This window comes from Budorcas taxicolor, chromosome 7 (genome assembly GCF_023091745.1).
Source record: "Budorcas taxicolor isolate Tak-1 chromosome 7, Takin1.1, whole genome shotgun sequence".
NCBI classification, from domain to species: domain Eukaryota; kingdom Metazoa; phylum Chordata; class Mammalia; order Artiodactyla; family Bovidae; genus Budorcas; species Budorcas taxicolor.
In genome coordinates, this window is record NC_068916.1 from 10,845,845 (window position 1) to 10,914,433 (window position 68,589).

At 38.6% G+C, this 68,589-nt stretch overlaps 2 protein-coding genes and 3 pseudogenes across 2 annotated transcripts; all 5 read right to left on the minus strand.

Moving 5' to 3' along the window:
* Positions 1-3,526: 3,526 nt before the first annotated feature.
* On the minus strand, positions 3,527-4,355 carry LOC128051546 (olfactory receptor 7A17-like; annotated as a pseudogene).
* Positions 4,356-12,302: 7,947 nt separating this feature from the next.
* LOC128050453 (olfactory receptor 7A10-like) lies at positions 12,303-20,296 on the minus strand. The gene is made up of 3 exons (XM_052642707.1): positions 19,942-20,296; positions 19,490-19,656; positions 12,303-12,548 (listed from the first exon to the last, which is right to left on the minus strand). The coding sequence occupies exons 1-3, from the start codon at positions 20,294-20,296 to the stop codon at positions 12,303-12,305; spliced, it is 768 nt and encodes a 255-aa protein (XP_052498667.1).
* A 10,044-nt stretch (positions 20,297-30,340) lies between these two features.
* LOC128050454 (olfactory receptor-like protein OLF4) lies at positions 30,341-31,371 on the minus strand (annotated as a pseudogene).
* Positions 31,372-43,819: 12,448 nt separating this feature from the next.
* Positions 43,820-44,652, minus strand: LOC128050455 (olfactory receptor 7A10-like; annotated as a pseudogene).
* Positions 44,653-59,948: 15,296 nt separating this feature from the next.
* On the minus strand, positions 59,949-61,488 carry LOC128050456 (olfactory receptor 7A10-like). Its single transcript, XM_052642708.1, has 3 exons — positions 61,434-61,488; positions 60,471-60,976; positions 59,949-60,185 (listed from the first exon to the last, which is right to left on the minus strand). Exons 1-3 carry the CDS (start codon positions 61,486-61,488, stop codon positions 59,949-59,951), a joined length of 798 nt encoding a protein of 265 aa, XP_052498668.1.
* Positions 61,489-68,589: the final 7,101 nt, after the last annotated feature.

The following is a 68,589-nucleotide window of genomic DNA, read 5'->3' on the forward strand; positions in this document are numbered from 1 at the left end:
TCCTTTTCTATACAATGTTTTCATAGTATGATACAGTAATATTATTTACTCTTGATTTTGTTTCCCTTGCCTGAGGAGATATATATCTAGAAAAGATACTACTAAAACCAACATCACAAAGCTTCCTGGCTTTGTCCTCTTTTAGGTGTCTTACGGATTCAGTCCCAGAGCTTACTGGCTGTGTTTCCTCTTGGTGTTTTATAAATTCAACCCCAAGGAAGGTAGAAGCAGCAGGAGAGGTGGCACCAACTCTGGCATACCAGTGTCGGGTGCCTGCAGCATAGGGAGGAGCAGAGGTGGCAGTGGGGCATGGGACCCCAACCCCCCGCCCCCAGCTACCTAGGTGTCCATGACCCTGTGTCTCCTGCTCCCACCTCCATATCTGCAGTGTTACAGCTGGCAAACCTTATCACACTGGACATGCTACAGCACCCCTACCACCCCAGCTCCACCAGCTACCATCATCCTGCCCCATATGGCAGCAGAAGCTGTGACTCAGGAGATCTCAGAGAAGCTACACAGAAAATCATCACAAGCATATCAGAAAACTACCCACCCAGCATCCCAAGCAGCATGCCAGAAGCACTGACAACAGCAAGGTACCATACTCCAGAGGCACAAGAAGCAATAGCTAGGGCACAAAGTAACTCCTCTGACAGAGGCCATGGAGGGTCTAAAGTGCAGATTCATAACTATATGCAGCTCAGATAGAATTGAAAAAAAAAAAAAAAAAGCTATATCATGTAGCCACCTACTGAACAAAGATAGAAAAACATGAAAGTTCTAACCTGAATCCTTCAGCCTGCTGAGCCCCTAATAGCCAGGACATGGAAGCAACCTAGATGTCTATCAACAGATGAATGGATAAGAAAGCTGTGGTACATATACACAATGGAGTATTGCTCAGCCATTAAAAAGAATACATTTGAATCAGTTCTAATGAGGTGGATGAAACTGGAGCCTATTATACAGAGTGAAGTAAGCCAGAAAGAAAACTACCAATACAGTATACTAATGCATATATATGGAATTTAGGAAGATGGTAATGATAACCCTGTATGCGAGACAGCAAAAGAGACACAGATGTGTAGAACAGTCTTACAGGCTCTGTGGGAGAGGGAGAGGGTGAGATGATTTGGGAGAATGCCATTGAAACATGTATAATATCATATATGAAATGAATCGCCAGTCCAGGTTTGATGCATGATACTGGATGCTTGGGGCTGGTGCACTGAGATTACCTGAAGGGATGGTATGGGGAGGGAGGAAGAAGGGGGGTTCAGGATGGGGAACACGTGTATACCTGTGGTGGATTCATGTTGATGTATGGCAAAACCAATACAATATTGTAAAGTAATTAACCTCCAATTAAAATAAATACATTTATATTAGAAAAACTCAAAGTAACATTAAGGGTATTTAAACTTTTTTTTAGTATCACACATGTCAGTTATATTCAACAGTTCAAACAGATTATCATATACATGTCTTCAGGTAAAGTTTCCAAGAGAACATAAGTTTAAATGAATCATTCAATATAATAGATATGTGTGATATAAAAAAAGAATGTTTAAATACACTTAATGTTACTTTGCAAAAGATTCCATTTTCATGTTGTCCATCTATTTCTTGTACTTCCAGATGTCCAAGTTGGATTTAGAAAAGGCAGAGGAACCAGAGATCAAATTGCCAACATCCGCTGGTTCATTGAAAAAGCAAGAGAGTTCCAGAAAAACATCTACTTCTGCTTTATAAACCATGCCAAAGCCTTTGTGTGGATCACAACAAACTGTGGAAAATTTTTCAAGAGATTGGAATACCAGACGACCTGACCTGCATCTTGAGAATCTGTGTGCCGGTCAAGAAGCAACAGTTAGAACTGGACATGGAACAACAGACTGGTCCAAATAGGGAAAGGAATGCGGCAAGGCTGTATATTTAACTTATATGCAGAGTACATCATAAGAAATGCTGGGCCGGATGAAGCACAAGCTGTAATCAAGATTGTTTGGAGAAATATCAATAACCTCAGATATGCAGATGACACTACCCTTACAGCAGAAAGTGTAGAAGAACTAAAGAGCCTCTTGATGAAAGTGAAAGAGGAGAGTGAAAAAGTTGGCTTGAAACTCAACATTCAGAAAGCGAAGTTCATAACATCTGGTCCCATCAATTCACGGAAAATAGATTGGGAAACAGTGGAAACAATGACAGCCTTTATTTTGGGGGGCTTCAAAATCACTCCAGATGGTGACTGCAGCCATGAAATTAAAAGACACTTGCTCCTTGGAAGGAAAGTTATGACCAACCTAGACAGCATATTAAAAATCAGAGACATTACTTTGCCAAAAGGTCCATCTAGTCAAGGCTATGGTTTTTCCAGTAGTCATGTATGGATGTGAGAGTTGGACTGTGAAGAAGGCTGAGGGCCAAAGAATTGATGTTTTTGAATTATGGTTTGGAGAAGACTCTTGAGAGACCCTTGGACAGCGAGGATATCCAACAAGTCCATCCTCAAGGAAATCAGTCCTGAATATTCATTGGAAGGACTGATACTGAAGCTGAAACTCCAATACTTTGGCCACCTGATGTAAGGAACTGACTCATTTGAAAAGACTCTGATGCTGGGAAAGATTGAAGGTGGAAAGAGAAGGGGACGACAGAGGATGAGATGGTTGGATGGCATCACCCCACTCAATGGACATTAGTTTGAGTAAACTCTGGGAGTTGGTGATAGACAGGGAAGCCTGGAGTGCTGCAGTCCATGGGGTCACAAAGAGTCAGACATGACTGAGCGACTGAACTGAACTGAACTTGATGCCTCAGGGGCTTCCCAGCTGATGCTAGTGGTAAAGAACCCCTGCCTGCCAATGCAGAAGACTTAAGATATGGCGTTTGATCCCTGGGTCAGGAAGATTCCCTGGAGGAGGAAACGGCAACTCATTCCAGTTATCTTGCTTGGAGAATCCCATGAACAGAGGAGCCCATCAGGCTACAGTCAAAAAGCCACAACGAGACATGACTGAGCAAAGCATGGACACACGATAGGTACTGTGGAACAAAACTGAATAAGGAATAGAATCCTAAAGAGGCAAATAAAATACAGTGAAACTAGCAAGATACAGTGTATGTCAAAGTCCAAAATATCAGCAAGAGCAGCTAAGGTGATGATACAAAGGAATGATGTACACAAACACAAAATCAATGGTCTGAAATTTTCCTTGTTATAAACACACAGATAGTCATGAATGTCTTCAGTAGTTTTCCCCGCATAGGAGCAGTACAACTCATGACTATTCTTTATTAAAATAACTCTTGGATAAGAGGAAGATCACTAAGCTTAATCAAATGAGTTACATAAATTGTATGAAAGAGGTGAGATCAAATAAATGGAAATTTCATGAAATAAAGGAAGGAGCAATGTATGCTTCCACAATCTGATCTCAAAAATTGCAATTTCTGCCTGTGAGGTTTTAAATCTCTCAGTCATGGTCCCTTCTTCAGCTTAGAACAACTGGTGTTTTAATCATTGTCCTCCTAAAGAATGCTTTCAGAGCTCTCTTTATGTCCTTGTTCCTCAGACTGTAGATGAAGGGGTTCAGCATGGGTGTGACCACAGTGTACATCACTGAGGCTGTTGCACTTGAGTGTGAGCTTTGGGTAGCAGCAGAGCTAAGGTACACTCCTAGACATGTACAATAAAATAAGGAGACAACTGAGAGGTGAGATGCACAAGTGGAAAATGCTTTATACTTTCCCTGAGCTGATGAGATTTCACATATGGAGGACACTATCCTCGAGTAAGAGTAAAGGATGCCAGCTAAGGGAGCACCTCCCAGCAGAACAGTTGCAAAATACATCACCATGTCATTAAGAAAGGTGTCAGAACAGGCAAGCTGGACCAACTGTTTCAGTTCACAGAAATAGTGAGGGATTATCACCTCTCTGCCGAAGGACAAACTCAACACCATTAAAGTTTGCAAGAAGGAATGTAGGACATTGATGACCCAGGAAACAAGAACCAGCAGTCCACAGAGCCGGGCACTCATGATGACTGCATAGTGCAGGGGATGGCAGATGGCTACAAATCGGTCATAAGCCATCACCGTTAGGAGGAAGTCATCCAACCCTACAAACAGTGCGAAAAAATACACCTGGGTGATGCAACCTTCATAGGTGATAACTTTGTTCTGGGTCTGGATGTTCCACAGCATCTTTGGGATGGTCGTGGAGGTGAAGCAGATGTCTACAAAGGACAGGTTGGAGAGAAAGAAATACATGGGGGTGTGGAGGTGGGAGTCTGAGCTGACAGCCAGGATGATGAGCAGGTTTCCAATCACAGTGATCAGGTACATGGAGAGGAAAAGCCCAAATATGATGGGCTGCAGTTCTGTTTCCTCTGAGAATCCCAGAAGAAGAAAACCTGAAACATGTGTTAGGTTCCTTGGTACCATGTGATGGAGGTGACCTAAAGGAAAGGGGAAAATATCATGTCTAGTTTTCACAAAAAAAGACATTGCTCACATCATTGAAAAACTATTATTTATATTTTGCCTAATTGTATTTAAATATATTTGCTTAACTAAGTGCTGCTTTGTTTATGGATTTGCTCCCCTTTAAGGAATTTTTGTGTTATCTGCACCTGACAACGTTGTCCCACTTGCTGCTTCTTCCCCAGGATGTCATCTCTTCCACATAAGAAATACTTTCATTCATTTGGGGATTATGAACTGAGTAATGATCATGTTCCCGGTGATGTCTTGGCAATGAGTATAGGGTTCTAAAACACAAAATCTCTAAGAATCCAGTCACAAAGTAAACATAAGCAAGTCGTATATGTGTGCGAGTATGTGTGTGTGGGTACGTGTGTGTGCTCAGGGGCTTCTTTCCCACTCCCTGCACTGTAGCCTGCCAGGCTCTTCTGTCCATGAGGTTTTCCGGGGAAGAACATTGGACTAGGTTGCCATGCCCTTCTTGGGGTTCTTCCCCACCCAGAGATAGAACCCCGGTCTCCTGAGTCTCCTGCATTGCAGGCGGGTTCTTTACTGCTGAGCCACCAGAGAAGTGAATATATATTGAATGTGTGTGTGTGTATATATATATATATATATAGCTTATAAGTTATATATAACTTTTGAATGGTAACTGCTGCTATGAAAAAACCTGAAAGGTTTTAGGGAAAGAGTAGAGAAGGCATGTTATTTTTTATATTCAAGAATGAAAGAGTAGGCTCCATCAACATATCAGGTGAACTGTATGCTTGGCAAGGAGAATAGCCACTGCAAATGCACTGAGGAAAGTGTTTGTTTAAAATGTTCAAGTTTAAGAGAAAAAATGAAACCAATGTGGGGAGGGCATAAGCCAAGAGGGAGTGAGGAGAGATGGTGTCAGAGGATGCTGAGGAACAAGGTGACCTCCCTGGTGGTGCTGAAACTTCAAATCATAAGACTTTCATCCACCTCATGTAACTAGAACTTGCTGCAGAGATGTCCAATGTGTTTAAATGGATCCCTTTTGTTGACCTTGCTGTGCTCAGCTGCTTCAGTCATGTCCAGCTCTTTGTGATCCCATGGACTGCAGCCCGCCAGGCTCCTCTGCCATGGGATTCTCCAGTCAAGAATACTGGAGTGGGTTTCCATGCCCTCCTGCAGGGGATCTTCCCAGCTCAGGGACTGGACCCAAGTCTCCTGTATTGCAGGCAGATTCTTGGAGTCACCTTGGAATATATGAACGCAGTGTCACCACTGTGAGGATTTCTCATACTCCACCAGGCACCACACACACACAGGCACACACACACACACACTGTAGACACTGGCCACCTAAGCTATATTACTTCTATGTTTTTCACCCCTCATCCCCAACTACCTTGATTAAGTTAGAGTTTGATACAACTCCCATTGATAAGATCAGGTTATGTAAAGTGGTATCCAAAAATTCCAGTTTGTAAGTATTCTTGGTACCAATATACTTGGGATTCAGTTTTGGTATGGCCATTTTACACTTGTATTAAAGATCATTAAAAAGTAGTTGAATGTGAACCTATGGTTGCCAGGGGGAAAGATGAGGGGAAGGGACAGTTAGAGAGTTTGGGATGGACATGAACACAATGCTATATTTAAAGTGGATAAGCAACAGGGTTCTGCTGTATAACACAGGGAACTCTGCTCAATGTTATGTCTCAGTCTGGATGGAAGGGGAGTTTGGGGGAGAATGGATACATGTATAAGTGTGGCTGAGTCCCTTTGCTGTTCACCTGAAAACTATCACAACATTGTTAATTGGCTTTACTCCAATATAAAATTAAAAATTTGTTCAATGAATGTGCATCTCTCTCTCTCTCTCTCCCTCTCTCTCTCTCTATATATATATATATATATATATATATATTTGGTCTTGTCTCAAAACTTGAATTTTAAGGCATATGTATACATCAGGAGACAGAGAGGGATTGGGGAGCGGGTAGAAAAAGAGAGAAATGGACTCAAGATGGAATAAAGACCTAACAAACTCAAATGTCTCCTGAGAGACTGTGGTAAAGAGGTTTCTTTGGTTCTGGTGACATTTCATGTGCTGGTTTTTTTTTTTTCTTTTCCCCCTGGATGTCCAGGAAAAATAATAACAAATCAAAAACATATTTATTCATATAATAAAATAGTGATATCTTTATGATTCAAAACATTTGCAGGTTGGATAGCCCAACAGAAAGTGAACAAAAGGACTGAGCCAACATTTCACAAATGGATGTATAGAAAGCATAATGAAATATGGATTGAATATTGATCTTCTTTAATATCAGGCAGCAATACTTATTTTTCTGGGGTTGCTTAATACCTATTTGACTAATTGGTTTCATAGGTCTGACAGCAGGCAAGGCAGGATTCTCCCTTTTCATCTGTGGCATCATCTCTTTGCTATGCTTGTGTTTTGACCGCTTTTCCCGTAAGTCCTATGGGCACACTCTAGTCCTAGTTCTGCTCTTCATCCAACTAATGATCTGTTTGGTCCACCCACATAAAGCCTACCCACAGTGTAACAATTCTACTCTTATCACTGAGTAACATCCTTCGTATTAGTCATCTGAGGACACTGAATTGCACACACGTTTCTTTCATTGCACTCTGTCTTTCTAATCATAATGCAAGGCCCAAAACAGGAAGGAAATTCACCTGCTTTGCTCACCCTTGCATTTTAATGAAGTGTGTGAATAAATGTGCACTGGTACCAAAAGTAATTTAGAAAACTGAAAAGCTAGGAAGTAAAAATATGACAAAGAGAATGAAACCAGGTTAAATAGTAAGATTCTGAACCAAGTGTAATAAAAGCAAATGAAGTATTGACAATTAATTGAACAGTACATATAACAGTACATATGACATTGATATGAACTAATGACATTGACAGTGACCTAGAGATAAAAATAATATGATATATTATATTCATAGAATGTTTTGGTATGTAATCTCCCTTCCACTCACCTGCCAATCTAACTAAAATATTCTTAATTGTTTTTGTCAAGAATATGCCCCAAAAGTCAATTGAAAAACAATCATTTGTTTAAAAAAAGTATTTGAAAGTCTATTTACTATAGAAAAAGTGACATGTAATATATGGGTATATAATAATAACAGAGAAATCAAAATTGTGACCACATACTCAAAGTTTCACTCTAATCCAGTATATGACTTGAGAAAGCAACACAGAATCTCTTTCATATCATTCTCCTGTGGAAAATATATTTCTCAGGTGCTTCTGAACTAGGAGTCCTCTCTGACTTGTCTGGCAGAAAATGTAAAGTGTTACAACATTTTAAGGGAAAAAATGAAGATAGCAATAAATATTCAAAATACAGATGTTCTTTAATTCAGAGTTCCCCGGAGTTGGCACAATTGACATTCTGGACCAGATCATTATTTGAGGTGAGGGTCTGTCCTGTGCATTGTGGGATGTTTACAGCATCCCTGACATTTATCGAGCCCTCAATATGTCACAGTCATAAAAGACTCTGGACATTGTTAGATGTACCCTGGGGGACAAAGTCATCCACACTTAGAGCCAGAATTTGAACTTCACTTTTTTATATTTTTGTAGTATTGATATACTAGAAATGCAGAAAACATAATATAAATGATTGCTAGATTTGACCACACAAAATTTACATAGACTCAAAATTTATATAGACTCATCTGTACCTAATAAAATAACTAAATGGCAAATAACCAGTTGGTGAGAAAAAAAAATCCCACCATAAAAGTCGTAAAAGAATGCCTTCAATTCCTTCTACATCACTCCAAAGCTAATACCTGATATCTTTAGGAATTCCCAGGTGGCACTAGTAGTAAAGAACCTCCCTGCCAATGCAGGAAATGTGAGAGATGCAGATTCGATCGCTGGGTCAGGAAGATCCCTTGGAGGAGGAAACGGCAACCCACTCCAGTATTCTTGCCTGGAAAATCCCATGGACTGAGGAGCCTGGTGGTCTGCAATCCATAGGACTATAAAGAGTTGAACAAAACTGAACCAACTTAGAAAGCACACATGCACAATATCTTTCACCCCAATTAGTTAATAAAATATTGGGTATAAGTTCTACTTTTACTAGAAACACTTTATGCCTCTCATCCCTCTTCTCTTTGGGCTTCCATTCCATTCCACTGAACATTGTTATTGAATTCAATGTCCACTTTTCTTTCTAGCATCATAAAATATATCGATATTTCAATCAACCAAGCAAACAGCCATAGTGGTCTCTGCTCTGAGTTAGGATGAGTTGTTTCTAATGTAAATTCTTTGGATTTCATTTTATCTTAACATTTTTAGCAGTATCTTTTGAGGTCTCAGACTCACCTGCATGGGACTATGAACAGAGGGCTCCTTATGGAAGTCTGAATCCCTTCTGGGTGGATGATGATGGAGACTGAAGCTCTGTCTTCAGATGAAAGAGCAGGAAGGAGGGGTCAAGCATTGGTTCTTTACTCAAACTTAGGACTCCAAATGCAACAGTTAGTCTACTCCACGCCCAGGCTGTACAAGCTCAGGGATGCCGCAGAGGAGGCATTTACAACTCTCTACATGTGCTTATTAGGTACATTTCCCTCTTGATAAATGACCTACAGGCACATGAATTCCTTGTGGGACTTGGTCTGGACAAAAAGTTGTTTTGTTGTTGTTGTTGTTGTTTTTCCTAATCATTCTCTGGTCCCAGGAGACCAAATTATAATCCAGGCAAATTCAGTTTTTATTAATCCTTCTCCATTATCTCTAATCCTGCCAGAGTCCAAACTCCCAGCATCTTATCCCAACCCCAACTTCGAGTTTTCTCCAACAAGTGAGACTGAGGCAACTGTCTTGAATCGTTCTCTTTGCTGGTCAGTACATTGACATTTTGTAAGGACACAGTCCATAATATTCTTATCAAAATTTTATTCCCTTCTTTATAAGAGGGACTGCTTTGTTTCTCTAATGCAAAACATTGAGCAGTGCCCTCTTTGGTTTCTCACGTGTGTGTGTGTGTGTGTGCGTGTGTGTGTGCTCAGTCACTCAGTGTGTGTCATCTTTGAGAACCCACGAACTGTAGCTCACTGGGCTTCTCTGACCATGGAATTTTCCAGGCAAGAATATTGGAGTGGGTTGCCATTCCCTACTCTAGGTGATCTTCCCAACCCAGGGATCAAATTCATGTCTCTTGTGTCTGCTGCATTAGCAGGCAGATTCTTCACCATTGCACCACCTGGGAAGCTCAGTTTAAACCATTAAGAATTCCATACTTATATCTGAAGTAAATAGTTATCATTTATCCCCTCATTATAAAATATTTTAACCCATCTTAGCACATTGTATGGATTGTCTGTTTAAATTTAGAGAAACTTATTCTGTGAAGTATCAATAGTATAGCATATCTTCCAGTCCTCATTTTAGAAATGAGACTCAGACATTTAATATTCTGCTTAAATTTTTTTTAATTTTCTTTCTTTCTTTTTTTTTTTTTTAACTTTACAATATTGTATTGGTTTTGCCATACATCAACATGAATCCGCCACATGTTCACATGTTCCCAGTCTTGAACCCCCCACCCACCTCCCTCCCCATACCATCCCTCTGGGTCATCCCAGTGCACCAGCCCCAAACATCCTGTACCCTGCATCAAACCTAGACTGGCGATTCATTTCTTATATGATATTACACATGTTTCAATGCCATTCTCACGAATTTTGAATGGTTTAACTTACATCAAGTCAGACACGACTGAGTGACTGAACTGAACTGAACTGAACTGAAAGAAAAATAAAGGTAAATGATAAAATAAATTAGCAAATTAGTATCCTTATGATGAGAAGATTAACTTGAATTATGCTCATTGGTATGAGTAATGGCAATGGTTTTCTATATGTGAAAAAGAGAGGGAAAAGTGGTGTCAGAGATAGATTTGAAGATGCTATGATTCTGGCTTTGAAAATGGAAGGACCATAAGACAAGGCATGAATGTGCCCCTAGATAGTGATCTAGGAAGATAATGCCTTCTTCCCTGGCATGTCCAGGTGAGTCTCAGCTCTCCCAGATATCTTCTGTTCAATCCAATGCAAGGAATATCCACATGTGATCTCTAGAGCTTTAATTTTTAAAGCCATTAGTGTAGTAATGTGTTACTGAAAGACTGCTCAATTCAGTTCCTTAGTTTCCCCTGGACAAAGGTATTTTGTAGTGGAACCCCACTTCAACCCCATTGAAGAAGAGAATTGGAAGCAGTTTGAAATATTTGTCTTATTTACTGGTTCACTGATGGGCTTCCCAGGTGGCACAGCAGTAAAGAATCCACCTGCCAATGCAGAAGACACAGGAGACTTGGGTTCAATCTCTGGGTTGGAAAGATCCCCTAGAAGAGAAAATGGCAACCCATTCCAGTACTGTTGCCTGAGAATTCCATGGACAGAGAAGCGTGGCAGGCTACAGTCTTTGAAGTCACAAAGAGTAGGACATGACTAAGCCTGTGTGCACACACTGGTTACATAATAGGAAAAGTAATTCACATCAAAGATAAGGTCTTATATTCTATTTCAAATATTATTATCTAGATTTCTACATTACTTAAATTCCATTTTAATAAAGATATTCATTATTTTCATTTTATTACTCTCCATTTTCTCTAAATGTTATTCTCAATATAATAAATGGTAATACATATGGGTCTGTGTGTACGTACATGTTTGTGTGTGAGTGTGCTTTTTTAAATAAAATATATACAGATAATGCACACATATACATACACCCCTTATCATTCAATGTATTCTTTGGACTATACAAGTATTTTTACAGTTTTCATTTCTTTTCTAATAGCATCCCTTTTTTGCATGGCCTTCAGAAGTAAAGAAACAGAATGTTTGGGCATTCCCTTTATAATAATTACATAACAAGGCAGAAAAACTTATAGTATACTTCATCAGGTTGGCTTTCCCTGTGGTAAATAATCTGTCTGACAATGAGGGTTTGATACCTGTGTCGGGAAGATCCTCTGGAGAAGGAAATAGCAACTGACTCCAGTGTTCTTGCTGGGAGAATCCCATGGACAGAGGAGCATGGTGGGCTACAGTCCAGGGATCCTCAGAGTCAGACACGACTGTGTGATTAACACACAAAGGGAAATTAGGAAGGAAAAAAAAAAAAAAAAACTTAGCACTCATAGATATAACAAAACTTAGGAGTGAGTTATCTAAATTACATAAAGAGGTCAAAATCAAAATATAAATTCCAAGAAAAATAGAAGAGGTACGTTCTATCTTCACAGTCTGACAAAACATTGGCAACATTTGGCTAAGAATTTGAGCTCTGCTATCACAGGTACTCCTTAAGCCCTAGGACAACTGGACCCTTTATACTTACCTTTCCAAAGAACATGTTTAGACCCCTCTTTAGGTTTCTATTTCTCAGACTGTAGATGAAGAGGTTCAGCATAAGTGTGACCACAATGTACATCATTGAGGTTGTTGCACTTGAGTTTGAGCTGTGAGTAGCAGCAGAGCTAAGATATATCTTAAGCCTATACAATAAAATAAGGAGACAACTGAGAGATGAGATGCACAGGTAAAAAATGCTTTATTCTTCCCCTGAGCTGATGAGATTCTGTGTATGAAGGAAACTTCCTTAGAGTAAGAGTAAATGATACACATGAAGGAGCCATCAGCCAGAAACAGAGCTACAGATTACATCACCACGTTATTGATAAAGGTGGCAGAACTGGCAAGTTGGATCATCTGACTGAGTTCACAGAAAAAGTGTGAGATTTCTAAGACGTTACAGAAGGTCAGTCACAATACCATTAAGTTTTCTAACAAGGAATGCAGGACACTGATGACCCAGGACACCAGCACCAGCAGTCTATACAGCCGGGTAGTCATGATGACTGTGTAGTGCAGGGGGTGACAGATGGCCGCATATGGATTAAAAGCCATCAGTGTCAGGAGAAAGATATCCAGTCCAGCAAAAAGTAACTTTGCTCCATGTCTGGATGCTCCACAGCATCTTTGGGATGGTGGTGGAGGTGTAACAGATGTCTACAAAGGACAGTTTGGAGAGGAAGAAGCACACGGGGATGTGGAGGTGGGGGTCTGACTGGACAGCAATGATAATGAGTACGTTTCCAAACACACTGATCAGGTGCATGGAGAGAAAAATAATAAATAAGAGGGTCTGCAGTTCTGATTCCTCTGAAAATCCCATAAAAAGAAATTAAGAAACTGCTCTTAGGTTCCTTGGTGCCATGTGGTGGTGGTGACTATGAGAAAAAGGGAAAATAACATGACTAATTTTCACATAAATTGGCATTACTGCATTGTTGAAATGCTACCATTTATATTTTACCATAAAGAAATTAATTTCAGTATTTTGTTCATGGATTTCATGCACTGTAGGGAGCCTCCTACATCATCTCTAATTAGATGTGAGTACAGGTGGCCATGAGGCGTGGGATCCCGTCCCCATAGTCACCTAGGGTTCCATGACTCTTCCTCCTATTTCCACACCTGCAGTGACCATGGTTGCTGAATCTTACCACACTGAACATGTCATGTGTGTGCATGCTAAGTCACTTCAGTCTGTTTGACTGTTTGTGACCTGATGGACCATAGCCACCAGGCTCCTCTTTCCATGGAATTCTCCAGGCAAGAATACTGGAGTAGGTAGCCATTTCCTTCTCCGGGGGATCTTCCCTACCTAGGGATCAAACCTGGGTCTCCTGCATTGCAGATGCATTCTTTACCATCTGAGCCACCAGGAACATGCCATAGCACCTTAACCCCAGCTCCACCACCTACCATCACTCTACCTTTACGGCATCATAGACTGTGGGTGCATCAGAAAATCTACCCACCCAGAATACCAGGCAACATGCCAGCCACCCTCTCAGCAGCAAGGTACCAACAATCCCAGAGACACAAGAAGCAATAACTAAGTCTCAGGATGACACCTCTGATAGAGGTGATGGAAGGTGGGAAGAGCAGAACAATAAAGAGAGGCAGTTCAGGCAGAAGAAATTTGTAATTGCTATATCATCACCTACTGGACAATGAGAGTAAAACCTCAAATTTTTAACTGATCCTGAACCAGGGAAAAATAAAAGCTGAATTTTGAAAAGGCAGAGGAACCAGAGATCAGGTTGCCAACAACCGCTGAATCATAGAAAAAGCAAAGGAATTCTAGAAAAATATCTTCTTCTGCTTCATTGATTATGATAAAACCTTTGACTGTGTGGATCACAACAAACTGAGAAATTCTCAGAGATGAGAAAACCAGACCACCATTCCTGTCTCCCAAGAAACCTATATGCAGATCAAGAAGCAACAATGAGAATATTACATGAAACAAATGACTGATTCAAAATTGAGACAGGAGTACTTTAAGGCTGTATATTGTCACCCTGCTTATTTATATGCAGAATACATTACGTGAAATGCTGGGCAGGATGAATTCCAAGCTGGAATAAAGATTACAGGGAAAAATGTCAACAACCTCAGATATGCAGATGATACCACTCTAATGGCAGAAGGTGAAGAGGAACTAGAGAACTTCTTGATTAGGATGAAAGAGGAGAGTGAAAAAGTTGGCTTAAAACTCAACATTCAAAAAACTAAGATCATGGCATCCAGTCCCATCACTTTAAAAGGTTTGGCTGTGAGCCATGAGCTACACCAGGACTCATGACTTCCAGAGGAGAGGATTTCCATCCGGGGCCAGAGACGAGGCTTGATCACTCAAAGCTTTTGTGTAACAAAGTTTCATTAAAGTATCAAAGAGACAGAGGAAGCTTCTGACATAGATATCAGAAGGGGGCAGAAAGAGTGCCCCTCTTGCTATTTTTTTAAGCAAGGAGTTATATATCTGTTAGCAAGTTGTTAATCAAATAAAGAATCACCTCAAAACTGAAAGAGTTGCACCAGGCGGTTCTCCGATAGCATGCATTTTGAGATAACATTGGCACAAATTGAATCATCCCCACTATAAAACAATTGACATGAATCTTAAAGAAAGGCAGATTTCCAAACAAATACATAGCTTCATTAGCATAGCTTAAGAGAACATTTCCATGAGTAAGACATACTGGTTTGTTGGGCCATTTTCTGTTCAAGGTTTGAGTCTTAGGCTGAACCTTTTAGAAGAAAGGCAGATTCCAAGGCAAATACATAGTTCATTAACATAGCTTAAGAAAAACATTTCCATAAGAAAAAAGCATTGGTTAGCTCTAGGTTTGAGAAAAGTTAAGTTTAGGGGGAACCAGGTGTTATCATAACAACAAAGAATTTAAAAGAAACCTCCTTTTAATTTTGTATAGAGAAGGGGACAAAAATCTGCCACTTGCCATTTATTTCCTCCACTTGGGGGCACCTAGCCTTCCTACCTGTTACCCTTTCAACTTCATGGCTAATAAATGTGAGAAAAGTAGAAACAGTGACCTATTTTATTTTCTTGGACCCCAAAATTATTGTGGATATTGACTGGAGACACGAAATTAAAAGACAGTTGCTCCTGGGAAGAAAAGCTATGACAAACCTAGACAGTATATTAGAAAGAAGAGACATCACTTTGCCAACAAATGTCCATATAGCCAAAGCTATGGTTTTTGCAGTAGTTATGTACAGATATGAGAGTTGGACCATAATAAAGAAGACTGAGCATGAAAGAATAGATGCTTTTGAATTGTGGTGCTGGAGAAAACTCTGAGAGTCCCTTGGACTGCAAGGAAATCCAACCAGTCCACCCTAAAGGAAATTGTTGCAGGAAGGTGGACCCCTTCCAGGGCCCAAAACTGGGCTCTTGTTTAACACTTGGAAATGAATTGTCCAAGGAGACACATGTGCTGACAAAGCAAGAGATTTTATTGGGAAAGGGCACCCGAGTGGAGAGCAGTAGGGTAAGGGAACCCAGGAGAACTGCTCTGATGCGTGGCTCCCAGTTTCAGGTTTTATGGTGATGGGATTAGTTTCCAGGTGGTCTTTGGCCAATCTAATTCAGTCTTTCCTCATGGCACACACATCACTCAGCCAAGATGAATGCTAGCAAAAGGGATTCTGGGAAGTGGATGGACACACGGTGTCTCCTTTCAACCTTTCCCTAACTCTTCCGTTGATGGTGGCTTATTAGTTCCCTATTCCTTATCAGGATCTCCTGTCATAAAGCAACTCATGCAAATGGTTACTATGGTGCCTGGCCAGGGTGGGCAGTTTCAATCAGCGTGCTTCCCCTAACAAACTCCCCCCTGAGAGACTTCATACTCAAGATACTTCTTGGGAATTGGGGCAGAGGTCTCTTTCTTCTGTAACTTCTTCCTGCTGTGCATGGGCGTATGCCTGCCTAGCAGAGCAGAAGTCTCTCTCTACCAGATCTAAGTCAAGGTATTTTTTTGCCTGAAACCAGCATTCACCCTTATAATAACAGCAATTTAGTTTGAAACTGTTGGCCCCTCTCAGGGATGAAACAGACAGAGGCCAAACAGGAGACCTAACAGGATGGTCATCTCTGGTCCCCAGAAACAGAAGGCAACATTTGGGGTGAGAGTTGCAGGGTTTGTGACCCTTTTTGATTGGTTGGTGGTGAGGCAACAGAGCTGTGCTCCAGGAATCTTGTGCTCAGTCTGAAGTTACCATCCTCCACCTGGGTGGGGGCTCAAAGACATTGTTATGCATATTTCTTTGAGTAGGAACCAGGACTCGGTCTGGAGGCTGTACCAACCTTTGATTGTTTCTCCTGTTTCTGTATCCCCTCCCTTCCCTGATTAGCAATTGTTTGAATCCACACTTTGGAACTCAGGGAAGGTCAAGTAGGCTGAATGAAGCCTATATCCTACAGACAAGAAATGGAGAACACAGAACAGATTTCTACTCCAGAGCCCCACAGAGTCCTGCTCAGTTTTAATTTAGGGAACTAGGCAGCTATGACTGTGATAACTTCCTGTCAAAATGGAGCATAGGACTGCTGCAGCTTGGAATATAGACACTGAATTGGAAGTATTTCTGAGTTCCAAGTTCTAGATCTGAGTCTTGTATGATTAAAATCTCAATCCTTTGGTTTGCCATTTTGGTATAACAGACCCAATTAGAAGTAGTTGGAGGAGTGATAACTGGAATTTAGTAGACAAAATAAATCTCATTTCTTTTAAAAGAATAGGCGTGAAAATAAAAATCTAAAAATAAAATAAAAATATAAAAATTAAAAAAAATAATAAAATAAAATAAAAGAATAGGCCTGAAACCCAGTCTGGACCTGGCACTTCAGGGAGACTTGTAGCCAGGTAGCCAGTTGCCTACTTTTATAAAAAGTAAGGTTGCTGTTACTAGCTTCCAGCAGACATTGTTTTGAGAATGGTGGCATCGAAGCCTGACACGACTCAGAAAACTCAAGTATTTAGCAAAACAAGGTCTAATCTGAAAGTACACCCATAGCATCACCTAGTTATTTCCCAGGATATCTGAACCATAGCTACTCTATTTTGACTTTTTAATTGTAAACTTTTCCTTAATAGCCAAAGCAGATTTCACCATAAATGAAGTCAGTTTCTCTAGGTATGAGAAGATGCAAGAATCGGGCCTCATAAAATCTTTTCCTGAAAAGATCTAACTATCTGAAGGCCTGTTCTGCCGGTTTTTCCCAGAGCACAGAGTTCCTCATTCCTGATTTTCACCCTGAACTACTTTCAGGGTCGTTGAAAGTCAGCAGTTGCAGTGGCCATGATTTGATCTTTGTAGATGCAGATGGCAAGTGTCAGTCTTCAGTTGGCAGAGCCCCTTTTTGTTCATAAACTTGACCATGATTTTGAGGGGAGCATCTCATGACCATTTTATCCTATGGTGCCGAGAATGTCCATTCGCAGGTTTGGCAAAGATTTTTTGACAGGCCACTCAATGTGCTGTTACTGGACTAGGTCATAAAACAGTATCCAAAATTCTCTGGACCACCTGTCTTACTAGCCTCTTGGTCCAGGAAAATATTCCCTCTTGTTGCTTCTTCCCATATCTAGAGTTACACTGTTAGCATCATTGATCTCATATGGGACTATATATTATTCTATTAGAGGCCTCAGACACACATTTGACAGTGTAAGAAACAGCAATTTTATAAAACAGGTGAAATACAAATAACATAGCCAGCAGTATTAGTAAAGGCACAAGTAAGACTTAAGAGCTTCCATTAGATGTAGCCCAGTATATCTCAGGTCATCTGACTTAGTCTGCTCTGTAGAATCTATCTTCCAGGGAAAATATATATTCAGTTCAGTTCAGTTCAGTCGTTCAGTCGTGTCCGACTCTTTGCGACCCCATGAATTGCAGCACGCCAGGCCTCCCTGTCCATCACCAACTCCTGGAGTTCACTTAGACTCACGTCCATTGAGTCAGTGATGCCATCTAGCCATCTCATCCTCTGTCATCCCCTTCTCCTCCTGCCCCCAATCCCTCCCAGCATCAGAGTCTTTTCCAATGAGTCAACTCTTCACATGAGGTGGCCAAAGTACTGGAGTTTCAGCTTTAGCATCATTCCTTCCAAAGAAATCCCAGGGCTGATCTCCTTCAGAATGGACTGGTTGGATCTCCTTGCAGTCCAAGGGACTCTCAAGAGTCTTCTCCAGCACCACAGTTCAAAAGCATCAATTCTTCGGCACTGAGCCTTCTTCACAGTCCAACTCTCACATCCATACATGACCACAGGAAAAACCATAGCCTTGACTAGACGGACCTTAGTTGGCAAAGTAATGTCTCTGCTTTTGAATATACTATCTAGGTTGGTCATAACTTTTCTTCCAAGGAGTAAGCATCTTTTAATTTCATGGCTGCAATATTAGCACTGCCTATAAGATACATAGCCCAGTTTTCTAGTGTTGCTAGATTGATCATCCTTAGTATGATTTAATTGTTTCCAACACAGAGGAGACTTTAAGCCTAAATTACCATAGCCTGGTGTTATCTACATAAATCCATCCCATAATTGTTGGAGATTTTTCCTCCTTTGTTGAAACTTTTCTTGTTGCTCTGATTGAGCTTGAGTTATAGAAAAAAGCTCAAATTTATGGCCAGAATCAGAGTAGACATTATTAATTGGCCTGATGAGGGGATCCCATCTAGTAATATCACAATGACCTGAATATGACTATAATTTTTTTTTAAGTAAATTTTCTCAGGGCCAACTGCCGGAGTTCAGCTCCAGCAGCCAGGGAATCAGCCTGGAAGGGGTGAGGGGTGTCAGCAGACTATGATGTAGCCTCTGACTCATAGTACAGAACTACATGTTTATTTCAAGCTTCAGGTTTTCTTTTATATTTTGACAAAAGCATTAGGTCAGAGTCTTACTAGATGCAGACTTCCATTAACAAATTGGGATTTAACATTTTTTGAAATATTTTTTCTCCCTAAAGTTACCCTCATTTTTATCACATATAACCAAATTAAGGCTAGTTTTGTTTGCAAAATAGGTCTGTTCTCACTAATTTTGGTCTGATGATTTATATAACCATAATTGATTATAGACTTTTTATTTTGCTGAAACATTTATAGAGTCTCAGATTGAACTTTTAACATAAAACAAGGCTGGGAAACTAACACCAATGGCTTATCACAGATTTTGCCTAACAAATCTAGGTGAATTTGCCACTTTTTAAGGTCTCAAAAATTTCTTGAGATTTTTGTAACCATGAGATAACCTTCCGAACTCATTTAGTAAATTTACTGGAAACCTAAGAATTTCCAATTTTTGGAGGAGTCAGATAGAGAGACAATATAATTGTTTTGTTTATAACCTTTAATTTTACCAAAGTATTGTCATAATTAGTTTGAGAGGAAGGTTTCCCCTACTCTCTGAAAACAGAAGATTCAAACCGTAATTTTTCAAAAAGAAACCATAAAAGTTATAAGCATATTCACTGGTTCATTCAGTCTTTAAAACTTTCAATCATGCTGCCTCCTTCAGCTCAGAATGATTGGATTCTTTTTATAGCTGCAGTCCTAAAGAATGCTTTCAGAGCCTTCTTTATGTCTTTGTTCCTCAGACTATAGATGAAGGGGTTCAGCATGGGTGTGACCACAGTGTACATTACTGAGGCCGTTGCACTTGAGTGTGAGCTATGGGCATTAGCAGGATAAATATACACTCCTAAGCATGTACAATAAAATAAAGAGACCACTGAGAGGTGAGATGCACAGGTGGAAAATGCCTTATACTTCCCCTGAGATGATGAAATTCCACGTATGCAGGAAACTATCCTAGAGTAAGAGTAAACAATACCAGCTAAGGGTGAACCTCCCAGCAAGACAGCTGAAAAATACAGCACGGTGTCATTAAGAAGGGTCTCAGAGCAGGCAACTTGAACCAACTCTTTGAGTTCACAGAAATAGTGAGGGATTATCACCACTCCACAGAAAGACAGCCTTGACACCATTAAGGTTTGTAAGAAGGAATCCAAGATACCGATGATCCAGGACACCAGAACCAGCAGTGCACAGAGCCAGGCGTTCATGATGACTGTGTAGTGCAGGGGGTGACAGATGGCCACAAACCGGTCATAGGCCATCACAGTCAGGAGAAAGTCATCCAAAACTATAAACAGTGTGAAAAAATACATCTGGGTGATGCAGCCTTCATAGGTTATAACTAGGCTCTGAGTCTGAATGTTCCACAGCATCTTTGGGATGATGGTGGAGGTGAAGCAGATGTCTACAAAAGACAGGTTGGAGAGGAAGAAGTACATGAGGGTGTGGACGTGGGAGTCCGAGCTGACAGCCAGGATGATGAGCAGGTTTCCAAATACAGTAATCAGGTACATGAAGAGGAAAAGCGCATATATAAGGGGCTGCAGTTCTGATTCCTCTGAAAATCCTAGAAGAAGAAATTCTGAAACATTTGTCAGGTTTATTGGTCTCATGTGGTGGAGATGACTACTGGAAAGGAGAAAATAACATGTCTATTTTTACAAAAACAGACAATGCTCACATTGTTGAAAAACTGTTGTTTATATTTTACTTAAGTACATTTAATATTTTTTGCCTAAGTTCAGTATGTTTCTAATGGATTTTCCCCTTTATGGAATTCCCTATGTCAGCTCAAACTCACAAGGTTGTCTCACGTGTAGATTTTTTTATTTTTATTTTTTGCAGGCTATCATATATTCCAAATATTTAATGAGAAATTTTTCAATTCATTTGGGTAATAGAAGTTGAATAATGACAGTGTTTCAGGTGCTGTCCAGGTGATGAGTATGGGGTTCTACAAAAGCTGTAAGAATCTAGACACAAAGAAAATATAAGCTATATATATATATATATATATATATATATATATATATGTATATATATATATATGAAATTTGGCTACATATGTGTTAATGTATATTGCTTTTCATACGATGACTCCTTCTATGAAGAAATTTGAAAAGATTTATAAGGTAAAGAATAGAGAGGGGATACTATTTCTCATGACTCTTCAGGTAAGACATGCAAATAAGATTACATTTGAATAGAGACCTCAAGGAAGAGAGAGCAAGAACACTGAACTTACCAGGAGGAGAAATGTGTGCCTGACAAGGTGAAAAATTGTTGCAACAGCCCTGGTGTAAAAGCCCTGGGGAAGGTGCTTGTTTAACATGTTCAAGTTTTTTCAAAAAGGAAGCCAATTTGGGGAGGTTAGTGCACAAGATGAAGTGTGAGGAGAGGCGGTGTCAGGATGCTGCTGAAACTTCAAGTCACAAGGAGACCCTCATCCACACTATGTTATGTTCCTCTAGCACATTTTGAAATTGTTACAAAGGTGTCCTGTATGTTTTAATGAATCCCTTCTGTTGATTGAGTTCTGGCTTCTGTATATGAGTCACCTTGAAATATGTGAGCTTATTACTTTCATGCATTGGAGAAAGAAATGGCAACCCACTCCAGTGTTCTTGCCTGGAGAATCCCAGGGGCGGGGGAGCTTGCTGGGCTGCCGTCTATGGGGTCACACAGAGTCGGACACGACTGAAGCAACTTAGTAGTAGTAGTTGATTATCCCTGCTGTGAGCACTGTTCACATGATACATGGCAAGAACACACATACACACAGTAGACACTGGCTACTTAAAGTCTGTTGCTGAGCAGTGAAAGACGCCAGGATTCTTGGCCTCTGGAGGAGAAGAATTCAATCCAGGGCCAGTGACGAGGCTTGATCGCTCAAAGCTTTTGTGTAATAAAGTTTTATTAAAGTATAAAAGAGAGAAAGCTTCTGACATAGACATCAGAAGGGGGCAGAAAGAGTGCCCCTCTGCTAGTCTTTAGTCGGATGTCTTATGTCTGTTAGAAAGCTATTAATCAGATAAGAGAGACACCTCAAGGTTGACAGTTTCACCAGGGCCCTCTCCCACAATATGCATTTTTGAGATAGGATGGCAAGAAGTGTGTCATTCCCCAGCCATAAAATAAATGATATGAATACTGGATTGTTGAGCTATTATCAGCCCAAGGTTTGAGAAAAGAAAAAAAGTTAGTCTGAGGTGGAACCATTTTGAAGAAAGGCAAATTCCAATGCAAATACATAGTTTCATTAACAAAGCTTAAGAAAAACATTTCCATGAGAAAAACACATTGGTTAACTAAAGGTTTGAGAAAAGTTAAGTTCAGGTGGAACCAGGTATCTTCACAGCAACACAGAATTCTAAAAGAAAAAAAAACAAAAACAAAAACAAAAAAACTGAAACTTGTAGTTTGTTTCCTCCTCCCCCCTAAGGGAGAGAGAAAAAAATGTCTGACACTTGCAGCCTATTTCCTCCATTTGGAGAACCCTGGCCTTCCCGTCTGTTACCCTCTCACTACCTAAGCTATGTTACTCCTAAATCCTTTTCACCCCTCCCCTTAACTACCCTGATTAAGTTAAAGTTTGATACAACTCAAGTTGATCAGATCTGATTATGTAAAATGGTATCCAAAAATTCCAGTTTGTAAATTTCCCAGGAATCAATAAACTTGGGACTCAACTTGTGTCTGGCCTTGTATTAAAGACACATTAAAATTTGTTCAACGTGTATATATGCATTGTGCATGCATGCTCAGTCCTGGCTGACTCATTGCCACCTCATGGACTGTAGCCCGCCAGGCTCCTCTGTCCATGGGATTTCCTAGGCGGGAATACTGGAGTAGATTCCCATTCCCTTCCCCAGGGGATCTTCCTGACCCAGGGATCGAACCCGAGTCTCTTATATCTCCTACAATGGCATTCTGATTTTTTACCACTGTGTCACAGAAAAGGATACATGTATGTATGTATGTATCTATATCTTTTCTTGAAAACTGGATTTTAAGATATATGTATACATCTAGATACAGAGAGGGATGTGAGAGGGAGAGAAAAATCAAATGGACACAAGAGGAAATAAAGACTTAATAAGCTCAACTGTTTCCTGAAAGACTGGTAAAGAAAAGCATCTTTGATTCTGGTGATATTTCATGTACTGTTCTATTGCCTTGATGCCTGGGAAAATAATTAAAACATCAAATATAAATTTATCCAAATGATAAAGCAGTGGTATCTTTATGATATGAAACATTTGCAGATTGAATTGCCCAAAAATGAATAAAAGGACTAAGACAGCACTTCACAAAAGGAAGTACAAAAGGACAATGAATATGAATTGAATGTAGACCATTTTTAATATCAAGCTGTGTCTGTTTCATATCTGTTTGAATAACTGTTTATATATGGTTCAATAGTAGACAAAAAAACAGCCTCTTTAGTGCTTTTTCATATGTGGCATCATCTCTTTGTTATTCTTGGGTTTTGATCATTTTTCTGATAGATCCTATGGGCTCACTCTAGTCTTAGTTCTGATTTTTGTCCAAACATCAATTATCCGTGAGGTCCATACTCATAAGACCTACTTGCATTGTGAGAATTCCATACTTATCACTGAGTAATGTCCCTCATATCAGTCATCTGAGGACACTGTATTCTACACATATTTCTTTCACTGTACTCTGTCTTCCTAATCATAGTGCAAGATCCAAACAAGAAGAGACTTCACCTGTTTTGCTCACCTTTGTATTTTAACAAATTATGTGAATAGATGTTCACTTGTACAAAAATTATGAAAAGTTAGGAAGTAAAAATATGTGAGGTGTATGAAACCAGGCTAAACAGAACACTGAAACAAGTGTAATAAATAGAATTAAATGAAGTTTTGAAAGCTAACTGAATAAACGATATAATAGCAATAATTTATGACATCAACATGGATTAATTACATTAACAATAGCCTAAAGATAAAATAATATAATGTATTATGTTCATAAAATTCTCTAGCAGGTAACACATACTCAGTTATTACTGTTGAATGAATCAGGAATAGGTCTCATTATATTTGGATGTTTAACATATGGCAAGGTTGTATTTCACTTTATTTGGAAAGATGGAATTATTGATAAAAACTGACTTAACGGTCTATCTTACAAAAATATGAAGTTGTTCCTCCTTAAAACATCTTACAAAAAATCAGAGAGATTATGACCTCAGTGTAAAAGTAACAAACACATTATGAGTGGACAGCTTGAAATCTCTGTATGAAATTATGAGTGAGTTAACCATCTTAAATAAGGCAAGGAACTCAGAGGTAAGAAAATAGACATATATAGCTGAATTTTTTTTTAATTTGTGGCCCTAAATATGCTCCAAAAGCCAACTGAAATACAAGCATTCATAAAAATTATTTGAAAGTCTGTTTACTGTAGAAAAATGGGCATATACTATGGCTATATGATAATAATAGGTAAATCAAAATGGTGATCACATATATGAAGTTTTGCTCTAATTCAAGATATGATTTAGGAAAGCAACATGGAACCTCTCTCATATCATTCTCCTGTGGGAAAAAAAATATCTGTTGAATTAGGGCTGAGAACATTTTAGTAGCCCAGGAGTATCCTCTGGTTTTTCTGACAGATATGTGAAGTGTTAACATTTTAGGGAAAAAATTGAAGATAGCAATGAGTAGTCAAAATGCAGGTATTCTTTAATTCTGGGTTCTTCAGTGTTGTCACAGTTGACATTCTGGACCATATTATTTGTGGTGGGGGTCTGTCCTATGCATTGTGGGGTGTTCACAGAAACCCTGACCTTTATTGAGCCCTCAATGTGTCACAGCCACACAAGGTTCTGGACATTACTGTGGGGGAAAAAATCATCCACAGTTAGAGACAGAGTTTGAATTTAATTACCATAGATTTTTGTAGCAATGATATACTAGCAATGGAGAAAACATATCTGATTGCTAGATTTGACCACACAAAATTTATATCGATTCACAATTCCCCTCAAATGCATCTATACCTAATAAGAAAACTAAATGGTCAGTTGGTAAGAAAAAAAAAGCCCCATCTTTAAGTTGGAAAGAAATGCCTTCATTTCATTTTATAGCTTTCCATAGCTAACACCCAATTTCTTTACCCCGGTTAATTAATAAGATATTTGGACCTGTTCTACTTTTACTGGAAGCACTTTATGCCTTTCATCCCTCTTCTAGTTGGACCTTCATTCTTATCGTTTTGCTTGCTGATTTCAGTGTCTACACTTCTCTTTTTATTATTTATGTATTTATTTTACTTCTCTTTTTAGGCTTCTGGTTTGCATTGATATTTTAAGCAAGGGAATGACACCAGTGATTGCCAAGCTCTGAGTTCGGCTGAGTTCGGCTGTGTTCGTTCTCAGGTGACGTCATGTAAACATTTTTGAATTTTATTTTATCTGGTGCTTTTCTGCAGTGTCTTTTGGCCGCTTTGACTCACCTGCATGGAAACTGAGAGGAAGGTCCTTGTGTGGAAGTCTGAATCCCTTCCTGGATGGTTGATGGAGACCAAAGCTCTGCCTACAGATAAGACAGCACATGGAGGGTCAAGTGTTGATTCTTTACTCAGACTTTGGATTCCGAAAGCAAAAGCTTGTCTCCTCCATGCCCAGGTTGTACAAGCTTGGGGATGCAATAGAGGAGCTATTTAACAGCTCTCTCTGTCTGCACATTAAGTATATTCCCCTCTTGTTATTAATACAGTGACCTGTAAACACATGATTGCCCTGTGGTACTTGGTCTGGACAAAAAGGATCCTTTTTTATTCCTGCTGATTCTCTGTTCCCAGGAGACCAAGTTACAAGAGGGGTGAATTCAGCTTTTATTAATTCTTCTCCATTAACTTCTCTCCTGCCAGGGGTCTAAACTCCCAAAGCCAGTGTTATCCCAATACCAGTGTTAAGTTCTCTCCAACAAGTGATACTGAGGCAATTGTCTTGAATGGATCCCTTGGATGGTCAATGCATTGACTTTTTGTAAGGACAGAGCCCATGATACTCTCAGAAAAGTTTTATTTCTCTCTTTATAAAGGGACACCTCTATTTGTTTACTGTTAAGTAGTGGGCAGTGCACACCCTGGTTTCCTGACCCTTCTGCTAAAACCATTAGGAATTTCATATGTATATCTGAAGTTAATAGCTGTCATTTATCCCCTCATTATAATGTCTCTAAGTTATGACATATATTTCCATATTTTAAGTACCATATCCTACCTTAGCACATTATAGGGATTATCTGCTTAAATTTGGAGAAGTTTATTCTGTAAAATATCAATAATAGTGTATGCCATTCATTCTCCATTCTACAAATAGGACTCGGAGGTATTTATTTTCTGATGTTTTTTCAAATTTTTGAGTATGTTAACTTACATAAAAAAGAATAGAGCTAGCTGATAAAATTAATTAGCTAATCATTATCCTTAAAATGAGAAGATTAACTTGGATTACCCATGTTGCTATAAGCAATGGCTGTTATTATCTAAATGCAGAGGAGAGAAGAGTAAGAACTGGAGTCAGAGAGAGATCTGAAGATGCTGTGATGCTAGCCTTGAGGATGGAAGAGGGACTATAACACAAGGAATGTAGATGCCCCTAGAAAGTCATCTAGGAAGGGAATACCTTCTTCCTTGGACTGTCCAGATTGGTCTCAGTTTTAGCAGACATATTTTATTCAGCCCAATGTAAGGAATATCAGTGGCTGATCTTAAATTTTAAAGCAATTAGTGTAATGTGTTATTGAGTTTAAACTTCTCAATTCAGTCATCTAGTTTTCCCTGGATAAAGATTGTGTGTGTGTGTGTGTGTGTGTGTGTGTGTGTGTGTGTGTGTGTGTGTTGGAACCCCACCTCGTGTTTGCTGGTTCACTGAATTCCACATTGCATTATATAAATGTGGTTATATTTTGAATACTTATGATAAGAAAAGTAGTTCATATCAAAAGTAATGTCTCACATTCCACTTAAAATGTTTTGTCCGAATTTCTGCATTCCTTAAATTCCATGTTAACAAAAACATTCATTATTTTCATGCCTTTACTCTTTAATTTTCTGTAAACATTATTCTCAAAATAATAAATGAGATTATCTCTGTGTCTGTGTGCATGGACATGTATGTGCATGTGTGTTTAACATAAAGTATATACAAACAATTAACACACATACACATATACTTCTTACCCTTAAATGTATTCTTTGGCTTATGCAAGTATTCTTGTCATTTTCTCATATCATCCCTCAGAAAATAGGTTTATTTTTTTGTATCACCTTCAGAAATAAAGAAAGAGGAACTTTGGGGATTACATTTATAACAATTACATGTTGTTGTTGTTGTTTAGTTGCTAAAGTTGTTTCTGACTCTTTTGCAACCCTATGGACTGTAGATGGCCAGGTTCTCCTCTCCATGGGACTTCCCAGACAAGAATACTGGAGTGGGATGCCATTTCCTTCTCCAGGGGATCTTTCTGACCCAGAGATCAAATCCTCATCTCTTGCATTGGCAGGTGGATTCTTTACTGCTGAGCCACCAGGAGAGGTCAACCATTACATAATATAGCAGACAAACTTATTGCATACTTCCTTGGATTACACATAAATAGAATCAGGCAGTATAAACTCTAAATTTTTATGGCTTTTAAAATTCTTCAATTCACATAGTTTAATGGGCACAGTTTATTGTTTTCAATTATGTTCTAACAAATTTATTAGAATTTTAAATTCTAGTGTGCACACCAGGGTAGGTAATGAAGCACAGACAGGTGAGTCACACCTAACAGGGCAAGAGACATCTCTTCCAACTGGGAAAAAGCAAAGTTTTACATGTGGATATTCAGTTCAGTTCAGTTCAGTCGCTCAGTCGTGTCCGACTCTTTGCGACTCCATGAATTGCAGCACGCCAGGCCTCCCTGTCCATCACCATCTCCCGGAGTTCACTCAGACTCATGTCCATCGAGTCCGTGATGCCATCCAGCCATCTCATCCTCGGTCGTCCCCTTCTTCTCCCACGTCCAATCCCTCCCAGCATCAGAGTCTTTTCCAATAAGTCAACTCTTCACATGAGGTGGCCAAAGTACTGGAGTTTCAGCTTGAGCATCATTCCCTCCAAAGAAATCCCAGGGCCGAGCTCCTTCAGAATGGACTGATTGGATCTCCTTGCAGTCCAAGGGACTCTCAAGAGTCTTCTCCAACACCATAGTTCAAAAGCATCAATTCTTCGGTGCTCAGTCTTCTTCACAGTCCAACTCTCACATCCATACATGACCACTGGAAAAACCATAGCCTTGACTAGACGGACCATAGTCGGCAAAGTAATGTCTCTGCTTTTGAATATGTTATCTAGGTTGGTCATAACTTTTCTTCCAAGGAATAAGTGTCTTTTAATTTCCTGGCTGCAGTCACCATCTGCAGTGATTTTGGAGCCCCCAAAATGAAGTCTGACACTGTTTCCACTGTTTCCCCATCTATTTCCCCAAAAGTGATGGGACCGGATGCCATTATCTTTGTTTTCTCAATGTTGAGCTTTAAGCCAACTTTTTCACTCTCCTCTTTCACTTTCATCAAGAGGCTTTTTAGCTCCTCTTCACTTTCTGCCATAAAGGTGGTGTAATCTGCATATCTGAGGTGATTGATATTTCTCCTGGCAATCTTGATTCCAGCTTGTGCTATGAGGCTATTATAGTAGTCAAATTTAAATTAAAGCAATTCACATTTAATAAACTCTTTTCACCTGAAAATTGGAAGATTAGCCTACATATATAAAAGTAATAAAATATTATTAGTTGGTTCAAGAAGAGCAGTAAGGCCACACACAACATTACAGATGAGCTTTAGAAACATGCTAGAGAGATTCATGCCTGACTAGACTCATGAATCTGGAGGGCTAGAAGCCATGGAGAGATCAGAGCAACTTCCACCTGTATCACTTCATTTGACAATGAAGATGTTTTACTAACAATTTTATTCCAGGAAAGTTTGTATGTAATAACACCTAACATAATAATCTAATTAAGCAGAACTAAGGACAATTGTAATAATCTGATTCTACGAATTCTAGAATTTTGTTCTGATATTTTAAAGGTAGCATTCATAATTACTTTATTATTCAAGTTCATTTCATATAACTGTATGAAAAAGTGACTCCATTGCAGTCAGTCCCTTTGAGGTCATGTGGACAGGTTGGAAAGACTTGAATGTTAGCACAGCACCTGTGACCCTGAACAGGAACCCAAGCTTTCTAGCAAGTCATTCTTTGATTATTAGGATGACATCTAATGGATGATACTGCTATTGTACATTTTCTGCCTCTATATTGTTTGTGACAAAATTATGAATATTGGATATATTTCATTTGGAGAAGTGAAAAGATAAAGATTTTCTGGAAGCACTCGAAATTTTCAAACAGACACAAGAAAGAAATTTAATTTAAAAAAGCTAAACATAGCACTAGTCCTTCAGAGCAATGAATACATCTTACAAATAGACAGCGATGGTGCATATTTGAAAGAATGCATTAACTCTCCAAAAAAGAAATATGCTGTATAGTAATAGATGTGTGATCTAATACTTTGCTTTATCATATTTAAGATCAGTTCTACTCTAAAACCATATTATATCCATCTGTTCTCTCATATTTGTTTCCATGTAGATTATGCTTGGAGAGATGTACTTTATTATCCATGATTTCCAGTATCAATGGTAGACACAGTGGACATAGCCTGTATTGAAGAATAAGATCCTAATGAGTATAAAAGTACCTTATATTAGTGAAAACAACCAGTATTATAAAGTTTGGATTATCAGGAACAAAAATTACACTGCCTGTGTGCCTGCATGCTCAATCATGTCTATCTCTTTGCAACCCCATGGACTGTAACCTACCAGGCTGCTCTGTCCATGAAATTTCCCAGGCAACAATACTGGAGTAGGTTGCCATTTTCTTTTAAAGGGGATCTTCCCAACCTAGGGATCAAAACAGTCTGCTGCATTGGCAGGCAGATTCTTTACCACTGTGACACCTGGGAAGCCTAGCAATTACCATAAGTATATGCAAAGAATTACATTCAGAAAAGGGATAAAACAGTGGTCTCAGTATTTCTTCTTTAAGAACCTTATATAGATAGCTGTGGTTGCCAAGAGGAGTTTTTATCCTTCCCACAGGAGTAGCATAAATCATGGCAATTAATTTAGGCAAATAAAATGAAAAATGCTCAATATGATATACTGCATATGAGAATAAATTATTCTTAAGTGATCCATGAAGTTTCTTGTGATGAATGGAAATTTCCAAATACTTCACATCCAATATTTGGATTACAATTGGTAGAGGAGGAAAATCAAAAAGGAAAAAAAAAACTTGAAATTTCATAGATATCACAAACCTTAAGAATGAGTTACAAAATTGTACAGAGAAGTTAGAAACAAAATATAAATTCCAAGAAAAACAGAAGAAATGTTTTCTATCTCTAGAAGTCTGACCAAAGGAGGACAACACTGGGCTCAGGCTTTGAGCTCTGCTATCAAGGGGACTTCTTAAGCCCTAGGAAAATAAGACCTTTCATACTTAACTTTCCAAAGGACATTTTCAAACTTCTCTTTAAGTCTTTATTTCTCAGACTGTAGATGAAGGGGTTCAGCATGGGTGTGACCACAGTGTACACCACCAAAGCTCTTTCATTTGAGTGTAAACTGTGAATAGAAGCTGAACTAAGGTACACATCTAAGCCTGTGCGATAAAATAAGGAGATAGCTGAGAGGTGAGACGCACAGGGGGAAAATGCTTTATACTTGCCCTGAACTAATGAGATTCCATATATGGAGGAAACTATCTTAGAGTAAGAGTAGAGGATACCAGTGAGGGAACTACCAGCCAGCAGCACAGCTCCAGAGTACATCACCACATTGTTGAGAAAGGTGTCAGAACTTGCAAGTTGGATCATCTGATTGAGTTCACAGAAAAAATGAGGGATTTCTAAAACTGTACAGAAGGACAGTTGCAACACCATTAAGTTTTCTAACAAAGAATGCAGGACACTTACGATCCAGACACCAGAAGCAGCAGTCCACAGAGCCAGGGGTTCATGATGACCATGCAGTGCAGGGGGTAACAGATGGCCACATATCGGTCATAGGCCATCACGGTCAGGAGAAAGACATCCAGTCTGGAAAAAAGTAAGAAAAAGTACATCTGGATGATGCAGCCTTCACAGGTTATGACTTTATTCTGGGTCTGGATGTTCCACAGCATCTTCGGGATGGTGGTGGAGGTGAAGCAGATGTCTACAAAGGACAAGCTGGAGAGGAAGAAGTACATGGGGGTGTGGAGGTGGGAGTCTGAGCTGACAGCCAGGATGATGAGCAGGTTTCCAAACACAGTGATCAGGTACATGGAGAGAAAAAGTCCAAATATGAGGTGTTGCAATTCTGATTTCTCTGAAAATCCCATAAGAAGAAATTTCTTATTTCCTGTTAGGTTCCTTGGTGCCGTGTGATGAAGGTGACTATGAGAAAAGGTGGAAATAAAATGACTAATTTTCACGTAAATGGGCATTACCACATTGTTGAAATGCTACCATTTATATTTCACCATAAAGAAATTACTTTCAATATTCTGTTCATGCACTTTAGGGAGCTTCTCGTGCCATCTCTAATTAGCAAACTGGTTCAAATTTTTCCCAGAAAAACTATCAGAGTTTTTTCCAAGATGTCAGATATTTTACGGTTTTAGTGGGACATTCTTTCACATATTTGAGGATATGAATTGAATTGAGACAATGTACCAGGCACTATATATGCTATCTATGCAGGGAGCACACAGTGTTGACCAACACAAGCTCCTAACATCCGGCTATGGAGACAGAAGATAGGAAAATAAAAGTTATATGGCATGTCATCTGTTACAGTTGTTATGAAGGAAAAGAAAGGAGGTAAAAGGCAGATGGAGAAGCATGACACCTGTTGTATACACGTTTTATTTTAATATAAATTTATTTATTTTAATTGGAGGTTAATTACTTTACAATATTGTATTGGTTTTGCCATACATCAACATGAATCCACCACAGGTATACACGTGATCCCCATGCTGAACTTTCCTCCCTCCTCCCTCCCTGTACCATCCCTATGGGTCGTCCCAGTGCACCAGCCCCAAGCATCCAGTATCATGCATCGAACCACATGTTAATCAAGACCTGTAAACAAGGTGATAACTGGAAAGACCTCAAGGAAGAGAGAACCAGAGCCATGAGTACACCTGGATGGTGTGTTCCTGGCAAGGGGACAGTGAGTGTGAAGACGTAAGGAAAGTGTTTGTTTAAGATGTTTCAGTCCAAAAAGGAAGCCAGTCCCATGAGGGAAATGAACAGGATAGAGTGAGGACAAATGGTGTCAGAAGATATTGAGGAACAAGAAGGTCTCCATGCTGGGCTGAAACTTTGTCATAAGAGCTCCCTTTCCCATATTATGTATCTTCAACACTTTGTAATACTCAATGTTAACAAAAAAATAGATGAAACAAAATTGAAGGGACATCCAAAACCAACTTATGAAAGATGCACATTTTTAAAAAATTTAGTAATATCAACTTTATCAATTTTGGAAATGTTTTGGAAATAAAATAATATGACAGAAAATCTTTTAAAATGTTGGGAGGAAATGGTGCCTAAGTTGTCATTTCTTCTTACACAGGGAAGTATGAACTTAAATACAAATATATATGGAGAACAGTGTGGAGATTCCTTTAAAAACTGGAAATAGAACTGCCATACCACCCAGAAATCCCACTGCTGGGCATACACAACGAGGAAGCCATAATTGAAAGAGACACATGTACCCCAATGTTCATCGTAGCACTGTTTACAATAGCCAGGACATGGAAGCAACCTAGATGTCCATCGGCAGACGAATGGATAAGAAAGCTGTGGCACATATACACAATACAATATTACTCAGCCATTAAAAAGAGTACATTTGAATCAGTTCTAATGAGGTAGAATAAACTGGAGCTTATTATACAGAGTGAAGTAAGTCAGAAAGGAAAACACCAATAGAGTATACTAAGGCATATATATGGAATCTAGAAAGATTGTAATGATGACCATATATGCAAGATAGCAAAAGAGACACAGATGTATAGAACAATCTTTTGGAGTTTTGAGGAGAAGGCGAGGGTGGGATGATTTGAAAGAATAGCATTGAAACATGTATATTATCATATGTGAAACAGATCGCCAGACCAGGTTTGACTGGGATGACCCTGAGGGATGGGATGGGATGGGATGGGATGGGATGGGATGGGATGGGATGGGATGGGATGTGATGGGGAGGGAGGTGGGCGGGGGGTCCAGGATGGGGAACACATGTACACCCATGGTTGATTCATGTCAATGTATGGAAAAACACACCACAATATTGTAAAACAATTAGCCTCCAATTAAAATAAATAAATTTTTTAAAAAGGAAACAAATGATCATGAAGACAAAAAAAAAATAAATTCATGAAAAAAAAGAAGAAAAAGAAGATAAAGGTGATCTTAAGCTAAATGCAAAGAAAGTCTTCCATATGTTGATGGAACATGATGCAACTTTTATAAGTAAATCTAATCACAATAGAATAAATTGAACAATGAGGAATAAGAAATGTGGGAAATAGTGGGAACACGTATAAAGCATGACTTATTAGCTCATAATATGCACAGGAACATTCATTTTCATTTCTGTTTAAAGCAAGGATTTGCAAATTAAAGTATTTAAGTAAGAATGCATTCAGTTAAATCTTTAAAGTAATGATGGGAAGGAACATAAGGTGACACATAAAATTTATAAATTCTGGACATTCTGAACAAATTCTTCTATACATATATGAAATAACTTAATTGCAAACATTTGCTTCATGTTAACTATTCTAATTTGAAACAATACAATTATTTTTTAAAAAGAATAAAAATGTGTTGTATATACTGTACAAAAGTAAAGGAATTGAACAGGAAAATCACTCCTTTTTCAATGCAGGAAGTAACTGGCTGACTACACATGTATTCAACCTTAGTGGAAATAAAACAACTGTAAATTAAATTCATTAACAGTCTTTCCCATAATATTTTTTATTTGAATACTGAGAGACATAATATTCTGAAATATATATCTCATGAACTGTTGTTGCAAGGCAATGTGTGGCAACATTGTCTGGTCTGTATATTCCTCATCAGTAGTCAAATATGCTCTATATTAAAAATAGTCCTTACATCTCTGTACATCCAAGCACAGCTAATACGCTATTCTCTACTCCAATTAATCTCAAAGCTCCCTGGACCTAGGTTCTATTTTTAAGAAGTAATTTTCATATCTCATTCCCTATTCTAATTGGGCTCTTATGTGCGCCATTTAATGGTCAACATTGACCCTTGATTGTAGATTTTAATATTTTGAACATTTTGAGCATCATAAATTAATATAGTCATAACTAATCAAGCAAACAGACAACTACAGAAATCATAGCTCGGGTTAGTCCGCATTGGCGTTCAAGTGAACTCAGGTAAAATATTCTTGCCTGCCATTCCCTTTGATCATATCCTGCATTATTTCCTGGGCGCTTGCACTCACCTGGTTGGAGTCTCTAAGAGGAACATTTGGACATAAATGTCGAAAATTCTGTTGGTTTGTTGATGATGGAGATAGACGCTCAGTTTCTAGACAAGACAGGAGGATGGAGTGAATCATTGTCCCCCCAACCAGAGTTATAACTCTACAAGCAACAGCTGTGCACCATCCAGCCCAAGGATGGGCAGAAGGAGGGATGCAGCAGAGGAGATATTTACAGCTCCCAGTGTCTGCTCATTAGGTACATTTCCCTCTTGTATCACCACCTCTAATTAGCTGATTTCCCTGAGGGACTGTGGTCTGGACAGATAGAGAAGTTTTCCTGCTCATTCTCTGTGTCTAGGAGACAATGTTACAAGGCAGATGAATTCAGTGTTTATTACTCCTTCATGACCGCTCCTGTTTGCCTACGGGAATAAACCTTAAAGTTGCACTGTGTGTGCTAAAGTCACTTCAGTTCTGTCTGACCCTTTGCAACCTTATGGACTGTAGCTGCTGCTGCTAAGTCGCTTCAGTCGTGTCTGACTCTGTGCGACCCCAGAGATGGCAGCCCACCAGGCTCCCTCGTCCCTGGGATTCTCCAGGCAAGAACACTGGAGTGGGTTGCCATTGCCTTCTCCAATGCATGTAAGTGAAAAGTGAAAGTGAAGCCGCTCAGTCGTGTCTGACTCTTAGCGACCTCATGGACTGCAGCCCACCAGGCTCCTCTGTCCATGGGATTTTCCAGGCAAGAGTACTGGAGTGGGTTGCCATTCATCCCAAATCTGAGTTCAAATTTCTCCAGAATCTCAGTCTGAGGATTCTATCTTGATTAGGTCCCTAATTAAAGCATTGATCCTGATGAGTCCCCACTCCTGCTATCTCTAGAAAATGACTATTACCATCTTCAAGCAGCGGGATAATTTTGTTCCTTTAATACAAAACCTTGGACAGTACACTGCATCAATTCATAATTTTGCCAAAACATGTGAAAATTTAATACTTACAGCACAAGTTAAAACTGGTTGGTCAGTCCCTCATTAAAATATTTGTTAATCATAGAAGACATTTTTGGATCATAACACCATATAGGGATTATATAATAATTTAATTTTAGTAAAGACCATTCCATGAGATGGTACTATTATGAAATCAATTTTTAGTTGCAGAAATGGTCTTCATGGGAATTAGTGATCTGCCAGTTATAATCTGAGTAAGGCATGAGGCCTTTATTGGAATCTTGTCAGACAGTTTCCAGTTTTCAAACTCTGCACCAGTGGTTCTCAACCAGAAATGTCTTTGGCCTCGATAATATCTGGCATGGTTTGAAGGGATTCTGCTAAACAACTGCAATGTTCAGGGTGTGTGTGTGCGTGTGTGTGTGTGTGTGTGTGTGTGTGTGTGTGGTCATTTCAATTGTGTCTGACTCTTTTTGACCCTATGGACTGTAGCCCTCAAGATTCCTCTGTCCATGAGATTCTGCAGGTAAAAATACTGGAGTGGGCTTCCATTCCCTCCTCCAGGGGATCTTCCCAACTCAAGGACTGAACCCACATCTTTTATGTTTCCAGGACTGTACCACACAAAAATAATGACCTTGCTCCAAAATGTCAAGAGTGGGAAAATGAGTAAACCTCTTCTAGACTAGCACTTTTCCTACTTCATTGTGCATATCCATCAACCTTTGCATGTATGCTAAGTCACTTCAGTCATGTCAGAATCTTTGTGGCCCACCAGACTCCTCTGTCCATGGGATTCTCCAGGCAAAAATACTGGCGTGGGTTGCCATGCTCTACCTCCAGGGTATCTTTCCAACCCAGGGAATGAACCTGCACCTCCTGCTGCTCCTGCATTGCAGGCAGATTCTTTACCACTGAGCCCCCAGGGAAGCCCTCAATAAACCTGATGAGAGTTCAAATGCAGTTCCTGATTCTGCTCATCCCCGGTGAACCATGAGACTTTATTCTTCTAACAAGGTCTTGAGAGACGCCGATGAAGCAGGTACTGGACTATGGCCATTCTGTGAGTAAGCCAGGCTGTGGTTATATTTTTTGAGTCACATGTACAGAGTTTTACATTTTTCCCCAAAAAATTATCTTTCCATGAAATTCTTAATAAATTTTTTGTTTGAAATATGTGATAAAAACTGTATGGATTCATTCCAGACTCTGTGATACTTTCTATGTACAATTCTTTCAAGGGCCCTTGAATCATACCAAATAATCTACTTGTGAAAAAAAATATGTGTAGTGTACATAATAAGGGCTTCCAAAAGATGTGATGATCTTTGAACATTGTATTTTATACCAGTAAGTGATGATTAAGGATGTAAGTAGAGTAGAGCTTCTAATGAGCTCAGCCAGGATTATGCAGGTGGGACTAACTTAATTACAGTGGCTCTCTACATGTGGATGAGAAGTGCTGGAGTCACAGAGGGACTTGAAAACTTGAAGCTGCTAACTTTGAAGATGCTGCTATTAGCCAAGCAATACAGGTGGCTTCTAGAACCTGGAAGAGGAGAGGAAGTGAATTACTACTTTGAGCCTCCAGGAGAAAGCCAGCCATGCTCATCTCATTATTTTAACTCAAAACAAACAATTTTAGACTTCTGCTATCCAGAAACATGAGTATGAATTTGTAATTTTTAATGGAAGCAACAGGAACTTAATACAGATATATATCCAATAAGAATTTTGTTACTTGTTGTCACCACCCTGTCTCTTAGATCTTCAAAACTTATTCATCTTCTAACTGGAAGTTTGGACACTTTGACTAACATTCCCCCAAATCCCTCACACCTCTGTTCTTGGAAATCATCATTCTACTCTCTATTTCTATAACTTTGGCTTTTTTATATTTCACATAGATGCGAGACAATGCAGTATTTAGTTTTCAGTGTCTAGATCATTCTTGTTAGCATGATGCTTTAAGTGTCCAGCCATCTTGTCACAGATGGCAGGATTTCCTTTTATTATGGTCAAATACATTCCAATATTTAGTTTTAAGCCAGCTCTTTCACTTAAAACTAAATATAAAAAAAAAAAAAAAAAAACTAAGATCATGGCATCTGACCCCATTACTTCATGACAAACAGATGCGGAAAAGGTGAAAGTAGTGACAGATTTCCTCTCCTTGGGCTCTAAAATCACTGCTGATGGTGACTACAGCTATGAAATAAGAAGACATTTGCTTCTTGGAAGGAAAGGTATGATTAACCTAGACAGTGTGCTGAAAAGCAGAGACATTACTCTTCCCAGCGGTCATGTACAATGTAAGAAAGGTGGAGCACCAAAAATTTGATGCCTTTGAACTGTGGTGCTGAAGACTTCTGAGAGTCCCTGGGACAGCAAGGAGATCAAATCAGTCAATCTTAAGGGAAATCAACCCTGAATACTCATTGAAGGACTGATGCTAAAGTTGAAAGTACAGTATTTTGGTCATCTGATGTGAACAGCTGATTCATTGGAAAAGTCCCTGATCCTGGGAAAGATTGAGGGAAGAAGAAGAAGAGGTCATCAGAGGATGAGATGGCCAGATGGCATCACTGATGCAATAGAGATGAACTTGGGCAAACTTGGGAAATGGTGAGGGACAGAGAGGCCTGGCGTGCTACAGTTCATGGGTGCAAAAAGTTGGACATGACTGAGTGACTGAACAACAACATTCCAATATATACAATATTTTTAAAAATCCATTTACAAAATGAGGCTCTCCAGGTGGCTCAGTGGTAAAGAATCCGCCTGCCAGTGCAGGAGACACAAGAGACCTGGGTTCTGTTTCTGGGTCAGGAAGATTTCCTGATGTAGAAAATGACAAACTGCTTCAGCATTCATCCTGGAAAATTCCATTGACAGAGAAGCCTGGTGAGCTACAATCCCCATGGTTGCAAAGAATCAGACAAGCCTGAATGACTGAACACAACAATCAGAGGCATTGAGGCAACAGTTAATACTTTGGTTGTTTCCATATGTTTTATCAGGATGGATAATGTTGCAATGAAAAAGGGTACATATATTTTTATGGAGAGTTCAATTCTTTGGAAATATACCCAGAAGTAAAATTGTTGTAACATATTCCCATTCTTTTTTTTTTTTTTTCATTTTTTGAGTAATTTAGTTACAGTTTTCCATAGGGACTATACCATAAATTATATCAACACCAGTACTGCACATGTTTAACTTTTCTGCCCATTCTCACCAATAGTAGTATTCAAATCTTTTTTTTTTTTTTTCTTTTTCTTGAAGTAATATTGTCTTATGGGTTTTGCTGGTGGCTCAGAGGGTAAAGAATCTGCCTGCAATGTGGGAGACCTGGGTTCGATCCCTGGGTTGAGAAGATCCCTGAGAAGGGAATGGCAGCCCACTCCAGTATTCTTGCCTGGAAAATTCCATGGACAGAGAAGCCTGGTGAGCTTTAGCCCATGGGGTCCTAAAGAGTCAGACACAACTGAAAGACTAACACAGTGCTGTTGGTTCACAACACTATATATGTTTAATATGTGCAGCATTATATTTTGAATTCTCTGTACACAGCAAGTATTCTCACCACAAAACATTTAGTGTCCTTTTGTCACTGTACAGCTGGCCCCCTTGACCCGTTTTTTCCTCCTCCATACTTTCCCTCTAGTAACAACTACTCTCTTCTCTGTATCTATGTGTTTATGTTTGATTGCTTCTTCATTTATTTTTCTGTTTTTCATAATCCAAATATAAATGAAATCATGGGATTTTTTCTCATTTATTCCACTTAGCATAATACTTTCAAAGTTTATATCCATATTGCTGAAAATGGCAAAATTTCACATATTTATACTTAAATAGTATCCCATCATATAGATATAACATATCATTTTTATCCATTCTTCTGTCAATGAACACTTAGGTTGAACCTATATGTTGGCTATAGTAAACATGAGATAATGAATATAGGGGCATATTAATTAGTATTTTCATTTACTTTGAATAAATACACAGAAGAATAATTTCTGGATCATGTGTTTGTTCTGTTTTTAGCTTTTGAGGAACTTCCATACTGTCTTCCACAATGCCTGTACCAATTTACATCCCTGCCAACAGTTTGCAAGGGGGCCCTTTCCATGACATCCTCTTCAACACTGCGATTTGTAGATGTTTTGATGATAGTCATCCTGACAAGGATAATGTCATTTTTGTTTTGATTTTCATTTTTCTAGACATTCATGATATTGAGTAGCTTTTCATGTATTGGTTAGTCATCTATTTGTCTTCTTTAGGAAAAAAGTCTATTCGGGTCTTTAGCTCATTTTTTGACTGGGTTGTTTTATTTTTAACTGAATTGTATGAATTGTTTTTATATTTTGGATACCAAATCCCATCAGTGATATTACCTGAAAATATTTTCTCCAATTCTGTAGGTTGTCGTTTTACTTTTTAGTTGGTTTCCTTTGCTGTGCAAAAGATTTTAAATTTAATTAGGCCTCCCCCCTTTTTCCCTTGCCTTTATTTATTTCTCATTCTGATAGTTGATTATTGATTACTGGTGAATAGAAAAGTCACAGATATCTATACAATAATTTTTTATCTTGTAGCTTTTCTGAATTCATTTTAATAGTTTCAATATACCTTTGGTGGAGATTTTAGGTTTTCTATATGAAGTATCTTATCTTCTATGGCATGGCTAATGAAAGGCTCCTTTGTCTCTCCCTGTCAATCAACAAGAAAAAATCTACAACCCAAGGAAGGTGGCTCTGTACAACATACCAGGATATTAGAGAATTCCATAATTGTGTACATCTAAGAAGGGTCCATATAGGATGGAGACCTGAGGGAAAGCAGAGGCACATCTGCAACCCCAACTTCTCCATTCACCAACCCCCGACAGGAGGGTGGCAGAGCCTGTAACTCAGGAGATCCCAGACACGTGGGAAAAGCCTCCATTCCAGTGCCTCAGGCAGCACTCCAACAATACCAGCAGCACCAAGGCATCAACAACCCCAGAGGCCTAGGAAACTAGGGTGAAGAACGACACCTTTGACAGAGGTGGTGGAATTTGCAAAGTGCAAATTTTCAAATGATAAACAAATGCTGCCTCTGTAAGAGAAGCAAACAAAAAGTCTAGTGCCAGCTACCGGACAACAAAAGGAGGCAACAAGTGTCTCCTGGATTGGCAGGGAGGTTCTTGTTTTGGTTTGGTTTTGGTTTTAATAAATTTATTTATTTTAATAGAAGGTTAATTACTTTACAATATTGTATTGGTTTTGCCATACAGCAACATGAATCCACCACAGGTATACATGTGTTCCCCATCCTGAACCCCCTTCCCCCCTCCCTCCCCGTACCATCCCTCTGGGTCATCCCAGTGCACCAGCCCCAAGCATCCAGTATCATGCATCGAAACTGGACTGGCGACTTAACTGCTGCCCCACCTGGGAAGCCCCCTACCACTGAATGGTTAGAAGCAAATAGAAAAGGGCTCCCTTTTTCAAATGCACCAGTTGAATAACCTGTCAAACACTAGGAAGAACCACAGAAACACTATCACAAAAATAAAATAACAACTCTCCAGAAACCAAACTTCAGTGTATGGAATACCAATAGAGACGAGGTAGCTCTCATGAAGAAGCTCAACAGGCAGTTCAATGGAATAAAATGAATGATTAGAGGGAATGCTTTTCCAAAACATTGAAGCTTTCAGATAGAACCACACAGAAATTCCAGAGCTGAAAAAAATATATAATAAACCAGATGAAGAATGCATTAGAAATCACTGGAAATGGGACAGAATTAGTGAGTTTGAAGATGGAAATATAGAAATGATACAAGTAGAAGAGGGAAGAGAAATGAGATATTTAAAAATGAGGAAATTCAATGAGAGTTAACACTCTTTTAGGAAGGACAACATTGAGATAATGGGTGCCCCAGGAGAACAGAGGAAGGAAAGAGTGGAAGGTTTACTTAAATAAATAAAACTAAGAGCTTAAATAAAACAGAGAACTTCCAAAACCTAGGGAAGGAATTGGATATACAAGTCCTTAAAGTTAAGATCGTCTAATTACCTCATTGCACACAGATTTTTCCCCTCATACTGGGTTGGCCAGAAAGCTCATTTGGGGTTTTGCAAAATGTTCATTAAGAATGGAACTGTCTTAAATGAAATGTTGAAAGAAGCTCTTCTACCAGAAACAAAAAGGCAAAAACACACAAAACTTATATATATATGTATGTATATATATATATATATATATATATATATATATATATATAACAGAATATCATTGTTGTTGTCACTTAGTTGCTAAGTCGTGTCTGACTCTTTGTGATCCCATGGACTGCAGCCTGCCGGGCTCCTCTGTCCATGGGATTTCCCAAATAAGAACACTTGAGTATGTCACCATTTGCTTCTGCAGGGGATATTCCCACCCCAGGGATCAAACGTGTGTCTCCTGCTTGGCAGTCTGATTCTTTTTACCACTGAGTTGCCTGGGAAGGTGAATACTATTCATCCATGTTGTTCACCTTTTAAGAATGAAAACCTGTCATTTGTAGCAATGTGGAAGGACCTAAAGAATGTTATGCTAAGTCAGACAGAGAAAGATAAATACTGTATTATATCACTTTTAGGTGGAATCTAAAAGATAATGGTGTTGGGCAAGTTAGGGGAATGGTATGAAGATATACAAACTACTGCAAAATAAGTGAGTAAAAAGTATGCATTATATAGCACAGGTAACTACATCCATTTTCTTCTAACATCATTTAATGAAATATAATCTGAGGACTTCCATGGTGGTCCAATGGTTAAGAATTCACCTTCCAATGCAGAGGGCGTGGTTTGGTCCCTGTTCAGGGCACTGATAGCCCACATGCTGTGGGACAGCTAAGCCCTTGTGCCACAACTATTGAGCCCATGCCCTGCAATGAGGATTCTACACGCTGCAACTAGGACTTGACACAGCCAAATAAATACATGAATATTTTTAATAAGAAATATAATCTGTAAAAAAATTGAATAACTGTGATGTACACTTGAAACTAATACAGTATTGGAAGTCAACTACATCTTAAAAATCAGGAAAAAAAAAAAAAAGAATCAAAAAGTGTTACCTTGGAGACTCCACATGGAAACATGTATTTGATAATCTACTTTTTCCAGTGACAGTGGTAGGAATCGTGGACCCAGACCTGAAAAAGATGATAGATTCCTAATGAGAAAAATAAAATTTATTGAAACCTTGTAAAATACACTGAATGTAGAGTCTAGGATATTAGGGAAAGCAGTTAACATAGTGACCCACAGGGGAACGATATAAACAAAAGTGAAATTCTGTGGGCTGAGATTTTCCTTTCTATAAACATAAAAATAGCAACAGGTGCCTAGAGTATATTTTTGCCACAGGAGTGGCAAAAAGCTTGACTATCCTTTTAATACAACAAAGGAAGAAGACTTGTTACTATGTATTTTATTTCAGAATAAATTTTTCTTAAGAAATCCATCTAGGCATACCATAAACAGTAATTTCCCAATTGTTCTGATCTGTTTGAGAATAAATTTGAGTGGGAAAACCAAAAAATGGAAAAGCTTATGAAAATGGGAGAGATCACAAAGCCTAATCAAGTGAGTTTTGTAAAGATCTATGTGAAGAGTTGAATCATTGGAAAAGACTCTGATGCTGGGAGGGATTGGGGGCAGGAGGAGAAGGGGACGACAGATGTTGAGATGGCTGGATGGCATCACTGACTCGATGGACGTGAGTCTGAGTGAACTCCGGGAGTTGGTGATAGACGGGGAGGCCTGGCGTGCTGCAATTCATGGCGTCACAAAGAGTCAGACACAACAGAATGACTGAAATGAACGGAACTGAACTGAACTGAGCTGATATAGTCAAAGCTATGATCTTTCCAGCAGTCATGTAGGGAAGTGACAGCTGGACCAGAAAGAAGGCTGAGTGTCGAAGAAGTGATGCTTTCGAATTGTGGTGCTGGAGAAGGCTCTTGAGAATCCTTTGGACTGCAAGAAGATCCAACCAGTCAATCCAAAGGAAATCAACTCAGAATAATCATTGGAAGGACTGATGCTTAAGCTGAAGCTCTACTTTGGCCACCTGAGGCAAAGAGCTGATTCATTGTTAAAGTCCCTGATGCTGGGAAAGATGGACGGCAGGAGGAGAAGGGGACAACAGAAGGTGAAATGGTTGAATGGCATCACTTACTCAATGGACGTGAGTTTGAACAAACTCTGGGAGACAGTGAAGGACAGAGAAGCCTGGCACACTGCAGTCCATGAGGTCGTAAAGAGTTGGACATGACTTAGCAACTGAACAGCAGCAAAGTGTATGGAGGACCTGAAGTCAAACAAAGGTAAATTCCAAGTAAATCAAAGGAGAAATTTCTGCTTTCTTAAACTGTCAAAGGTCTGTAATTTCTGGCTCTGAGGCTTTGAACATTTCAAGCTTCAACTGTAAACCCTTCTTCAGCCCAGGAAAATCTGCTTTTTATAACTGCTATTTTAATGAATGTTTTCAGAGCCGTCTTTAAGTCTTTGTTCCTCAAACTGTAGATGAAAGGGTTCAGCATGGGTGTGACCACAGTGTGCATCACAGAGGCTGTTTTACTTGAGTGTGAGCTGTGGGTAGCAGCAGAGCTAAGGTACACTCCTAAACCTGTACAGTAAAATAAGGAGACAACTGAGAGGTGAGACGCACAGGTGGGGAATGCTTTATACTTCCCCTGAGCTGATACAATTCTACGTATGGAGGAGACCAACTTAGAATAAGAGTAAAAGATAGCAACAAGGGGAATACTACCCAACAGCCCAGCTGCAAATTTCAACACCATGTCATTAAGAAAGTTGTCAGAACAGGCAAGATAAGCCAATTGTTTGAGTTCACAAAAATAGTGAGGGATTTTCACCTCGCTACAGAAGGACAACCTCAACACCATTAAGCTTTCTAATAAGGAATGCAGGACACTGATGACCCAGCTAACCAGAACCAGAATTCCACAGAGCTAGGAGTTCATGAGGGCTACCCAGTGCAGGGGGTGACAGATGTCCAGAAAGTGGTTATAGGCCATTGCTGTCAGGAGGAAGTTATCCAAATCTGCAAACAACATACCAAACACACACGCGCGCACACACACACACACACACACACACACACACACACACACACACACACCTGGGTGATACAGGCTTCATAAGTTATAACTTTGCTCTGTGTCTGGATGCTCCATAGCATCTTTGGGATGGTGGTGGAGGTGACACAGATGTCTACAAAGGACAGGTTAGAAAAGAAGTACATGGGGGTGTGGAGGTGGGAATCTGAGCTGACGGCCAGGATGATGAGCAGGTTTCCAAATACAGTGTTCAGGCACATGGAGAGGGGCTGAAGTGTTGTTCCTCTGAAAAACTCAGAAGAAGAAATTCTGAAACTCCTGTTTGGTTCCTTAGTGCCACCTTAGTGGTGCAGGTAACTCCAAAAAAAAAAAAAAAGAAAGAAAGAAAGAAAAAAGAACCTGACTAATTTTCACACAATCAGGCATGGCTCACTTTGTTGAAATGCTATCATTTACTTCTTTCTGCCAAAAAATTAATTTCAACATTTTATTCACAGACCAGGTCCCTTTTATTGATTAATCTAATCATCTCTGGGCTTCCCTGGTGGCTCAGCGATAAAGAATCCACCTGCAATGCAGAAGATGCTGGTTTGATCCCAGGGTCAGAAAGATCCCCTGGAGAAGGGAAAGGCAGCCCACTCCAGTATTCTTGCCTGGGAAATCCCATGGACAGAGGAGCCTGTGGGCTACAGTCCACGGGGTGGCAGAGTCCGATATGACTTAGTGAGTAAACAACAACAACTTCATCTCTAATTTGAAAACTTTTTCTGCTTTTAGCATTTTCCCCGACATATCATATATTCAGCACATTTCATGAAAAGTTATTTCCTTCATTTTGGGAATATAAATTCAGTATAATGTTCCAGGTGCTGCCTAGGCAAAGATGGGAGCATTCTGAATAATAAAAGCTCCTAAAAATCCAGCCATGGAGGAAAAAACACATGACCAAGTAAAAAAGTATTTAGCATGCCAAAGGGTGACAGGTGCTTTGAAGAAATTTGCCTGCTGCTAAAAGGGAAAGAGTGAAGAAGAGTGCAGTTTTGGGAAAATGTTCATGTAAGACACGGAAATATGGTGACATTTGACACAGACTTTCAAGAAAAGGAAGCAGGAGCCACAAATATATCAGATGAAATGTGTGTCGGGCCGGGAGCACAGTCCGTGCAAAGGCTTTAGGAAGCTGCTTATTTAACATGTTCAGTGTGTGGAGTGACAGGAGCAGGAGGAAGAGTGAGGAGAGATGGCGTCAGAGGATGCTGAAAAACAAGGTGGCCTCCCCGTTGCTGCCGAAACTTCGAGTCACAGGGGTCTCTCATCCACACAATGAAATTGTTGCAAAGATGTCCTGTAAATGAATCTCTTCTGTTGACTGAGCTCTGGCCTCTGTATATTAGTCACCTCAGAATATGTGAGCTCCCCCGGTCTCAGAACTCTGCACACTTCACAAGACATGGGCAGAAACACAAACACAGAGTAGCCCCTGTCTTCCTACACTGTTGCTTTCATCTATATTTCACCCCTAGCGACCCTGATTAACTTAGAGATGATAAAACTCAAATTGATCAGGTCAGATTATTTGTAAATAATTTATTATTCATTTCCAGAATTTACAGTTTTTAAATTTCCAGGTACCAACTTGGCGTTCAGTTGTGGCATGGCCACCTTATGCTTTGTATTAACAATCCATATTTTTTTTTCAATAAACAAATATGTTTGTGTATGTGGGCTTTTCTGGTGGCTCAAACAGTACAGAACCTGTGTGCAGTGTGAGAGACCTGGGTTTGATCCCTGGGTTGGGAAGAGTCCCTGGAGAAAGTGAAAGTGAAAGTGAAGTCACTCAGTCGTGTCCGACTCTTTGCAACCCCATGGACTGCAGCCTACCAGGCTCTTCTGTCCATGGGATTTTCCAGGCAAGAATACTGGAGTGGGGTGCCATTTCCTTCTCCAGGAGATCTTCCCGACCCAGGGGTTGAACCCAGGTCTCCTGCATTGTAGGCAGATGCTTTACCAGGGAATGGCAACCCACTCCAGTATTCTTCCCTGAAGAATTCCATGGACCTAGGAGCCTGGTGGGCTACGGTCTATGGGGTTGATGCCTTGCATTAAAATATATATAACTTTTTCCAGTAAAAAATATGTTTGTGTATTTTCTGTATTATTTCTGTAAACCTTATTTTTAAGATATAGGTATACATTCTGAGAGAAAAAGAGAGAGAGAGAGATGGACACAAGAGAAAATAAAGATCTAAAGATCTAATAAGCTGAAACCCTCCCTGAGAAAATATGTGGAAAAGTAATTCCTTTGATTCTGGAACATTTCATGTGTTACTATATTTCTTTGATGTCTAGGAAAAGTAATAAAAGAGGAAAAAATAACGTAATCCAAGAGATAAAGTTGTGATGTAGTGAGATACAGACTGTACAGCCCGAGAGAAAAATGAGCAAAGAGAATAAAACAATACTTCACAAAGGGATGTATGTAACGTGCAACGAATGTAAAGGTAACTCGGTTAATTTTCATACAGGCAGCAAAACTTGCTTTTCCTACGGCTATTTCCTATTCATTTGACTGATTGGTTTTACATGATCTAATAGCAGAAGAGGCCAGACTCTATCTCTCTTTTTATATGTTGCATCTTCTCCTTGTTATTCTTTGATTTTGTTCCTTTTCTGATGAGTCCTTAGGGCTTACTCCAGTTCAAGCTGTAACAATGACATCCCAAGTCTGTACACATAAGACTGGCTCATATCTTGATTATTCCAACATTTTTACAGAGTAACATTTTTTGTCACTATCAGTAACAAAATAGTATTATTAGTTTTTCCTATTTTCAATTTTTCCCTATTATATTCTGGACATCGTATTATACACACATTTCTTTCATTGTACTCTATCTTCTCAACTATGGTGACAGATCTAAACAGGCAGGGACTTCTATTTTGTTCACCTTTGTGTTTTAACCAAGTGTGTAAATATAGATACACTTGTACAAAAATCAATTTATAAAAATGAAAAGTTAGGAAATAAAAAGAATGGCAAGGAGACTGAAATTAGGTTAAAATAGTAGAATTTCAAAACAAATGCAGTAAATAAAATGAAATGGAGTGTTGAAAACTAATTGAACAAGAAATACAGTAGCAGTAACTTATGATGTCAAAATAGGTTAAATTGGCAATGAACTAGATATAAGATAAAATGATATATAATGTTCCTAGAGTGTACTGGTATGTAGCACATGCTCAATTATTATTTGTTGAATGAAGTATCTCATTATTTATGAGCATACAATATATGACAAGGTTGTACTTCAGTTTATTTAGAAGGATTGAATTGCTGGGAGAAAAAAAAATCTAGCACAAACATCTGTCAAGCTTGCAAAAATAAATTTCCTCCTGCCCTCAAACATCTTACAAAAAATGAGAGTTACAGCATCAGCGTAAGAAGAACCAACACAGTATAGATAAACATATTGAAATCTACATATAAAATAGTTGCTGGATAAAACTATTTTAGATAAAGCAAGAAACTCAAAGTAAGACAATAAACACATTTAACTAAGAAAATATTTTTAAAATTATTGCCAGTGTCACCTAAAAGCCAACTGAAAACCAATCTTTTGTAACAATTATTTGAAAGGCTATGAACTGTGGAAAACTTGACTTATAATTTATGGGTACATAATAATAATAGGCAAATCAAAGTGGTGACCAAATATATAGATATTTACTCTACCTCAGTATATAATTTAAGAAAACGAGAAGAAATCTCTTTCATAGCATCATCTTGGGGAAAACTTAAAGAATTAGTAGCAGTGGCATACTCTGATTTTTCTGGCAGAAACATGAGTGTTGCAACTTTTTAGGTAAACAGTCTGAAGACAGCTATCAACATTTAAAATGCTTATAGTCTTTAATTTGAGGCTCTTCAGAGTTGGCATGGTTGACATTCAAGTCCAGATCATTGTGGCAGAATCTGTCTTATACATTGTGACCCCTGTGGAGCCACCTGTGTAACAGACAAAAAAAAAGAAAAAAAACAAAAACAGAATATTGCTCAGTGTATCCTGGGTGACAAAATCATCCATGATTCCAACCACAGTTCAAACATCACTATCTCAACATTTATTAGTAGCATTGATTAAAGAAGCAACATAACAATAAAGAATACAAGAGTAAAAGTGAGGGTAACGCAGGCACACCATGAAATGTTGAATGGCCATGAACAATGAATCATCATTAGACTAGTGATTGGAGGCAAGCCCATGAGGAAATATTAAAATGGAGCAGGGAGTAGGGAAAATGACTGCATTCAAACAAAAGAGTACTTATGAAGTATATGGAGCATGTGTGGATAACATAAAAAGTGAAGTTTTAAAAGAATCTAAAATTTTATGGAAAATTGTTGGTGAGAATACAATTAGGTTAAACGGAGTGGTTTAAAAACAACTAGACGTTTTATGTGGAATCTAGAAAAACAGTACTGATGAACCTATTTGCAGGGAAGGAATGGAGATGCAGACATAGAGAATGGACTTGTGGATGCAGCAGGGGAAGGAGAGGAGGGGATAAACTGAGCAAGTAGCGTTGACATATATACGCTACCATGTGTAAAATAGCTAGCTATTTGGAAGCTGCTATATAACACAGGGAGCCCAGACCTAGAGGAGTGGGGTGGCAAGGGGAGGGAGGGAGGCTCAAGAGGAGGGATATATGTTTATATTTATATTATATATTTATATATGATATAATTATTAAAATATATATAATTCTGGCTTATTCGTGTTGTTCTATAGCAGAAACCAGAACAACATTGTAAAGCAATTATCCTCCAAATAAAAAATAACTATGAGACAAAATCAAATGAAATTCTATAACTAAGTTGCATAAACATATGAACTAGTAATAATTTAATGACATCAACATTGGTTCAGTTCAGTTCAGTTCAGTTCAGTTGCTCAGTCATGTCCGGCTCTTTGCGACCCCATGAATCGCAGCATGCCAGGCCTCCCTGTTCATCACCATCTCCCAGAGTTCACTCAGACTCACGTCCATCGAGTCAGTGATGCCATCCAGCCCCTCATCCTCGGTCGTCCCCTTCTCCTCCTGCCCCCAATCCCTCCCAGCCTCTTTTCCAATGAGTCAACTCTTCGCATGAGGTGGCCAAAGTATTGGAGTTTCAGCTTTAGCATCATTCCTTCCAGAAGAAATCCCAGGGCCGAACTCCTTCAGAATGGACTGGTTGGATCACCTTGCAGTGCAGGGGACTCTCAAGAGTCTGCTCCAACACCACAGTTCAAAAGCATCAATTCTTTGGTGCTCAGCCTTCTTCACAGTCCAACTCTCACATCCATACATGACTACTGGAAAAACCATAGCCTTGACTAGATGGACCTTAGTCGGCAAAGCAATGTCTCTGCTTTTCAATATACTATCTAGGTTGGTCATAACTTTTCTTCCAAGGAGTAAGCATCTTTTAATTTCATGGCTGCAGTCACCATCTGCAGTGATTTTGGAGCCCCAAAAAATAAAGTCTGACACTGTTTCCACTGTTTCCCCATCTATTTCCCATGAAGTGATGGGACTGGATGCCATGATCTTCGTTTTCTGAATGTTGAGCTTTAAGCCAACTTTTTCACTCTCCTCTTTCACTTTCATCAAGAGGCTTTTTAGTTCCTCTTCACTTTCTGCCATAAGGGTGGTGTCATCTGCATATCTGAGGTGATTGATATTTCTCCTGGCAATCTTGATACCAGCTTGTGTTTCTTCCAGTCCAGCATTTCTCATGATGTACTCTGCATAGAAGTTAAATAAGCAGAGTGACAATATACAGCCTTGATATACTCCTTTTCCTATTTGGAATGAGTCTGTTGTTCCACGTCCAGTTCTAACTGTTGCTTCCTGACCTGCATACAGATTTCTCAAGAGGCAGGTCCGGTGGTCTGGTATTCCCATCTCTTTCAGAATTTCCCGCAGTTTATTGTGATCCACACAGTCAAAGGCTTTGGCATAGTCAATAAAGCAGAAATAGATGTTTTTCTGGAATTCTCTTGCTTTTTCCATGATCCAGCGGATGTTGGCAATTTGATGTCTGGTTCCTCTGCCTTTTCTAAAACCAGCTTGTACATCAGGGAGTTCACGGTTCACATATTGCTGAAGCCTGGCTTGGAGAATTTTGAGCATTACTTTACAGCATGTGAGATGAGTGCAATTGTGTGGTAGTTACGAACATAAAATTAAACTAGCAAAGACCTGGAAATAAATAATGCAACAGAAGAGCTTTTAGAATGTAGGGAGAAAACAGTATTTAGTTAGAATTTCATCTTATAAGAAGATTCGTGGATTTCAATGTGCTAAAAGAGAATAGAGATTATCTTTAGTCATATGGTAAAGAAGAAAACCTTCCACGTGATGGCCAATTGTGATGCAACTTTTAGACATGATCTAATAAAAACAGACAAAAAGATCAATAAGAAATAACCAATACAATATTGTAAAGTAATTAACCTCCAATTAAAATAAACAAATTTATATTTAAAAAAATAAAATAAAAGAAATAACAGAGATGTAAAAATGTGTTGGATGTCAAATCCAAATTGGCACTTGCCATTTGACAAGTGCACTGTTGCAGCTGCTGACCTCCAACACTCCTGAAGGAGCTCAGGGTAGAGAGTAGAAATGAGGCACTCTGTGCTGGTGGCAGGAGCAGGGAACAGGGGGAACTGGCGGGACAGGTCTCCAGATAATTAGATACTCTCAGGAAATGATTTTATGAGCCCAAGTCTTGTATCTCCTCATATCTAGAAAAGCACTAAAATCCTTCATAGTGACAATTGTTTCTTGTGAATAGCAGAAGCTTCATAAGACCAGCAGAAATTGTCTACAAAAAAGTATGTGCCCGACTGCATAACAAAATCACATATATGCCGTCATTTCCCCCTACCTCTTTGAAGCTATCTGAGGTGCTGTCTTCTGGGCTGCAGACTTCCTGTTGTTACAAATAAAACTTAACCAAGAAATGAATCGCCAGTCTAGGTTTGATGCAGGATACAGGATGCTTGGGGCTGGTGCACTGGGATGACCCAGAGGGATGGTATGGGGAGGGAGGTGGGAGGGAGGTTCAGGATTGGGAACACGTGTACACCCATGGCAGATTCATGTTGATGTATGGCAAAATCAATACAATATTGTAAAGTAATTAGCCTCCAATTAAAATAAATAAATTTAAATTTAAAAAAATTTGCAACTCTCATGGTGTGCACTTTTTTTCGTTGACATGGAAAAAGTGTAATGGGTGATGTATTAGCACTGTGATGTGTTAAGTTGCTTCAGTCTGACTCTTTGCAACCCCATTGACTGCAGCATGCCAGGCTCCTCTCTCCACAGGAATTCTCCTGGCAAGAATACTGTAATAGATTGCCATGCCCTCTCCAGGCAATCTTCCCAGCCTAGTCATCAAACCCACATCTCTTATGTCTCCTGCGTTGGCAGGCAGGTTCTTTACCACTAGGGCCACCTGGGAAGCCCCATATTAGCACTAATGAGTCACAAATTTTAGCATCATTTTTGCTTAAAACAATGATTTGCAAGTGGAAAACATTAAAATGACAGCTCATCTCCTTCAGGAAAAAAAAAAAAAAACAAAACTTAAAAATAAAAAACAATGGAGAACACACAGTGTGATTGACGGATAGGTTTGACCACACAAAATTTATAAACACCCACAGTTCCCCTCCAATACATTATATATAGATAAAAGAACTAAATGACAAACAGCCACACACAAAAAGTCCAATTCTGTTATTGAAGAGTTGCAATCAAAAATAGGAACAAAGTTTCTCTGATTCTTCTCTACCAAAGCAAGGAGTCATACAGATAATTAGAGATAAAGGAAGTAAATGGCTAATAAACCCACAAACATAACTACCCTCATAGGTAATGAAATGATTGCAAAGTAAGATAATTAGCATACCTCTTCTCACATCTAAAATTTTTTTTCCACAGAAGATACTGTGAAATATGTTTCTCACAACCACAAGGATTTTTGCAAAGATCCATTTGCAAGAATTCCTTGGTGTGGATCTTTCTTATCAATAAGTAAACATGGTCAAATATGCCATCTTAAAACTTAGAAATGTTTTCATTTCATTTTATACCCCTCCACAGCTAGTACACTATTTCTCCACTCCAGTTAATAATAAGATACTTTGACATAAGTCCTACTTTAACTAGAAGTACTTTTTTTGCCTCTCATCTCTTTTCTGATGGAGCTTCCATTCCTATTAATAGTTCATTCTTATCACTGAACATTACCTTACTGAGTTCAATGTTTGTGTCTCTTTTTTAGCATCTAAAAATTACTCTGAATTTTCACCAAGCAACCACATCCTGTCCATCCTGAGGGATGCAGTAGGGGACTATATACAACTCCCTGTCTGCTCATTAGCACATTTCTCTCCTGTTACAAATGCTTCTAAATAATTGGTCTTCTTGCCAGACACTAGTCTGAACAGAAAGAATAATTTCCTTGTTGAGTCTCTGTTCCTAAGTGACTGGGCTATAAGCCAGGTGAATTCAGTTTTTATTATTCCTTATCTAATACTTCTCCTGACTTCCAGAGGTCTACCCTGAAGTTGTTTTTTTCCAGTTTATAATATTGAGCAACTCATCTTGCTTACGTTTCTTGGACTTCCAAAGCCTTGACTTGTGATGGGGATAAAACTCCTGATTTTTCTAGAAGGTTGATTTTTCCCTCCTTAACAAGGGGGATATCTTTTTTTCTATGACGTAAAACTTTTATAATACCGTCCTTAGCTTTGTGACACTTTTGCCAAATAATGAGGGATTTCATATTTATATAGCAGTAGAAGTGTTACTTAAAGCTCAGTATTAAAAGTTTGTTAATTACAAGAGATATATTTAGGTCTTAGCACTTAATATGTATTGTCTAATTTTGTTTTGAAAAGTCTTGTCTATGCATGCTTAGTCATTTAGTCGTATCTGACTCTTTTGTAACACTATGGGCTGTAGCCTGCCAGGCTCCTCTCCATGGGATTTATCAGGCAAGAGAGTACTGGAGTGGGTTGCCATTTTCTCCTTCAGGGGATCTTCCTGATCCAGGGATAGAAGATGCATGTCCTGTGTTTCCTGCATTGCAAGCAGATTCTTTACCCACTGAGCCACTGAGGAAGTCCTATTGTCTATGAATAGTTACTATTATGATCTCTGTTCTTCATGCAAGAGTGGAGTTTAGAGGGATTTTTTTTTTTTTGATCACTCTTTCAACAACTTTCTTTTTTTAATTTAAATTTATTTATTTTAATAGGAGGCTAATTACTTTACAATATTGTATCGGTTTGATCTGCTCAGGTTATAGTCTGATTAACGAATGGAATCTTGATTGGAAATATGTCAGGATGCTTTCAGTTCTCAAACTCTGTAGCAGTGTTTATCAACCATGTACGATTTTCCTCCTGGGGATATTTGACATTGTCTGGAGTGACAGGCTGGTAACACAAGCAATGCGGAGAATAGCACCAACAAAACATCAAGCACAAATATCAATGGAAAGAATATCAATTCTGGACCGACACTTCAACTTTTTGATGTGCACAGGAGTAACTGGTAAACTAGGGAACTAGGGACGCTAGTTCAAATATAAATTCTGATTCAGCATGTCTCCTATGATCCCAGAAACTCTGCATTTCCAACAAGCTCCTGGATGATATTGATGCTGCAGGTCCTAATCTATGGACCACTGTCTGAGTTGCAAGACTGTGGTCATGTGTTGAGTCAGCTGGGTTCAATTTTTCTTCACCATATATTTTGCTAATATAAGACTTAAATGAAAAGCATATTCAACCAATTCAGAGGCTACCATATATTCTGCATATGATTTATATTACAAACCTCAAGGGACTTCATTTAGTATACTTCTGAAAAGACTGTGTAGTAAACAGAATGTGTTGTTGTACTCAGTTGCATCAGACTCTTTGGACTGTAGCCCGCCAGGTTCCTATGTCCATGGGATTTTCCAGGCTAGAATACTGGAGTGGACTACTATTTCCTCCTTCAGGGGATCTTCCTGACCCAGGGATCAAACCTGCATCTCCTGCATTGACAGCTGAATTCTTTACCAGTAAAGCCACTTGGGAAACCAGTAAACAAAATAAGGACTTCCAAAAGATGTCTAGCTACAAATCCCAAAAACCTTAGAATATGTTAGTTTATATATTATATAATTATATTATATATTATATAAATTTAATTATATATTAAATAAAATTTTGTCTCAGACAACTAAGGTTAAACCTCTCATTTCATTTGTTTAACTTACCTTGGGTGAGGCTGTGTTACCTTGCAATTCCATCTCAATAGAAGACTAAGTTTTAAGTACTTCTAGAGACAGGCTACCTGCTCTAGCTGGCTCAGTAAATGGCCTTTTCATAAATGTAAGTATGAGTCTGATGGTCTGATTCTGAGGCTTTTGAGGAATAAATACAGGAATATAATTTACTATGAAAATTAAGGTCACCCATATGGGGTTGCACAGAGTCAGACACGACTGAAGTGACTTAGCAGCATTCTATTTTAATTCTGTTTCTAAATTTCTACACTGTTGTTCATGTTAATTCAAACATTCATTCTTTGATTTCTATCATCTCCAACTTCCTCTCAAATTCTGTTTCACCATAAAAGAAGAGATCATAGTTGTCTATGCATTTGCATGTAAATGTGTTTGTGCTTATTTGAAAGAAGAATGTGTACAAATGCATATACACAGACCACTCTCATGAATGTTTTCTTTGAATATAATGATATATTTCCACACTTTTTAAATTCACCATACATATCTCTTTAATTTTTTTTTTTTTTTAATCTCACAGTACCTTCAGAAATATAGGCTTCCCAGATGGCTCAGTGTTAAAGAGTCCACCTGCCAATGCAGGAGACATGGGTCAGAAAGCTTCCCCTGGAAAAGGGAATGGCAACCCACTCCAGTATTCTTGACTGGGATATCCCGTCAGAGGAACCTGGCAGGCTACAGCCCATGAAGTGCAAAGAACCAGACACAACTGAAGCAATTTAGCATGCTTGCATCTTCAGAAATAAGAAAATTGAGATTTATGGAAACTAAATTTTTCCTAATTACATACAAAACCCTCAAAGCTTATTTTGTATTTCCTTGAATTATTAATATATACAAATGCAAAACTGCAGTATGCCCTCTTGATTCTGTAGTTTCTTTAATTCATCAAAATTTACACTTAACCGGTGCAGTTTATTATGTTCAGTATATGCCAATGAATTCTTTATTTTTTGTAAATTAATTTATTTACTTAATTAGGATTCTTTAAATGAAAAAAATATCTCATGGTTGAAGCGGGATCTAGAAAGCACAAAGGTAGCTGATTCACCCTTAAAATGAGTGGAAGGTATGTTTTCTAACTATGACAAAAGCAAAATGTCACAAACATATAGGATCAGTGCATTGAAGTCAAAGTAATTTATATGCTAAATATGTTTTTTTTTTTCCTGTAAATAGAACTTTAAAAATATAAATGAAGTCAACTGACCATAAATTGGTTCGAGACCAAAAGGCACTATAGACACACGGGACAGGGACGAACCTTAAAACCCACTGCAGAGCCTGACAACTGACTCCACACTCATAAGGAACCCAGTAGAGTTCAGAACAACTTTGCATCATGTAGCCCCTTTTAATAATACAGGCATTCAATTAAACCACTTGATTTTATGAAGACCTATTATACAACAATAGTTAACTGATATAACAAAGTCATCTGAACTGAGGACAGTTCTAAGAGTTCACTACTTCTTATGTCAGCGATCCCTGTTCTGATATTTGAGGGCACTATTCATGATAACTCTGATATAGTTTATTTCAGACAACTCTACTAAAAAGTGAAGTTCTGTTCCAGGGAACTTGGACAGGTGAGAAGGAGTTGCGTTTTCATGCAGAAAATCTGCTGTCCCTGAATCACATGATTGGAAAGGAATTCAAACTCTCCTGTGAATCGTAACTTCTCATGAAGATTAACATTTTGTTCATTCTACAAGTAGACATGGAATGAATAATATGTTAGTTCACTACTCCTTTAGAAATGATGTTGCAGTTTAGAAAAGACTGAGGCATATCATCTAGAGAAATGGAAGGATTTATATATGTAGGTAGCACGGCATTTTCAAAGAGAGTTAGGAAGATGGCCAATCCCATTGAAACAATCCAACAATTGAAGCAATCCAACAAGTCCTTCACTCCATTATATAAACCCTCTAAAAGATAAACACAAATCTTCCATATGTCAATGAGTAGATTTACAACTTGAAAAGCAAATATTTTGCATATAACATATAATTTTAAAATTTGCTTTGTCATATTTAGGGTCACCTATGACTCGATATTGAAAAAAAAAAAAAAAAACTGAGATCACGGCAACTGGTCCCATTACTTCATGGCGAATAGAACGGGAAAAGGTTGGAGGCAGTGACAGATTTCCTCTTCTTGGGTTCCAAAATCACTGTGGATGGTGATTGTAGCCATAAAATTAGAAGACAGTTGTTTCTTGGCAGGAAAGCTATGACAAACCTAGACATGTATGAAAAAGCGAAGACATTACTTTGCAAAAAAAAAGGTCCGTATAGTCAAGGCTATGGTCTTTCCAGTAGTCATGTATGGATGTGCGAGCTGGACCATAAAAAAGGTACAGTGTCAAACAACTGTGATGCTGGAGAAGACTCTTGAGAGTCCCTTGGACAGCAAGGAGATCAAAACAATAAATCTTAAAGAAAATCAATCCTGAATATTCATTGGAAGGATTGATGCTGAAGCTAAAGCTCCAATCATTTGGCCACCTGATGCAAGGTAGCTGACTCACTGTTAAAGACCCTGATGCTGCGAAGGGAGAAGGAGAAGAGAGCAACAGAGGATGAGATGGTTGGACGGCATCATCGACTCAATGGACATGAACTTGGGCAAACTCTGGTAGATGGTGAGGGGCAGGGAAGCCTGGATTGCTGCAGTCCAAGGGGTTGAAAGAGTCAGACACGACTTGGTGACTGAACAGCAACAATGACTACAAGGACATATTAAGTTAATTTGTTTATTCTAAGTTGTGTTGAATAAATACTCCACATGGAGACATATACCTAATGATCTATTTTTTGCCAGTGGCCATGGCAGGCATTGTGGACATGGAATTGAATAAGAGAAAAGGATCCTAGTGAGGAAAATAAAAGTCAGTGACTGAATATAAAACACAATATATATTGGAGTCAAGTTCACCTATAAATTAATATAGAGATATGGAAAAATGATGGCCCCAAAAGGAAAAAATTCTCTGAGACTTTCCTTTAAATCTTATAGAAACATATAAATATGATTGTATCTGAGTGTATTTCTTTCCAAGGCAGCGTACAACTCATGACTAATCTTTTACTTAAAAAAACAAAACAAAACATGGCTTCAGGCAGTTCAGTCACTCAATTGTGTCTGACTCTTTGCGACCCCATGGACTTCAGCATGCCAGGCCTCTCTGTCCATCACCAACTCCCAGGACCAACACAAACTCATGCCCATTGAGCCAGTGATGCCATCTAACCATCTCATCCTCTATCATTCCCTTCTCCTCCTGCCTTAAATATTTCCCAGCATCAGGGTCTTTTCAAATGAGTCAGTTCTTCGCATCAGGTGGCCAAAGTATTGGAGTTTCAGTTTCAGCATCAGTCCTTCCAGTGAACATTTAGGAGTGATTTCCTTTAGGATGGACTGGTTGGATCTCCTTGCAGTTCAAGGGACTCTCAAGAGTCTTCTCCAACACCACAGATCAAAAGCATCAATTCTTCAGTGCTCAGCTTTCTTTATAGTCCAACTCTCACATCCATATATGACTACTGGAAAAACTATAGCTGTGACTAGATATACTTTTTGAAAGGTTGTTGCTGAACCACAAAAGATAACAGGATTCTTGGCCTCTGGAGTAGGAGAATTCAATCTGGGGCCAGAGATGAGGCTTGATTGCTCAGAGCTTTTGTATAATAAAGTTTTATTAAAGTATAAAAGAGATAGAGAAAGCTTCTGACATAGACATCAGAAGGGGACAGAAAGAATACCCACTAGTTTTTTTATAGCTAGTTTTTTTTAAAATGTAAATTTATTTATTTTAATTGGAAGCTAATTACTTTACAATATTGTATTGGTTTTGCCATACATCAATATGAATCCACCACGGGTGTACACGTATTCCCCATCCTGAACCCCCCTCCCACCTCCTTCCCTGTACCATCCCTCTGGGTCATCCCAGTGCACCAGCCCCAAGCATCCTGTATCATGCATCAAACCTGGACTGGCAATTCATTTCATATATGATATTATACATGTTTCAATGCCAGATAGCTAGTTTTTGTATGCTGGATGTTATATAGTTACTAGCAGTCTGTTAATGAAAGAGGAATGCCTAAAAACTCGGAGAAGGCACCAGGCCCTTCACCCACAAGATGCATTTTGAGATAATCTTGGCACCAGGCTGGTCATCCTGGGCCATATACTGATTGACTAGAATCTTGTAGAATGGCAGATTACCATACAAACAGTTCCACTTACATGGATAAGGAGAACAATATATGAGGATAACATACTGGTTTGTCAAGTCAGTTCTGAGCCTTTAGGGGAAATCTACTTGATGTCAGAGTTTGGGGTAAATGTATAGTACATTAACATAGCTTAAGACAAACATTTCCATAAGAAAAATGCATTGGTTAGCTCAAGATCTGAGAAAAGTTAAGTTTACGTGGAACCAGGTGTCATTATGGCAACATAGTATTTTAAGAGAAACCTCTTTTTAATTTGTATACAGAAGGGGAAATACATATATATCACTAGTTTGTTTTCTGACACTTAGGAGAGAGATAAAAAAATGTCTGACACTTGCAACCTATTTCCTCCGTTTTAAGACCCCTGGCCTTCCTGCCTGTTACCCTCTTACTTTGTTGGCAAAGTAACGTCTCTGCTTTTCAATATGCTGTCTAGGTTGGTCATAGCTATTCTTTCAAGGAGCAAGTGTCTTTTGATTTCATGGCTGCAATCACCATCTGCAGTGATTTTGGAGCCCAAGAAAGTAAAGTCTGTCACTGTTTCCATTGTTTCCCCATTTATTTGTCATGAAGTGATGGGACTGGATACCATGATCTTGGTTTTCTGAATGATGAGTTTTAAGCCAACTTTTTCACTTTCCTCTTTCACTTTTATCAAGAGGCTTTTTAGTTCTTCTTCACTTTCTGCTATAGGGTTTGATATTAAATTCTTTATTTGGGAAAAATACTTTTTAATGAAACCCAAAGTCATATGATTTGAAATAGAAAATAATTTGGGAGAGCAGGAAAATGATAAGAGGCAAAACTGCCGAAATCATACATTCTGGCTCCAAGATTATGAACCCTGTACTCATATGGCCTTGTTCAACTCCAGGACAGTTGCACCCTGTGTAGCTGCCATCCCCACATATCTTTTCATAGCCTTCTTTATGTCTTTATTTCTCAGACTGTATATGAAGGGGTTCAGCATGGGTGTGACCACTGTGTACATCAACGAGGCTGTTGCACTTGAGTGTGAGCTGTGGGTAACAGCAGAGCTTAGGTACACTCCTAAGCATGTACAATAGAATAAGGAGACAATTGAAAGGTGAGATGCACAAGTGGAAAATGCTTTATACTTCCCTTGAGATGATGAGATTCTACAAATGGAAGACACTATCTTAGAGTATGAGTAAATGATACCAACTAGGGGACCACCACCCAGAAGTGGGGCTGCAAAATACATCACAATGTCATTAAGAAAGGTATCAGAGCAGGCAAGTTGAATCAACTGATTAAGTTCACAGAAATAATGAGGGATTTCTAAATGTGTATAGAAGGCAAGCTGCAAAACCATTAAGGTTTGTAAGAAGGAATGTAAGACACTGATGATCCAGGAGACCAGGAGCATAATGCCACAAAGCCATGGATTCATAATGACTGTGTAGTGCAGGGGGTGACAGATGGCCACAAAGCGGTCATAGGCCATCACTGTTAGCAGAAAGTCATCCAACCCTACAAAGAGTATGACAAAGTACATCTGAGTAATGCAGCTTTCATAGCTTATCAGCTTCCCCTGGTTCTGGACGTTCCACAGCATCTTTGGGATGGTGGTAGAGGTAACACAGATGTCTACAAAGGACAGGTTGGAGAGGAAGAAGTACATAGGTGTGTGGAGGTGGGAGTCAGAAATGGTGGCTAGGATGATAGCCAAATTTCCAAACACAGTGATCAGATACAGGAAGAAGAAAATCATGAATGTGATGGGCTGCAATTCTTGTTCATTTGAAAATCCCAGAAGAAGAAATCCTGAAACTACTGTAAGATTTTCTTCTTCCGTTTGTTGAAGTTGAGTATAAGAAAGGAGAAAAATATCATTAGTTATCTTTATACAAATGGCTTTCACCCACAAAATTAAAACAGTTAGTTTATACTTTGCAGTAACAAAATTAATATCAATAGTTTTGTGTATGGACCTAATCCTCTGTGGGATTCCCTATTGCTATCCCTGATTAGGAAATTGTATTATATGTATGCCATCTGCCAAAAAAAAAAGGACAATTTTACTTATTTTCCAAATCTTATGTGTTTTATTTCTTTTTTATTTTTTGTCTTTATTTCTTTTTTTCCCATTTTTTTAAGCTTTTTTGTCACCATGTTATGTTCCACCCTTAATGAGAAATTCTATCATTTATTTCTGGAATTCATATTGCTTGCTGACAATTTTCCCATTCTTGTCTGGTCTTTGAGTGGAAGAAGATAAAAAGCAAAAATGCCCTAACATGCATAAAAGCATCACATATGATGTACCCACAGCTAACTTCATACTAAATGGTGAAAAAAATTAAAGTTTTACCTGTATGATCAGGAGCGAGACAAGGGTACTCTCTCTCACCACTCCTATTCCACATGGTTCTAGAAGTCCCTAGTCAGAGCATTAAAGCACAAAAAAGAAATAAAACACATAAGATTTGGAAAATAAGTAAAATTGTCTTTTTTTTTTTTTTTGCAGATGACATACATATAATACAATCCTAAAAAACATCTGTGAAAAATGTTACAGCTAATTAAAAAATTCACTAAAATGCAGGATACAAAATTAACATATACAAATAAGTAGCAATTTTATATACTAACCACAAATTATCAAAAAGGAAATAAAGAAAGCAGTAGTATTTACAATAGCATTAAATACAACCAAATGCTTAGGAATAAGTTCAACCAATGAATTTCTATGCTGAAAATTACAAGACATTGTTGACAGGAATTGAAGAAGATACAAATAAATGGAAAATATCCCATGTTTTTAGAGTCAAAAAAAATGTTATTCTTATAATGTTTATATTAGTCAAAGCAAATCTACAGATTCAATGCAATCCCTGTCAATATTTCAATGGCATTTCTCACAGAAACAGATAAACAATCCTAAAATTCATAATAAGAAATCACAAAACCATAAATTTCCAAAGTAATCTTGAGAAAGAAGGACAGAGCTAGAGTCATCACTTTCTGCTTTCAAACATATGCTACAAGGCTCTAGTCATTAAACAGCAGGGTACTAGCAAAAAAACAGACATGTATAACTATGTAACAAAATTGGGATCCCATTAATAAAATAACACTTAAATGGTTAATGAATCTATGACAAAGAACACATTAATATAAAATAGGGAAAATATGGCCTCTTCTATAAGTAATACTGGAAAAATTGTCCAGCTACATAAAGCAGAATGATATTGGACCACTACTTTAGGGTAGTCCAAGAAATTCCTCCTAAATGAATTAAAGACATAAGTAGACCTAAAACCATTAAAATCCTAGAGGAAAACATATGGAAGTGATTTCTTAGCATAGTTCTTGGAAATATTTATTTTGGATTTGACATGTCAACAAAGTATCAAAATAAGAAATAACCAAGGGGCACTACATCAAACTAGACAGCATCTACAGGGAAAAAAAACAAAACAAAACAAAACTAACAGCATGACCAAAAAAAAAGATATGGAAATGGAAAAAATATTTTCAAACAAGATATCTGAAAGGGAGTTAATATTCAAACTATAAAAGGAACTCATACAACCCAGCAGGGCTTCCCTGGTAGCTTAGTGATAAAGAATCTGCCTTCTAATGCAGGAGTCAGAGGAGATGTGGGTTTGATCCCTGGGTGAGAAATATCTCCTGCAGGAGGAAGTGACAACCCACTCCAGTATTCTTGCCTGGAAAACTCCATGGACAGAGGAACCTGGAGAGTTACAGTTCATGGTGTTGCAAAGAGTTAGACACAATACAGACTACTGAGCATACAACCCAGTAGCAAAAAAAATTCAAATAAAAAATAGGGAAAGGATATGAGTAGATGTTTTCCAAAGAGATACTCAAATGGTCAACAGGTACGTGAAAAGGCACACAACAATGCTGTTCATTAGGGAACTTCAAGTCAAAACTGAATGAAATATTATCTATTCCTGTTATAATGGTGATTGTCAAAAATACTAGAGCTAAGAAGTGATTATAAGAATGTGGAGAAAAGTGAACTTTGTGCACTATTGGTGTTAATACAATTTGTGAAATCTGTGTAATTTGTGAAATGGCCATTATATAAAACAGAACGGAGTTTCATCAGAAATAATTAGAAAGAGACTACAATTCAATAACTTCAGCTCTGGAAAGTGAAAGTGTTAGTCACTCAGTCATGTCTGACTTTTTGCAACTCCATGGATTATAGCCCACCAGGCTCTTCTGTCCATGGAATTCTCCAAGCAAGAATACTGGAGAGGGTTGCTATTTCCTTCTCCAGGGGATCTTCTTGCCACACTGGAAATAGGTACACAAGTGATTTATTAGCACTAAGGAGATACAGGAAATTTCACTAATATTTTTGTTTAAAGCAATGATTTAAGACTGAAGAATGTTAAAGTGAAACCTCAAATATTTCAGTAATGAAAACAAAAAATTAAAATGCAATGGAGGGAGCATTCTATGGCTGATGGATTGATTTGATCACGAAAAGTAGTAAACACTCACAGTGGCCCACAGACACATTTATAATATGTAAAAGAGCTAAGCGGCAAGCAGTCAGTTTGTGGGAAAACTTCAGTTCTTTGAAAGAACTCAGTGAAAAGCAGGAATGAAAATATTCCAACCCAGTATATCGAATCAAATGCCACATATATGTAACTTGCGTCAAGAAAGTAAATGTCTAACAAATTCACATATATATTCAGCTTCACAAGATAATAAATAGTTGCAGAATAAAGCTGGCTGTATACCTCTTTGACATATAAAATAATTCTTTTTCAGATGGACACCCTGAGTGACAGAAGATATTCTGAAACATGTATCTCATGAAATGCTATTGTAAAGATTAATTTGCAGTCATTCCTTGGTCTTGATCTTCTTATCATATGGGTATATAGTCAAATAGGCACTATCTTAAAAATGAAAGGAAACTCCATACTTCCCTGAACATCTCTCCACAATTAATATTCTATTTGTTTACTCCTATTAATTAATAGGTTCTTGGACATAAATTTCACTCTACTCAAAATACATAACACCCTCCCCCCATTTCCCCTTCTAACTGGATTTCCATCACTAAGATTTAATTGGTATCATTGACCCTCAAATTGCTGAGTTCAATGTTCATGTCTCTTTACAGCATCATAAAAATACATTGATCTATTAATCAAACAGCTTTTCAGGTGGCAAGTGGTAAAGAATCAGCCTGCCAATGAAGGAGCCATAGGAGACTCAGGTTTCATCGCTGGGTTGGGAAGATCCCCTGGAGTAGGAAATGGCAACCCACTCCAGTATTCTTGCCTGGAAAATCTCATGGACAGAGGAGCCTGCATCAGAGAGTCGGACCTGACTGAGTGACTGAGTGCATACACAGTACACACACACACACACACACACACACACACACACATCAATCAAACAAGTGAACAACCACAGTGATCTCTGGGCACTGGGCTAGACTGGATTGGCTTTCAGATGACCTCAGATAAGCAGTTAGCTTCCATATTATCTGATACCTTCTGTATCAGTTGGGTAGCAGAACTAACCTGGATGGAAACTCTCTGTGTGGAAGTCCTCCCTGGGTGGTAGATGATGGAGACTGAACTCAGTCCCCACAAGTCAGCTGTTAAGGGTCAGGCATCCTTCCTTGATCCAGACTAAGGACAACAAAAGTACTAACTGTGCCCCACCCAATCAAAGTTTGTACTCACGGGAAACTGCAGTGAGAAGGTGTTTACAGCTCTCTCTCTGCTCATTAGGTATACTTCCCTCCTTTACTACCAAATCCATGTAGGTGATTGCCCAGTGGGACACTCATCTAGAAAGTATGAAATTTTTTCTGCTGATTCTCTGCTCCTAGGAGACCAGGTTATGAGCCAGGTGATCACTCCTCCATTAACTCTTCTTCCTTCCAGAAGTCTAAACCCTAATGTCCTCATCAAAACCTGGAGTTAAAATTTTCTTAAAGCCTAAGACTGAAGATCCTGTATCGTTTAGGTTCCCTGGAATTTCACACATTGATTTTTGATTGGGATAGTGTCCCTGAAATTCCACAAAATTATTATTCCTCTGTTTTTAAAAGGGACAGATTGTAAAATTTAATATAAAACCTTGAGTAGTATACTCCTTGGCTTCCTGACATTTTGACCAAAGCAATTAGAAGACTCATAGTTATATCACAAGATAAAAGCTGTGGCTTAGCCCCTTATTATAAAATATGCATTAATTACAAGAGAAACATTAAAATAGACATTCATCCAAAGAAGACATAAAGATAGTCATGAGACACATAAAAAGATGTTCAACATAGCTAATTATTAGACAAATGCAAATCAAATCTACAATAAAGTATCACCTCACATCAGTCAGTATGCCTATCATTAAAAAAAAATCTAAAAACTATAAATGCTGGAGAGGGTTTGGAGAAAAGGGAAACCTCTTACACTGTTGGTGGAAATATAAATTGATACAGCCACCATGGAAAATAGCATGGAGGTGTCTTTAAAAACTAAAGATAAAACTACCATTTGATCCAGCAATCTCACTCCTAGGCATATATACAGAGAAAACCATAATTTGAAAAGATAAATGTGCTCCAATGTTCACTGCAGCACTATTTACAATAGCCAGAACATGGAAGCAACCTAAATGTCCATTCACAGAGGAATGAATAAAGAAAATGTATACACAGTGAAATATTACTGAGTCATGGAAAAGAATGAAATAATGCCATTTGCAGCAACATGGATAGACCTAGAGATTTTCATACTGAGTGAAGTAAATCAGAAGAGAAATATCATATGGTATCACTTACATGGTACAAATGAACTTATTTATAAAACAGAAATAGAGTCACAAATGTAAAAAGCAAACTTATGGCTACCAGGGGGGAAAGGGAGGGGTAAATTGGGAGATTGAGATTGACACAGGCACACTGTTGATGTAGTTTAGTCGGTGAGTCATGTCCGACTTTTTGGGACCCCATGGACTGTAGCCTGCAAGACTCCTCTGTCCAGGAGACTTTTTCCAGGCAAGAATACTGGAGTGGGTTTCCATTTCCTTCTCCAGGGGATCTTTCCAATCCAAGGGTTAAAACCATGTCTCTTGCATCTCCTGCATTGGCAGGCAGATTTTTTACCACTGCACCACCTGGGAAGCCCCAATGCTGTTAATGGGAATGTAATTTGGTACAGCCACTATGTAGAGTAGTATGAAGATTCCTTAAAAAAAAAATACTAAAAATAGAGCTACCATATCATCCCACAATCCTACTCCTGCAGCATATATCTGGAGAAAACCATAATTTGAAAAGACGCATGTACTCTGATGGTCATAAACTAGTCAATGGTCACAAACCAGTCACAGGACATCAAACTCAGGAGAATATTGCCCAACTCTGAAAAGACTGTGAAAAAATACATCTGGATAATGCAGCCTGGATAGGTCATGACTTTCTTCCTTAATTACATATAACTCTAAACATTGGTTGAGGTGAAACAGATGTTGATAATGGTCAGCAAGAGATAAAGTACATGGGGGTATGGAAATAAGAATCTGATTTGATGACTGCAGTGATAAACAGTTCTGTGCATACAGTGATCAGGTGCTTGGAGCGGAAAAGTCCCAATATGGCGGCTGCACTACTGGTGTCTCTGAAAATTCCAGAAGTCATTCTGAAATTCAGGTAACTTCTTCTGGTTCCATGTGGTACAAGTGACTGCCAATAAAATGTTTGAAAGATTAATATTCACACAAGCTCATGTTAGTAACCTCAAATAAGCACTGATATAATTTTAAAGCAGAGAAGTTTCTTTTTTAATCTAAATTTATTTATTTTAATTGGAGGCTAATTACTTTACAATATTGTATTGGTTTTGCCATACATCAACTTGAATCCACCACAGGTGTACACGTGTTCCTCATCCTGCACCCCCCTCCCACCTCCCTCCCCATGCCATCCTTCTGGGTCATCCCAGTGCACCAGCCTCGAGCATGCTGTATCATGCATCAAACCTGGACTGGCGATTCATTTCATATGTGATATTATACATGTTTCAATGCCATTCTCCCAATTCATCCCACCCTCTCCCACAGAGTCCAAAAGACTGTTCTATAAACCAGTGTCTCTTTTGCTGTCTCACATACAGGGTTATTGTTACCATTTTTCTAAATTCCAAATATATGCATTAGTATACTGTATTGTTGTTTTTCTTTCTGGATTTCTTCACTCTGTATAATAGGCTCCAGTTTCATCCAACTCATTAGAACTGATTCAAATGTATTCTTTTTAATGGCTGATTAATACTCCATTGTGTATATGTACCACAGAGCTTTCTTATCCATTCGTCTGCTGATGGACATCTAGGTTGCTTCCATGTTCTGGCTATTATAAACAGTGAAAGCAGAGAAGTTTCATTTCAATATTTTCTTTATGGATCAGTGCCCCTTTAGGACATTCCATTTCCATTACTTGCTAAGAATTCCTTTACTAATCTCAGGATCTTTTTCAAGCATAATTTATACCATTTTTTAATTTAAAATATCTTTCATTTAATTGAGGAATATATATTGACTATCAGACATTTTTTAGGCACTATCCAGGCAAGGATATTGGATACTGAGGAAAAAAAACATCTATACAATCCAGCAACAGAGAAAGCATACAAACAAATAAAATAATGATATAATAGGTCAGATGGTGATAAGTGTGATGAAGAAAACAGAAGCAGGTATAAAAGAGAGTGAAGAGCAGCCACTATTTTTTTATTTGGTGTTCTGGCAGAACTGCAGTTAAGATGATGTTTCGAAAGAGACCTCAAGGAAGAGACAGCAGGGAGAATGAACTCATCTGGGGAAGTGTATGCCTGGCAGAGGGCATGGCCCCTGCAAAGGTCCTGAGGAAGGTGCTTGTTTCAATCAGTTAAGTACAGGAAAGGAAGGCAGTGTCTGGTAGGGGAGTGAGAAAAATGGAGGGTGATGAGAGATCATGTCAGAGAATGTTGAGCAACAAAGTGACCTCCTTGCTGAAGTAATTTCAAGTCACAGGTGTCCCTCTTCCACACCATGTACCTTTACACCTTATTAATCTGGTTGCAAAGACATCCCATGAATTGTTACCATCTGTTGGTTGAGTTCTGGCCTCTGTATTATTAAGGGTCATCTTGAAAATATAAGCCCAGTTACTTCTGTGCAGAAATGAAACAGTCATTGTTTTCCTTGTTTGATTTTTCTGTTTTTTGTTTTGTTCTGTTTTCATGCATTTTCTTAAATTTCTTTAAGAGGATTATTATATATATTTAGTTAGACAGTTTACAGATCTCTATTTCTTTAGGGGCATTCATAGGAGCTGTATTAGTTTCCTTGCAGTTTGTGCATATTCAGTCATGTCTGACTTTTTGCAACCCCATAAACTGTCTTGTGCCAGGCTCCTCTGCCCATGGAATTTTCCAGGCAGGAATATTGGAGTGGCTTCCCATTTCCTACCCAGTGGTCTT

Excerpts from the sequence above, each read along its gene's own strand:
- LOC128050456 (XM_052642708.1), bottom strand. The coding sequence starts at position 61,488 with ATGTGGAATAGGAGTGGTGAGAGAGAGTACCCTTGTCTCGCTCCTGAT. Across the intron at positions 60,977-61,433 it reads TCTCGCTCCTGATCATACAG|CCATTTGTATAAAGATAACT; the intron begins GTAAAACTTTAA and ends TGTGGGTGAAAG. Across the intron at positions 60,186-60,470 it reads TTATGCTCCTGGTCTCCTGG|CTTTCAATTGTCTCCTTATT; the intron begins ATCATCAGTGTC and ends TGTGCATCTCAC.
- LOC128050453 (XM_052642707.1), bottom strand. The coding sequence starts at position 20,296 with ATGTACCTGATTACTGTATTTGGAAACCTGCTCATCATCCTGGCTGTC. Across the intron at positions 19,657-19,941 it reads TCTGGTGTCCTGGATCATCG|TGGTCTCTTTATTTTATTGT; the intron begins GTATCTTGGATT and ends CTCACCTCTCAG. Across the intron at positions 12,549-19,489 it reads ACATAAAGAAGGCTCTGAAA|ACATCTGTTACACCTCCACC; the intron begins GCATTCTTTAGG and ends TGTCCTTTGTAG.